The 70,461-nt window shown below is 40.0% G+C and overlaps 4 protein-coding genes across 11 annotated transcripts; 3 read left to right on the forward strand and 1 right to left on the reverse strand.

Annotated features, from left to right (window-relative positions):
• Positions 1-515: 515 nt before the first annotated feature.
• RAD1 (RAD1 checkpoint DNA exonuclease) lies at positions 516-8,730 on the reverse strand. 6 transcript variants are annotated; one of them, XM_033179333.1, is made up of 6 exons: positions 8,241-8,422; positions 7,739-8,007; positions 6,509-6,617; positions 4,284-4,542; positions 1,958-2,056; positions 516-1,549 (listed from the first exon to the last, which is right to left on the reverse strand). In XM_033179333.1, the coding sequence occupies exons 1-6, from the start codon at positions 8,407-8,409 to the stop codon at positions 1,543-1,545; spliced, it is 912 nt and encodes a 303-aa protein (XP_033035224.1). In that variant the 5' UTR covers positions 8,410-8,422; the 3' UTR covers positions 516-1,542. The 6 variants fall into 6 exon arrangements, with proteins under 6 accessions (XP_033035224.1, XP_033035226.1, XP_033035223.1 ...); XM_033179335.1 differs by lacking the exon at positions 8,241-8,422 and adding an exon at positions 8,476-8,562 and having other exon boundaries at positions 531-1,646; positions 7,739-8,016; XM_033179332.1 differs by having other exon boundaries at positions 531-1,646; positions 8,241-8,421.
• A 6-nt stretch (positions 8,731-8,736) lies between these two features.
• BRIX1 (biogenesis of ribosomes BRX1) lies at positions 8,737-20,318 on the forward strand. Its single transcript, XM_033179338.1, has 10 exons — positions 8,737-8,957; positions 11,413-11,524; positions 12,859-12,902; positions 15,224-15,294; positions 17,205-17,254; positions 17,361-17,434; positions 17,656-17,706; positions 17,783-17,884; positions 19,472-19,600; positions 19,859-20,318. The coding sequence occupies exons 1-10, from the start codon at positions 8,799-8,801 to the stop codon at positions 20,141-20,143; spliced, it is 1,077 nt and encodes a 358-aa protein (XP_033035229.1). The 5' UTR covers positions 8,737-8,798; the 3' UTR covers positions 20,144-20,318.
• On the forward strand, positions 15,305-16,951 carry LOC117065008 (pachytene checkpoint protein 2 homolog). Its single transcript, XM_033179331.1, has one exon. It carries the CDS (start codon positions 15,461-15,463, stop codon positions 16,757-16,759), a length of 1,299 nt encoding a protein of 432 aa, XP_033035222.1. The 5' UTR covers positions 15,305-15,460; the 3' UTR covers positions 16,760-16,951.
• Positions 20,319-24,463: 4,145 nt separating the features above from the next.
• Positions 24,464-51,141, forward strand: DNAJC21 (DnaJ heat shock protein family (Hsp40) member C21). 3 transcript variants are annotated; one of them, XM_033179328.1, is made up of 13 exons: positions 24,464-24,844; positions 28,737-28,830; positions 30,624-30,747; positions 31,056-31,178; positions 32,248-32,552; positions 33,782-33,933; positions 35,552-35,639; positions 37,859-37,936; positions 39,707-39,865; positions 40,618-40,660; positions 45,323-45,495; positions 49,045-49,120; positions 49,690-51,141. In XM_033179328.1, exons 1-13 carry the CDS (start codon positions 24,748-24,750, stop codon positions 49,852-49,854), a joined length of 1,677 nt encoding a protein of 558 aa, XP_033035219.1. In that variant the 5' UTR covers positions 24,464-24,747; the 3' UTR covers positions 49,855-51,141. The 3 variants fall into 3 exon arrangements, with proteins under 3 accessions (XP_033035219.1, XP_033035221.1, XP_033035220.1); XM_033179329.1 differs by lacking the exon at positions 37,859-37,936 and having other exon boundaries at positions 24,524-24,844; positions 49,690-50,168; XM_033179330.1 differs by lacking the exons at positions 37,859-37,936; positions 39,707-39,865 and having other exon boundaries at positions 24,468-24,844.
• The last annotated feature ends 19,320 nt before the right edge of the window (positions 51,142-70,461 follow it).

Raw genomic sequence — 70,461 nt, forward strand, 5'->3', positions numbered from 1 at the left:
TCACAATGACTAGCATCAGTGGGGTAAGGGCCAGAAGGGCCCTGCTAATTTTTGTATTTTTTGTAGAGACAGGGTTTCACTATGTTGCCTAGGCTAATCTTTGAACTCCTGAGCTCAAGCAATCCACCCGCCTTGGCCTCCCAAAAGGCTGGGATTGTAGGTGTGAGCCACCACGCCTGGCCTAATGTATTTTTTAAAAGTTGAATCTAAAAAGAATTTAAAACAAATATAAATCAGCTCAGTAAGGATGGATATTTTTGCACATTTAAAACTATTATTTTAGGCCTGGCGTGGTGGCTCACACCTGTAATCCCAGCACTTCTGGGGTAAGGGCCAGAAAGGATAAATGAATCCTGCAATGGGATGACAGTTTTTTCTCCTAAAGAACCGTCTCACTCAAAAGTCCAATAGTGCCTGTGCACGAATGGACACTGAGCTGTTGTTACCTGGTATGGTAACAAAGACAGAAGCTTCACTGTACTCATGTAATTTTTTCTATTAGAGAGTAAGTCAAGTAATTTTAGTATTTTATTTTATTAAATATATTTATATGCCACAAAAATTATTTTAGTGACAACTACCAGGAAAATACAAAATCACTTAATAACTGGTTTTCTACACCTTGATTTGTCAAGAAACTCATAGGCAAATGGAAAGTAATAAGTACTGACTGCCATTACTTAACTACAGTGAACAGTTTTGAGAAGAAGAAAACCTGTAACACTGAAAATTGCTTTATATTCCATTCACAGATCTCTTTAAAAGGTCTACTTTAAAAATAAATCACATAAAGAATTGTTCAGACTTGTTTGGTGATGCCTCAACTTCAGAACATTTACAAGGAAATCACATGTAAAAGCAATTATCTCAATACAATTAAATCCTATTAAAGAAAAAGAGTTTCCTTTAAACCAGTGGTTCCCAAAATTTAGCATGCATCAGAATCTCCTGAGGGAAGCTTGTTAAAATACAGAATGCTGGCCTCCTCCCCAGAGTTTGCTACAAGTTTGGAGGCTGTTCTGATGTTGGTGTGGGCACAACACTTTGAGAACCACTACTTTATGATCTAGTCTCTAGAATTCAAACTAATAAGCAATGCTCATATGCCTTTGCTTTTTCTAACAGTAAATAAATGAAAGAACATTTCAGGTAGCTGCATCAAACTTTAAGCCTTTAGACTCTTGAAATGTTACCTTGGCTCACATAACTGTGAGTTCAAAAGACAGAACTAAAGGACAGTCCTGAATAATCTACGACTACATGAAAACATTTATTTACATGCTCTCTACAAAATGTATTTAGAAAACACAGTAACTATTAGGTACACGACCTTGCTCCTATCTTCCCCATCGTGCTTCCTCTCTATAGAAAATCCAGTATGAAATTATAAAGAGTACTGTACTCAGAATAAGAACTTCATCTGTCATAAATATACACATAAATACCAGTGAATTGTCATACTCAAGACTCAAGATTCAGGAACTTCTTCATCAGGGCAGCAGTAATATTCCACAAAACATATTTGTCCGTCTTCATTTCTAATCATATACTGTAATGAAAGGAAGCCTCTGTTATCTGTCCGAATAGATACCTTACAAGATAGGACTAATGCCTTTGTAGAGGGTTTCAGTAAAGAAATCTTGTATCTGTAGAAGACAAAATAAAAAGCTGTTATATCAACACAGTGAACACTGCTCAGAACTCTCAAGGACAAAAAGTAGCAAAACTAAGAATAAAATCAGGTACTTATCCAATTTGCTAATATTTTCTCTTGATGTTTTCAAAATTCATCCACTGGTAGAACCCTACATCCCCTAGTAAGTCCAGCACTGTACTGTTTATTTTTATAAAATGCTGTGCATTTTAATTAACAGATTGAAAGCGTTTTTATTTAACAGAAATCTGGTATTTAACTTCCTCTTTATCACCAATGGGAAACTCTATATTAAGAACTGACCTGTTGACTTGGGTCTGATTACAATGAAATGCTTCCATCAAATCAGAATCTTTGGGATAGTCAAGGTGGGAACTTCCTGCATTTCCAAAAGTAGATAACCTATAGAAAATGATTACCTCATTTATTCAATGGTCCAAAAATAAACCACATTAGGATCCAAATAAAGAAAACACTTCCTTAAGAAATTCATACTAGTGGAGGAAACAGACATGTACACAAATGCTTACAACACACGATAACAAGTACCATAATAAAGCTCCCACTAGAGTTCCGGGAGTTCAGGGCAACTAATCAACGGCTTTGAAGAAAATCAATTGTAAAAGGAAAAGGGTAGGGGACACTTTAATTTCATTACCCAAATCCTACTCTGAAAATGACTTTTCCTCACCCTTAAGTCAGAAATATACAACAGGAGAGAGAATTGAGGACTGATGGAAGACCTTGATCTAAGTCAACTGCAACCCTTAGGTCTGTTCCCAATCCTACACCGAGGAATTACAGCTTTTCTGTATCTTAGACTGCTCTTAAGGCTATTTCATGGTTTTCCTCACTTGGTAATACCAGAAATTATTTGTAGACAATTTGTAAGTGTTAATATGCTGATTTAATCTGCAAGAACTTCTGAAGCATTTGCTGCAGGGTTAGCACATTGCTAACTATTATATGAGCATGGTGATAAGATCCAGGTTGGTTTTCCCTAAGCTCCATTTCTGCCCCGCATCTTCCAGGTGTTGGTTTTCCTGGGGTCCATCTTTTCTTTCTTCTAATATCATCTCTCTCTCTGACCCGTCTCATCCATGCCCAGCCATGATGATGGTTTCCAAATCTAAATTTCCAGTCTAAATGCATCCCCTGAGCACCATAACTATGCATCCAGCTACTCCTTAGTGTCACAGGTACTTAAAATTTAACACATCCAGGAAAAAATTTCCACTCCTACCTCCCTACCACCAAATTGTTTCCCATCCTGGAGATGAAAGATACCATGGTCCATCTAGTTATCCAGGCTGAGAGAGATCACTGAGGAGATCCTCTGAAATACTGTTTAGGTACCTGAAATTTTTTACTTCATTCCACTGCTAAAGTAGGGTTTCCAATTTCCATTTTGGTTAACACTTTTGTCGGACCCTGAGCCAAATTCTTAACTCCCCAAAGTCATGAGAAGGACCTGTAATTCTTTTTCTTTTTTTGAGACGGAGTCTCAGTCTGTCACCCAGGCTGGAGTGCAGTGGTGAAATCTCAGCTCACTGCAACATCCGCCTCCTGGGTTCAAGTGACTCTCCCATCTCAGCCTCCCGAGTAGCTGGGATTATAGGCACACGCCACCACGCCCAACTAATTTTTCTACTTTTAGTAGAGACAGGGTTTCACCATGCTGGCCAGGCTGGTCTTGAACTCCTGACCTCAAATGATCCACCCAGTTCAGCCTCCCAAAGTGCTGGGATTACAGGTGTGAGCCACTGCACTTTTACAGCCGGGCCTGTAATTCTTCTAAAGTAGTTACAAAAAGAATACCTTATTCCTTTTATTCCATATGTATTTAGTGTCTTTATTTAACATTCTGAAATATTTCAAAAAGAGAGTATTTAGATCCTGAAATATTCTGAAAAGAGAATATTTAGATCCTCTAAATTGCTAGAATCTCTAAACGGAGTCTAACCCTGAAAAGACATTTGTGTTAAAGTATCAGGAGCAGCTTTTTTGACATGGTATTCCTGCTGAAAACTGCCCTCTCTTGGGAAGCCAGCTTTGAGCAATCATCTTTAAATCCTTATATAAGCGTTTCCCAGGTATCTCTGTGTGCTATATTGGTACTTAAATGGTTTGCTGTTTCATGTATGTTGGCTTCACCTTGGTTTTAAGCTGTTCTTCCCATAATGCTTAATAAGATGAATAAGCACATGGTAGGTGATCAACAGATACTTGGTGACTGAATAAACCATGTGTAGAAAACATCTTCTTCTGCAACCTGAACTAACTTGAAAAAGATACCATAATACAAACACCCTTTCAAACACTTAAACCCAGTTTTCCTCATGATGTAACCTGATCTATGACAGTAAGTAGTAGTACAATGAAAATACTACTCATTTATAAATTAGGGGACTGGGCTTCTCATCTAGATGCCACCACCACCTAAATATGAAATAGTGAGTGAATCTTCCTGGGTCTTAAGTTTCTTGAACCATAAAATTATGAGGTAACAGTACAAGCTGTCTAAAGTTGTGAAAACTGGATAATAAAAATTTTGCACCCTAAGCAAATGTCTAAGTGGGAAGATGGGAGTACACACCACGTTAACTACAACTGCACTGCTCTCAAGTACCTGAAATAAGGCTTGTCAGGAGACATGGTAATCTGTAGGACTTCACTCGTCATATCCAATTCAGAAAATGCTTCACGGAGCCCCTCTGACTGCAGAATAATTTTATTAATAACATTGGTGCTGCAGAAATCAAAATCCAAGGTCTCCTCAGGTTCTTGCGTATTGATTTTGCAGACTGTTACCACTCCTCCTTCTTCCAGAAACAGCATCAAAGGGTAACCATAACCTTGGTAACACATCCGAAGTGCAGTTAAAGTCCCTGCAATGGAAAGAAGTCATACTTGGCATTAGCTTTACAGCACTGGGTTCAGCTTCTCCTCGAAATGATACATAAAATTTCTCAAGAATAATTTATTCCGTCCAATTTCTCTCATACATGTATTTCCTCATAAAAAGGGATTACATCTTCCCTGATGACAGTTGTGTGTAGATAATTCCAAAAATACAAAAAAATTGGGAACCAGAATAAAATGTAACAAAATTCTTTGGAATCATTGTCAAGTTGTCATAAACACCTCAGAAGTAGCTTGTTGATTTTACATCCACACAACTTCAGGATAGAGAATCTATATGGATCAACACAGCAAGTAACTAAATTGCTGCAGAACAGGGTATACTATTCCTTGAAGGTTCAATGTGTGTAACAGTGGATTGCTATCATCTGTACTGTAACATCAGTGTACTCACTATGAAAAGGATCCTTGGCCGGGCGCGGTGGCTCAAGCCTGTAATCCCAGCACTTTGGGAGGCCGAGATGGGCGGATCACGAGGTCAGGAGATCGAGACCATTCTGGCAAACACGGTGAAACCCCGTCTCTACTAAAAAATACAAAAAAAACTAGCCGGGCAAGGTGGCGGGTGCCTGTAGTCCCAGCTACTCGGGAGGCTGAGGCAGGAGAATGGCGAGAACCCGGGAGGCGGAGCTTGCAGTGAGCTGAGATCCGGCCACTGCACTCCAGCCCGGGCGACAGAGCGAGACTCCGTCTCAAAAAAAAAAAAAGAAAAGGATCCTTCCAACTTTTCCAACTGGGAAATATTTATATTTCCTCAAATTTTAAAATCAAATTGAGAGAAAAAGAAGGTTGCTAATGGTGGTGTAAATTTTAACACTGCAAACCACTAGAGGCAAGGAGGAATATGACAGGATATTCAAACTCCTTCCCTTACTGGATTGAGAGCCACAGTGAGGAATGGAATATGACAGATGCTTTTGTGAAAAACCAGCTGGAGAACACTGTTATTAGAAAATGTATACTTAAACAGTGGAATTGTCTGTGGAAAGTTAAAATACATTTTTCTGGAGCACTATAATGAATTTTTCCTAGCTAATCTCCAGGTTGCTTTCCTATGAAATAAAATTCTGGGGATTCCTTATAGTTTTATACCTACAGCAATTAAATTTCACCATTCTTAAAAATAATTCCCTTAACAAATAAAAAAATACGCATTTTAAAGAAAATCATTTGGCAGCTAGGCACGGTGGCTCATGCCTGTAATCCCAGCACTTCAGGAGTCTGAGGCGGGCAGATCACCTGAGGTCTGGAGTTTGAGACCAGCCTGGCTAACATGGTGAAACCTCGTCTCTATTAAAAATACAAAAAAGTAGCCGGGCATGGTGGCACGTGCCTGTAATCCCAGCTACTTGGGAGGCTGAGGCAGGAGAAGTGCTTGAACCTGGGAGGCAGAGGTTGCAGTGAGCCAAGATTGTACCATTGTACTCCAGCTTGGGCAACAAGAGAGAAACTCGGTCTCAAAAACACCAAAAAATCATTTATCAAAATAGACATAACTTATAAAATATGGCTTAAAAGAAACAAATTTTGAACATAGTAAACTAGGAGTCAGGAGAACTGGCTTTCATTTTTCTCTGCCACTAACTAGCTGAGTAATTCTGGACAAGTTAGGGAAAAGAAGCAATTAAAACATTTCACAATGTTAAAGATATTAAAGACATGTCCAAAGCATTCTTTTGGCCAGTTCAAATTTAAAATCGCTCAAAGCCTTGTAAATTAAAAAAAGATGAATGCAAATACTTTTACAAATATGAAAGAACTATAAACACACTTGCAATTAACATTGTGAAATGTTAGAACCCATGACTGTGGCCACCGAAAAATGAATTGGCATTAGCTTTCTGAACAAATGTTTATATTCCAAATAACTTCCTGTATTTTTCTGACCACTGTGTACAACACTTTTATGTCTTTACACTGATAATAGTTTACCTGGCATAGGACTTGATCCAAAAATAGATAAACAGTCTAAAAGGACAGTTAAATTAATTCGAAAAGTAACAGACTCTTCCTGAACTTTAAAATCCTGAAATATTCCAGCCTATGGAAAAAGTAAAAATGAAAATTGTTATATAAAAGAATGAAAACTAATACATAAGGTCCTAGATTTCACTTTATATGTTTAAAAAATACAATACTGTGCTAATCCCATGAGAATAATTTCTGATTAACAATCAAAACATCTTAGAGACATCCTTTGAAGCATCTTTATATCCATTCCTGGATCTAAAACTATCCCTCTGTGACTCTCCCTTGTCTCGTTTTTGTGCCTATCACTACTGCTAAGGTCACTTGGAAACGAGACGAATGACTTGATCATGCATGAGCAATATTAGTTACAACTTTTATTAATATTTTTTATTGATACGGGGGTCTCACTATTGTTACTCAGGCTGGTCTTTAATGCCTGAGTTCAAGTGATCTTCGTGCCTCAGCCTCAGTCTCCTGAGCAGCTGGCAATACAGGTGTGAGCCACTATACCATGTCCCCGCATGAGGATGAGAACCATGTCTTATTGACCTCTCTATCCCTGAGGTCATGCTGTGCACTTACGTGTTAAAAAAAATGCTTAGTTGAATTTGCAATCCTATCTGAACCATACAAATATTACTTTGGAAGAACAAAAATTCTATTACAACCAGTAAAGGAAAAAAATACTCTTTAGTAACAGCAAGGTGGTAGTATCGCTGTGGTAAAAAGAGCAGATATTCTGGAAACAAATGTTCAGGGTTCTTATCCCAATTCAGCCACTTACCAGCTGTGGGACTGTTAGCACATCACTTAAAATTGTGCCTCGTTTCCACATATATAAAACGGGAATAACAACAGAACCTACCTTACAGGACTATTGTTAAAATTAAATAAGTTAAACACTCAGAAGACTGTAGCCTAGCCGATAGTCTAGTTTAATAAACTTCAGTCATTACTAACCATTATCTCTGTAAAACAAGATGAGAAAAGAATTTGTTACCGGGAGAGAAAAAATTCAAGTAATGACATTTTGTTCTCTTAGGACTATTAAGTTATCTATTAAGTTATTTATTATGACTATTGATTATTAAATTATGAGTATTATTTATTATGTCTACTAAAACCTTCGGATTTCATTAAATTGCATTTAGAGTATCTATGGCACAGGCTTAAAGGCGCCTACTTCCATACCTGAATAAAAGCATTTGCTTGCACACACTTTGCATTTTCCACTGTTACTTTGATACCATTTTTAGTTGCGAAACACGTGGCATGCTCTCGGAAATGAATAGCTTTTAAAATAGTGGAGAGATTCCTAACGTTGTCAAGGCTGGCCACAAGGCTGTACTGATCATCCTCATCTTGGATGTGCTGGGTCAGAAGGGGCATCGTCCACTGCGCATTCGGCCCGGAAGGAAATGCTCCTGGGGCTAACACCTGCTCGGCGGATCGCGAAACACCTGAAGGGATTGGACAATAAAACTCCCATCAGTGCAGGCGAGGTCTGGCGAGCTCCACCTGCTCTGAGAGGCGGACGGGGGCTGGGCGACTGAACTCAGCTGACCAGGCCGAACCCCACCTGTGTCACTTAACTGTCTTTGTAATTTTGGGAGAAAATTAAGTTACGATTTCCTCGTCTCCGTACGAGGAGAATAACGTGAAAAGATGTGAAGAATGAAGACACGCAACTGACACGGTATCTCCGCTTGGGGCCAGCTTCTCTCGGCCAAACAGGAACTACGAATACGCACGGAGTCGCTTTTGTGCCGCCCGCGCCACCAGCCTGGCTTCCAACAGAACAGGCGATGGGGGGCGGGCCCAGAGTGTCCAGAAGATCCCCCAAGAGTCCCAGACAAGCCCATTCACCAGCCAGCCCGCGGGACAGCATCGCTTATTAGTCTCACGGTCCCCGAATGCGGACAGCCTACCTTTGCGGTGGGGTCTGGACGCCCGAGAGACCTTCCCAGGAAAGTCCCTGAGGAGGAGCTAGACAGCTCCGAGAAATCGCGTAGGAAGTGGAGTGGGTCCCGCCACTCTTCAGACCTGCCCTCCACCTCGGCCACCGTCACCACAGAGCTGAAGGAGGCCTAGAGAGCCGCGCGTGCAGCGCCACCGAGACCGGAAGAAGACACCGCAGACCTGGAGGACAACCGCGTAGCTGAGCGCTTAGAGCCACCGAACCATAGAGATCGGAAAGAGGAGCGAGCGGCAACGCCGGAAAACAGGCCAAGAGCGCAGGCGGTAAGGCAAGATGGCGGCAACCAAGAGGAAACGGCGTGGAGGCTTGGCAGTTCAGGCGAAGAAGCCAAAAAGAAACGAAAAAGATGCCGCGCCGCCGGCTAAGCGGCACACCACAGCAGAGGAGGTGGAGGAAGAAGAGAGGGACCGGATCCCAGGCCCCGTTTGCAAGGTAGAAGGGTATGCCCCCGAGCTACACCGGAGGCAGCGGCTCTGTGCGCCTCTTCTTGGGTTACTTACTTGACTACAGCTCTGCTAATTTCAGAGTAGCCCGGGTGTTAACGGTAGGTCGGTTTTAGCAATTCTCCCGGCCAGACTGGGCACCGAGTTTTCAGCTAATCCTTGTGCACGTGTCCGCCCTCCTGGAGGCGGCGGGTTTTAAAATCTTTACCCGGCCCACGGGGAAGCGACTTACAGGGTGCTCAGATCTATTGTTTTGTCTTCGTACTTGTTGTTTTTTGTTTGTTTTTTTTTTTTTTAATATTTTTGAAAAGTAGGCCTTTTCCTTGGCTATTTCTCGCTATTGAGTATTTCTTCCAGTGATTAGTATGCCCATATGCTGCCATAGTCAGCCACTCTCAGTCAGGGATCCTACAGTTTGTTAGGTGAGCCTTTAAAAAGTTGTTGCCCTTGGGACTGTGACTCTGACTTGTTAACCAGTTTTTAACTCAAGGGATAATGAAAAATAGGCTAGGTACTATGAGCTTTACCTGTATTCAACAGACATTGAATGTGCCATGCATTTTACCAAGTTAGGCATCCTTTGGGTTTGAGATTGCAAAGGTGACTAGCATGTGACCCCTTCCTCCTGAAATGTTGGAGTTTAGGAGGAAACTTAAGAATTCAAATAAGTTGATGGTTTTTATTCAAAAGAAGGGCACATAAGTTGTTGGAATTAGCTAGCTTTCATTCAACTGAGAACTCGTCCTAAGCTAGACAGAATACTGTGAAGGCAAGGATTATCTTTGACATTAATTTCTGCGTCCTCCGCACTTAGCAGACTACTCTAGCACGGAGTAGATGTTAAGTCAATGACCCTGTGTGGTGTGATGGCAAGCTCTAGGAAAGGAGTGTGAGCTCTGAGGAATAAAAGATAAGTGTAAATTGTAGCCCCGCTCTTTTCTGCGCTCTTTTCTGACCTGCAGATTGGGGCGGGGGAGGGGGGAGAGAATATTTACTTTTTATGAAAAATAACCTGGACTTGTACACTTCTAATAAATGTTAGTGTTCTCACTCTTCCCTTAAGGAGCTAGATAGTATCCATAATCTGAGCCATACTTTGATATATTCTATGGAAATGCAAAAGATAGAGATTACTTTTACCCTAGTATAATAAGATAAAGAATCACGAAGGATTTAGTCTTTAAGCTGCATATCAGAAGAAGTGTAGAATTTTGACATTCAGAAATGAGAGGGAACACTCTAAGGGAGGAAAAAAAACTGATAAAAGACTTTGAGGTAGGGAAATGCTGAAAAATGTAAAAAACAGAGCCAGATTGGATTGCATTAGGCTTCATTTGGGGCAATAATGATGTAAAAATGAAAATATATTTTACAATTCAGTGTCGAAACTATGTCATTTGAACTTTGTTTAGAAAACTCTGGGAAGTAAGGATGTGACTGAAGTATTACTTTAAAAATGGCTGGGCGCAGTGGCTCAGGCCTGTTAATGCCAGCACTTTGGGAGGCCGAGGAGGGTGGATCACTAGGTCAGGAGTTCAAGACCAGCCTGGCCAAGATGGTGAAACCCCGTCTCTAGTAAAACTACAAAAAAAAATTAGTCAGGTGCAGTGGCGGGCACCCATAATCCCAGCTACTCAGGAGGCTGAGGCAGGAGAATCGCTTGAACCCGGGAGGTGGAGATTGCGCCACTGCCCTCCAGCCTGGGTGACAGAGTGAGACTCCATCTCAAAAAAAAAGAGTAAACTTGAAAAAGCTAGTCAACCATATCCATTGGAGGTGTTCTTCATGTCTGAGAAGGTTAGCCATTTAGGAGTTTTGCAGTTAATATAAGACTCTAATTTAAAGTGCAATGTGAATAAGAAAGGATTAAGAATTGTGGGAAATTATTATGAGACCTCTGTCATGGAGAGCACAGAAATAAAAGAGGGCTAAGAAAGAACTTTCAGCGTTGGGAGGAGGAATTGGAGAGATTGAAGATGAAAAACAAGAAACCAAGGAGGGCATTTCTGGGTGGCAGATGTGGTCAGTGAATGTTGGTGAGAGATGAAATTAAAGGAGTCAGGATGATTTGACTTGCTACCTGGAAGCTCTTAAAAAACAAACAGGGCCAGGTGCAGTGGTTCTCACCTATAATCCCAGCACTTTGGGAGGCCAAGCCACTTGAGCCCAGGTGTTGGAGACCAGCCTGGGCAACATAGGGAGACTCCTGTCTCTACAAAAAAAAAAAAAATACTAACTGGGCATGGTGGCACATGCCTGTAGTACCCAGCTACTGCAGATGCTGAGGTGGGAGGATCACTTGAGCCCAGGAACTTGAAATTGCATTGAGCTGTGAGCATGCATCACTGCATTTCAGTCTTGACAACAGTGTGAGACCCTGTCACAAAACAAGGTCAGTTCGGTATGAGATTTTAAAATCTTTTTAACATTTTCTTTTTCTTTAGGGCAAGTGGAAAAATAAGGAACGGATTCTCATCTTTTCTTCCAGAGGAATAAATTTCAGGACAAGACATTTAATGCAGGACTTGAGAATGTTGATGCCTCATTCTAAAGCAGGTGCCTTTGTATCATATACTTTAGAAATTTCTGTCTATAAACTTAGCTATTTTTATGTTTTCACTTATTTTATATATTCTTCATTTGTTCAGTGTTTTCACTAAAAAAGCACAATACCTTTTATCTTTTCAAGTGCCACAATTTTTCTAGTTAACATTTTGTAAGAAATTCTTTAGACTTCATTAGGTAGTTTCTTTACTTTTTAAAACACATGTCCTAATATTATTGAAACATTTTTTGAAAGTCCAGGAATGCCTTCACTGTAATGTTCCTAAAGGTCCTGAGATAGGTGGGATGGTTTGTCCTAAGTGCTAAGGACTGCCATGTGTTGCTTTTTGGGCTTTTTTTTTTTTTTTTTAACTTTTTATTGAAAAATGTAGCTGGGATAGAATTTGAAGCACCTTTTAAGTTGGAGTCAGAGCCTATTTCTAAATGCCAAGTTATTTATTTATTTTTATGCAATGAGTTATTTTACAGGCAAGAACAGTATGGCCAGGCATAGTAGCTCATGCCTGTAATCCCAGCACTTTGGGAGGCCGAGGTGGGTGGAACACTTGAGTCCAGGAGTTCCAGACCATCCTGGGCAACATGGTGAAACCCCGTCTTTACAAGATAAAAAAATGAAAAAAGTAAAGTAAATTAGCCAGGTGTGGAGCCACTTGCCTGCAGTCCCAGCTACACAGGAGTCTCAAGCAGGAGGATGGCTTGAGCCCAGGAGGTCAAGGCTGCCATGAACCATGATTGTGCCACTACACTTCAGCCTGGGCAAGGAGCAAGACCCTGTCTCAAAAAAAAAAAAAAAAAAGTTTAGAACAGTGGAGTGGCAGCGCCATCATATTTGTGCTTATGTTGAGAGGTGCTTTGGGGTTTTTTTTGGTTTTGTGTTTTTATTTTAAAATTTTTAATTTTTTTTTAGATTCAAGGAGTATATGTGCAGATTTGTTACACAGGCATAAAATCAGTTTTCTTTGACATTTATGATTAACAAGTGAAAGATATTTTCATTGAAACTAGTTTCCTTTAACATAGTCTTTGGTTTATGAGAATTTTCCCATTTTTGAAAAGGATTCCTAAAATACCTAAATACTGAGAAACACTGCCTACGCTATAATTTCTAATTCTTACAGACTACATTTTATTTTCTTTACATTTACAAAGAGTCAAGATTTTTTAAGCGATTGTTTTCAGGTCTTGTTTTGAAAATTAATAATAAAATCTCCTTTAAACTGAAGAGTGTAAAAACACTTATTTTTTAGATAGCATGTGTGGTTTGATTGAAATAACTTTGAAATCACCTTTAATTTACTTGCTTTGTCTTTTTTTTCTTTTTCTAGATACTAAAATGGATCGTAAGGATAAGCTATTTGTGATTAACGAGGTAATTTTAGAAAGTAATTGCAATAAAATATTTTAAAAACGTTAACAGTGGCTCATTTCAAAAATAAGTCATTCAGTGACTTTAAAAATTGTTTTGTGAAAACTATTCAGACACGATTTATTAACTCTTCAATAACTGCTCTTCCAGATTTTTCTCCTACAGTTTAGTGCTTCAGTCATTTCTGTTTATTTTGTCTGAACAAGCATATTGAAATCTCAGGAGAAGGATTATGTCCATTTTTTAACCCCGTAGTGTCTAGTATTATGCTAAATCCATAGTAGGTACTCAAAAAATTATCAGTCAGCATATATAAAGTAAAATAAGAAGTCCATTAAACATATCTATATATGTAGAAAACCCACATGGTAAAAAGTGTTTTGCCAGTATTAAAAGTGGTTTGTGTGGAACTGCTCTTAAGGTATTACAAACTAGGAATAGGTTACATTTTCAAAGTATACTACACTTATGTATATTTTTTTAACCTCTGGAAGCACAGAACATAAATTTACATTTTAAAGCAAAATTTTCAAAACTTAGAGGAATTAGGATCCTTTTTTTACTATTAGCCTTCTTTAGATCACAAATTTTTGAACCTCTGCTATAATACCACATCATTCTATGTGTTGCAGAAACTGTGTTTAACAGAGCAATGTCCCTGTCATTATGGAACTTACATTCTAATGGAGACAGGCCATAAACAAGGTTTATAATTTCAAGTAAAGATAGGAGAAATGAAGCAGGTTATAGGTTTTCAACAGCTGAGACTAGACCGGAAAAACCTGTTCAAAGGGATGATGTTTAACTTAATATTTGAGGAGAGATTTAATGAAGGAGAAATATGGTAAAAGACCATCTAGGTAGAGAAAATGGCAACTACAAAGGCCCAGAAGTGGCACAAACTTCCCATTTTTGTGTTTATTCTAAGACCAATAAGAAACAAAAGCATTGGATCTAAGTTTTTCTTTTTTTAAGTTGTCAGGGTTTATTTGTTTAATTGGTTTTGGAGACAAAGTCTCACTCTTACCCAGGCTGGAGTGAAGTGGCATGATCTCAACTCACTGCAGCCTCTGCTTCCTGGGTTTAAGCAATTCTCCTGCCTCAGCCTCCCAAGTAGCTGGGACTACAGGCACATGCCACTATGCCCAGCTAATTTTTTGTTTTTTTAGTAGAGATGGGGCTTTGCTGGGTTGCTCAGGCAATTCACCCACCTCGGTCTCCCAAGGTGCTGGGGTTACAAGCATGAACCTCATCCACCCATAAGTTGTTAGGTTTAAAGTCTTAAATAGTTTGGAGTTTATTAGTACTATATTAATTAGGGTTTATGAATACTACAGTAATACAAGACTTCACTCCTGTAATGTTTTTATATCTTCTCAAGTGTGACTTTTGTAAGCCTTGAAGACATTGAAGTTTAATTTGAAATAGGTTTTATATACTTAGGCTTTTTACCCAATCCCTTAATGACTTTATAGAACCAAATCACCAGAAATGATAGTATAAATGAAGAACAACTTAAGTTTTGTAATCTTAATATCAAAAAGCTAAAAAGTTAAAAACCAAAATAATCATTAAAAAGGATGTTTTTAGTTCTGTAAGGACTGGATTTTCATAAGAATGGCTAAGAAGATTGATTATGAAGGATCAACATAAGATTAGTTGTGGTATTCCTTATCTATTTTTAGTCTTTGTAGTTTGTACATGGGACTATGGGCAGAAGAGGTTCCTGGCCAGGTGTGGTGGATCACGCCTGTAATCCCAGCACTTTGGGAGGCCAAGGCAGGCAGATCAACCGAGGTCAGGAGTTCAAGACCAGCCTGACCAACATGGAGAAACCCCATGTCTACTAAAAATACAAAATTAGCAGGGTGTGATGGTGCATGCCTGTAATCCCAGCTACTCTGGAGGGTGAAGCAGGAGAATCATTTGAACCTGAGAGGTGGAGGTTGCGGTGAGCCAAGATTGTGCCATTGCACTCCAGCCTGGGCAACAAGAGCGAAACTCCATCTCAAAAAAAAAAAGAAAGAAAAAGAGGAGGGGGGAGGTTTCCAGTAATAAGAAATGAGACCATTTTAGATGCTAGGCCCAAAAATATGATAGATAATTTCATCCAAGATATGGGCAGAGCATCTAGTTTACCTTGTGTAGAATACCTAAAAGGAACTTAAAGGTTCCTTCTGTGAATAAATAAAGGTTTCGGTCTTTGTAGCGTATTAGCCTGGTTAGGTATTTTTGAGATAATCTAAATGATATTAATCACATATAATTTCTTTAGTTCTCACTTATATTATCTACTTCATTTTCCTATACTTTGCTTCCTTTAGGTTTGTGAAATGAAGAACTGTAATAAATGCATCTATTTTGAAGCTAAGAAAAAACAAGATCTCTATATGTGGTAAGAGAATGTATTAAGATATTGGTTAGGGGGTGGTGCGCCTGGCGCGGCAGATTCGAAGCTAGGGAGGGGCCCGCGGGCTGAGGCGGCGGCTGTGGCGGCGACGCTGGGCGTGAGGTGGCGGCGGCCACGCTCCAGTCGGGTCCTCACTGCTCTCGGGGGCGCCATGGACGAGGCCGTGGGCGACCTGAAGCAGGCGCTTCCCTGTGTGGCCCAGTCGCTGACGGTCCACGTGGAGGTGCATCAGCGCTGCGGCAGCACTGCAAAGAAAGAAGACATAAACCTGAGTGTTAGAAAACTACTCAACAGACATAATATTGTGTTTGGTGATTACACATGGACTGAGTTTGATGAACCTTTTTTGACCAGAAATGTGCAGTCTGTGTCTATTGTTGACACAGAATTAAAGGTTAAAGACTCACAGCCCATCGATTTGAGTGCATGCACTGTTGCACTTCACATCTTCCAGCTGAATGAAGATGGCCCCAGCAGTGAAAATCTGGAGGAGGAGACAGAAAACATAATTGCAGCAAATCACTGGGTTCTGCCTGCAGCTGAATTCCATGGGCTTTGGGACAGCTTGGTGTATGATGTGGAAGTCAAATCCCACCTTCTTGATTATGTGATGACAACTCTACTGTTTTCAGACAAGAACGTCAACAGCAACCTCATCACCTGGAACCGGGTGGTGCTGCTCCATGGTCCTCCTGGCACTGGAAAGACATCCCTGTGTAAAGCGTTAGCCCAGAAATTGACGATTAGACTTTCAAGCAGGTACCGGTATGGCCAATTAATTGAAATAAACAGCCACAGCCTCTTTTCTAAGTGGTTTTCGGAAAGTGGCAAGCTGGTAACCAAGATGTTTCAGAAGATTCAGGATTTGATTGATGATAAAGACGCTCTGGTGTTTGTGCTGATTGATGAGGTGGAGAGTCTCACAGCCGCCCGAAATGCCTGCAGGGCGGGCACTGAGCCATCAGATGCCATCCGCGTGATCAATGCCGTCTTGACCCAAATTGATCAGATTAAAAGGCATTCCAATGTCGTGATTCTGACCACTTCCAACATCACTGAGAAGATCGACGTGGCCTTCGTGGACAGGGCTGACATTAAGCAGTACATTGGGCCGCCCTCTGCGGCAGCCATCTTCAAAATCTACCTCTCTTGTTTGGAAGAACTGATGAAGTGTCAGATCATATACCCTCGCCAGCAGCTGCTGACCCTCCGAGAACTGGAGATGATCGGCTTCATTGAAAACAACGTGTCAAAATTGAGCCTTCTTTTGAATGAAATTTCAAGGAAGAGCAAAGGCCTCAGCGGCCGGGTCCTGAGAAAACTCCCCTTTCTGGCTCACGTGCTGTATGTCCAGGCCCCCACCGTCACCATAGAGGGGTTCCTCCAGGCCCTGTCTCTGGCAGTGGACAAGCAGTTTGAAGAACGAAAGAAGCTTGCGGCCTACGTCTGATCCTGGGCTTCCCCATCTGGTGCTTTTCCCATGGAGAACACAGCCAGTAAGTGAGGTGGCCCCACACGGCCGTCTCCCAGGGAATCCCTTCTGCAAACATTGCTTACACTGCAAGCTAGAAAGCCACCAAGGCCAGGCTTTGTTAAAAGAAGTGTGTTTTATTTATGTTGTTTTAAAATGCATACTGAGAGACAAAAAAAAAAAAAAGATATTGGTTAAACTCATTTATTTAAGTGGATTTGTTCTTTGTAACTTTTATGTTATAGACTCCTAGTCTTTCATGTTAAGAGGTTGAGAATGAATAAAACTTTTTTGATTTCACAAAACTTGATACCTTTAAAGAAAATTAAATATATGAATATAAGCATATTATTTATGGTGAATAGGTGGTAAGCATTGACTACATTTGCTAATCAGTTGAAAAAGCTTCCTCCATATCTTTCAGGCTTTCAAATTCACCTCATGGACCATCTGCTAAATTCCTTGTTCAAAATAGTAAGTTGACTCAATAAAATTTTTTAGATGAGGAAATTAAAAATAATCTTTTGAAATAGTTGTGCAAAAATTGTAACTATTTTTGTTTTTGTTGTAATTTTTCTAGTTCATACCCTTGCTGAACTAAAGATGACTGGAAACTGTTTGAAAGGTTCTCGGCCCCTTTTGTCTTTTGACCCTGTAAGTTTCTCATTCAGTGTACGAGGTCTAATTTTCTTATCTGGCATGGCTGTTTTTAGTAGATACAGTTGTGTAATTCAATGTAGTTTCACCCCCACTTTGATTTTATGGATTATCAATTCTTTCAGGCACATTTATAATGAGGTTATAGAAACAAATGAGCAAACAGTTTTAAACAAGGCAATCTACTGTTAAATAATATGCTTACTTTATTTTTATAGGCTTTTGATGAATTACCACATTATACTTTGTTAAAAGAACTCTTAATTCAGGTAAATATCTTCTAGCTATCCAAAATATACATGATATATCTTGGAATAAGGAACTAACATACACTTTTTAAACTAGATCTTTAGTACACCACGGTATCATCCCAAAAGCCAACCATTCGTGGACCATGTGTTTACTTTCACCATTTTGGATAATAGGATATGGTTTCGGAACTTTCAGGTAAGCTTTACTTGATTTTTTTAATTATACCTTCTTTTTAACTGAATTAAATTTATTTTTTGAGACAGAGTCTTGCTCTTGTTGCCCAGGCTGGAGTGCAGTGGCACAATCTCGGCTCACTGCAACCTCCACCTCCCGGGTTCAAGCTTCTCCTGCCTCAGCCTCCTGAGTAACTGGGATTACAGGCACCCGTAATCACACCTGGCTAGTTTTTGTATTTTTAGTAGAGATGGGGTTTCTCCATGTTGACCAGGCTGGTCTCAAACTCCTAACCTCAGGTGATCCTCCCACCTTGGCCTCCCAAAGTGCTGGGATTCCAGGCGTGAGCCACTGCGCCCGGCCTAATTTTTTTTTGTTAGAGATAGAGTGTCGCAGTGTTGCCTAGGTTGATCTTGAACCTCCTGGCCTCAAATGATCATCCCTCCTCAGCATCTTGAGTAGGTGGGATTACAGGTGTGAGCCACTGTACATGGTCAATTTTTAATTAAACTTTTAGATAAGGATATACAGGGTCTGCATACACAAAAAATGCAAACAATCCTTTTGTTTTAAATAGCTTCCTTTTCCCTAAAGAGATTGCTACAAGTAACTATGTACTGTCTTATATTTTAAGTGATCTCTACCTACTTCTATTCATGACTGTTAGTTGATACAGAGTATGGATTTCCTAATAAGCCATTATATATTTCACTTTATAGAAAGGGAATAGCTTAAAAATCCATGAGATACTTGGGTTCCTAATTTGTGGAAAGTGCTGTAAAGGATACAGTACAATATAAGTTTCTCTCTAAAAGCTTTGAAACTACCTCAAGGGTTAAGACCTAGCAAAATGTAATTGCTATAGAAGGCATTCAGTGGCAACTGTTAGATGATGAGTCATACAGTGACTCATTCAGGAGAAAAGAAGGGGTGATTCTAGAAATCTTGGCAGGATAAGTGCAGAAAGATGAAGAGGTGGAAGAGAACAAGAACAAAATTTTAGACAGCATATGACATAAACTGAGCTCTTTTCTGCATATTTTATATTGGATACCTGGCATGTGAGTTGAACACATCCTCTTAACCTCTGAGGGCAGACATGCCTAAACTAATAGATAACAGAAGTATTTTTTGTTCAGAAGTCACCTTTTAATTCCATAATCAGTAGCTATTAAATAAATTTGACCACATATCCTTTTAATCTATCTTGAATTAGATTTATAAACAATTTAGGGATTGATTTATGTTTCAAGAGTTCCCCCATAATATGCTTTAATACATTTTGTTAATAGTGGTTACTATTTTAAAATCCTATTTAACCACAGTTTTTCAAGAATATATGCATTGTGAGAAGCAAGATGTGAACCAAAATCTGATTACTCAATTTGAAAAGTACACACTGAAAAAAACATTTTTCCATGACAACTTCCTATAAGTACTAATAGATTTCAGAAAATACTGATGATTTGGCATTTACCAAGTTTCACCCCCACCTTGATTTTATGAATTATCAATTATTTCAGGCACATTTGTAATGAGGTTATAGCCAGTATACCTTTTTGGAATAATGTAACCAAACCAAAACGAAATGTTTCCTTTTTATTAAAGATCATAGAAGAAGATGCTGCTCTTGTAGAAATAGGACCTCGTTTTGTCTTAAATCTCATAAAGATTTTCCAGGGAAGTTTTGGAGGACCAACTTTATATGAAAATCCTCACTACCAGTCACCAAACATGGTAAGCTGTTGTATTGTTCAGTAGTCTTCAGTGTACCAGAACCCTTTGACCGAAATGATTCTGTGAAGTAATTGCTGTTTTATTACCTGTGAAACTGAATTTGGTTTTTGCTGCATAGAGATTTGGAAATTACTCCTTTTTTTCATGACACTGGCTGAAGGGATATAAGGTTCATAACTGAAAGTTTTTGCCTTATATAAAATGTTTATTTTTATTTCAAAAGCATCTAACCTTTTTTTAAATTTTTTTTTATTTTAGCATCGGCGTGTCATAAGATCCATCACAGCTGCAAAATACAGAGAGAAACAGCAAGTGAAAGATGTGCAAAAACTGAGAAAGAAAGAGCCGAAAACTCTTCTTCCACATGATCCCACTGCAGATGTTTTTGTAACGCCAGCTGAAGAGAAACCAATAGAAATACAGTGGGTAAAACCAGAGCCAAAAGTTGATTTGAAAGCAAGAAAAAAACGGATTTACAAAAGGCAAAGAAAAATGAAACAGAGGATGGACAGTGGGAAAAAAAATAAGTCAATGGAAACCTGATTTGTTTTTCAATTACTTTATATTTATTTTGTATTCAATGTGTAAATACTTTTATTATCTGATACTATCTTATGTCTAATTAGTTAGTGTAGCATTTAGAAGAAAGAAACATTAAGATCTTAAAATCAGTGATTATCTTTTTCTAAATAAAATATCACCAGAATTCATAAGTTAATTTCTGATTTCTTTTTAAAGTTTGTATTGCTAAAAATGTAGCACACTTAATGTAGCCTATTCTCTTGTGTTGGAATTTTTGGTTTAGCAAAGCTGAAATTCAGACATTTAGTAGGTCCTATTATTTGTAAAAGCATTCAGCACTTCGAGAGCATCGGTTGTGGATGGTAAAGTAGGAGTAGACTGGTAGAAAGGAAAGCATCTCACTGAAATTTACTTTACACTGAGTCACCAGCTAATGAAGCCACGGAAGAACTAACTCTGATCTGTCACTTCAGGAAAGAGGTCATTAAAATGTTTAGATTTTGAGAATCAAATGCATTAATGGCTGTGCTGAAAGCACTTTGTAAATTTTTTATTTTATTATATTTTATTTCTGAGGTGGAGTTTCGCTTTTGTTGCCCAGGATAGAGTGCAATGGCGCAATCTCGGCTCACCGCAACCTCCACCTCAGTGGTTCAAGCAGTTCTCCTGCCTCGGCCTCGCAAGTAGCTGGGATTACAGGCATGTGCCACCACGCCTGGCTAATTTCTTGTAATTTTTAGTAGAATTGGGGTTTCTCCATGTCGGTCAGGCTGGTCTTGAACTCCTGACCTCAGGTGATCTGCCTGCCTCAGCACCCAAAGTGCTGGGATTACAGGCATGAGCCACTGAGCCGGGCCATATTACATATTTATTTTAGAAACAGTGTGTGTAGATTACTTATTTAGAAAACTAATAGCAAAAGAAGAAAAAAATAGGACAGTTGTTAGAGGGGATACCAGAACATTTGAATTTTTTCCACATGAAAATCCAACATTTGAATTTTCCCCACATGAAAGAGAAACTGCTTATTGTGTAAGGGGGCACTGGGCTTCATATGGGTAAATTAGTAACAGCGAAAGAAAAGATTCTGAGTACCAGTGACCATGGAGGTAGGTGGCTGCTGACATGGACAGATAGAAATACAATAATTATAACACATACATCTAATGAAATTACACATGCTGTTTCATCACCTGCTTTTTTGACTGCACACTGATTGTTTTTCTATGTGTTTGTTCTACATGTTGACTTGCTAACTGCATAGTATTCTGTGTACCATAGCTATGTAGTCAGTATTTACAGTTTTTCCTCTTTTTTTTTTTTTTTGCTGGTATCGATGCTTGTAGTGAATACTCATCTATATATGTTACATATGTCTTTTTACACAACACTTTTGGTTTCCTAGAAGTGCAACTTAGGTTAAAGATTATGAACTCTAAACTTTTTGCTTGCTCCCTCCACCACCATAACCTTGCTAGAGGTTAGAGGGTTCATTTCCTTGTCCCCTTACCAGTTTCACTATGCATGAAAGAATCTGTCGATTTAATAGGTTAAAAAAAAACAAAAATACTTTTTTTTATTATTGGTTTATCCTTTTTGACTGGACTAATGGTTTTCTGTAGTAGGATTGTCTTTTACTGATTTTGTAAGCGCTTTTATATAGTAAGTTTATTGTAGATGTCTTTCCTAGTTCACTTACATTTTATGTCTTTATTATTTTAAGTCTTTAGGCAGAATGATCAATATTCATGGTTTTTTTCCTTAAATTTTTTGTTAAGAACGGCCTTACTGAGTGTTCAATTGGCTATTTATCTTGAAATAGTCTAAATTAGGAAACTTGAAATCTTGAAGTCATCTAAATTATGCAGGTAATTCAGGTCAGAGGTTCACTTGAAATACTTGTATGTGACTAGGGCCAAATCTGGTTAAATGGAAAAAAAAAACGAAGTGGCCATTATTTTATTTAGGCAGTTGAATAGTCTTGGATAAAAATAAGACAGCTGTATTCAGAATTTGTTTTTAAACATCCACATCTCAGGAACAAGTTAATTATAGGTTATAAACTACATCAACCAGTTGGAAGTTTGAGTAGAGGTACAAACTTGTGCTTTTGATGTGTGCATTGTGCAGTTTTGGTGTAATTTCTGATTTCACAATTTTCAGTTAACAGTTTCCATATAGAGGTATCCTTACATCTCCAATTACCTTTCACAATTATATAGATATCTTATTTGAGAATTCTTCTGGAATGGAACATCTCTAAAGTCTGTGGTCATTTAAAGGGTACCTGTTTAATAAAAGATGTTCCTTTATTAGCAGCAGGGTCTTGCTCTGTCACCCAGGGCTGTAGTGCGGTAGTGTGGTCATAGCTCACTGCAGGCTGTAACTCCTGGGCTCAAGTATTCCTACCTCAGCCTCCTAAGTAGCTAGGACTACAGGCCCACACCACCACGCCTGGCTAGTTCTTTTTTTTTTTTTTTTTTGGCAACCACCATGCCTGGCTAGTTTTTTTTTTTTTTTTTTGTAGAGGCAAGTTCTCGCTATGTTTCCCAGGCTGGTCTTGAACTCTTGGGCTGAAGGGATCCTCCCGCCTCAACTTCCCAAAGTGCTAGGATTACAGGCAGGAGCCACCATGCCTGGTCAAGATGTTCCTTTACATTGAAATTTATATCCAGCATAGTTACCTTTATACAATGTTAGAGGCAAAAATTCCTCTTTCTTCAGAAGGTAAAAGAAGTGAGTGATTCCTAGAGGCTGTATCCAAGACCAAATTAAGCTGGAGGGAGAAAATACTCCAAATTAAGTTGGAGGGAAACTTACCTTGTCTGTTTTTGCCCCCCCCCCCCGCCCCCCGCATCCCCACTACCCACCATCCCAATTCTGTTCTCAAGAGGGGGAAGGTTTCATATTCCCCCAAACTCAGACTTCTCAATCCTTATCCATTACCAATTTACCAACTAACTGAGACTGTGTAGAGTTTTCCTCTGGAAAAAAGGAAAGTGTATGAATTCTGAGTAATGAGTTGGTTGGTCAGTGGTGTGTGAAGTAACCTGATGAAGCTTAGCGTTGGTTTCTTTTATTTTACCGGGGGCAGCATATTGGGGAAGAGAAGGATAACCTTCCTAAACCACTTGGGTACCCCAACCCTGTGCAATAGATATTAGCAACATAGCTAACCATACGTGGTTGGTAAATACAACCCACACCTAACTGATGCATGTAGACTTTCCAATTCTAGTGAAATATATTGGCGTATTAATGCATTTTTAATAACAATTATGGTATTATTTTGATACCTTATCAAAGTGTTTGGAATAGTTGTGCAGATCTTCCATCTTGTAATACAATGTGATACAGCTAGTCAGATCAACCAAAACCTACTGGTTAAATACTATCCTTTAACTGCTTTCTTAACCTAAACCGATCTTGGAAAGGTAGGATTAGAGGCCAGAAAATTAGGATTAGAGTGATGGATAGATAGATCAGCACAATTTCATCCATGGTGGTGGTAAGGCTTTTCATTATTTTTAAGTGTGTCGATGCTTCCCTTTTAAATTGTTTCAGCTTAAATAATCTTACTGCCCTTTCTCATGCATATTGGTCAAGATGATCAATACCAGAGATCTTAAGTGGCAGCTGAAGGGAATTAAAAATTGAGATAAAAAACTTGGTATTCGGTCCAACCGAATTCTGCTATTGTATTAGCTGAGAAGGCTTGAGTCAACCACTTGACCACTTGGAGTCTGAATCGCCTCATCTATAAAAACGGGGCTCCCTTGATAAATTCTAATCAGATATTTTCCAGAATCCTCTCCCATCCCAGCTCCAGTCTCCCCCTTCAGCCCTCAGGTCGGCAGCCACTCACACTGACCGCCATTTGTGTCCCTCACAATGACACCAGCGTGGCCCTGCCTCCCTCCCGCGTGGCCCCGCCTCTCGCCGCGCAGAGGCCCCGCCTCTCATCCCAAGGCCCCGCCTTCCTCCTGCTCTTCCCCGCTAAGGCCTGCCTTCCTCCCACGCGGCCCGCCTCTTTCTCCGCCAAGCTCCCGCCTTTCTCCTGCGCGGCCCGCCTCTCTCTCGCCAAAACCCTGCCTCCCTCCCGCGTGGCCCCTCCTCTCACCCCGCAGAGGCCCCGCCTCTCATCCCAAGGCCCCGCCTTCCTCCTGCTCTTCCCCGCTAAGGCCTGCCTTCCTCCCACGCGGCCCGCCTCTTTCTCCGCCAAGCTCCCGCCTTTCTCCTGCGCGGCCCGCCTCTCTCTCGCCAAAACCCCGCCTTCCTCCCGCGCGGCCCCGCCTCTCACCCCGCCGAGGCCCCATCCCCTCCCACGCGGCCTTTTCCGGAACAGAGCCCACCCCTAGCCCCTGCGAAGCGGCGGCCGTCGGCACCGCCCCCTCCGCGCTCCCGCGTGCCGCATCCCGCGTCGTCTGCCGCCGCCGCGCGCCTTCACTGACCCTCGCCGCCGCCGCCGCCCCCGCCGCCGCGCTCGCTGGCTGGCCCAGTGCGGGCGGCGGGCTCCCGCCGGAGAAGACTGCCAGCGCCGCCGCCGCCGCCGCTTCGGCCCGGGCTCAGGCCCGGGCCCCGACCCCGTCCCGGGCCCCAGCGCCAGCCGCTCGCCCGATCGGGCGATGAAGTGTCACTATGAGGCGCTGGGGGTGCGGCGCGACGCCAGCGAGGAGGAGCTCAAGAAGGCCTATCGGAAACTGGCCCTGAAATGGCACCCGGGTAGGTACCCGACCCGCAGCCGCCGCGGCCCCTCGGACAAGCCTGGCCCTCCCCGACTCTCCCTTCCCCGAGTCGGACTCCGCGGAGGCAGCAGAGAGCGATATGGCAGCCTAGGAGCTCCTTGCCCGGCCCGGCCGGTGCCCGGCGCCGCCCCGCCCGCCTCGGTGGGCGCAGCGCTCCGCCCAGGCGCCCCCCGGCTCACACCCCATCTCCTCATACCCGCGACCCCGGTCCTGCATCGCCACTGTAGGGGGAAAACTGAAGTCCAGCGACCTCACCTGCTCCCGCTACCAGGTCGCAGACACCATGAGGGAGCAGTCGGGGACGCGGAACTCGGACCTGCCCCGGGCTTGCCCTTCCCTGCGTCCCTTGAAGCGCAGCCTCTCGGTGTTTTTCCTCGTCTGCCCTCCACTTCGTTCGGGTATCCCAGATACTTCAACCTGATGTATGGCTCCTTTCCTTTCTTAGTTAAGAAGTTAAGAGACGAGAGCTAGTAAAATATCTTTTAAATAGGGATGCAGTTTTTTCGCCTTTTTTTAAAATTTTAGTAGGCTGATTAAGCAGACCCTGTACTTCACTTTGGACATGATTCTGCCGAGGAAGAGTTTTAATCAGGCGGCTTCCCTAGTAAAGTTTGTATGTTTACTTAGAAGTATCCTTCCTTTGGATGTATCATTGGACTATAATCCAGGCCTGTGTGACTTTTATGAAGTAATCTGATCTTCCAGGCTGGGAAACTTAGTAGTTGACGCTCAGCTTTTTGAAGTTCATATGAAGAGGTTTTCATATTTGCATTAATCAGTAAACACGGTTACAGAGTATCCAATATATGCAAGTCACTGCCCTCTACTAAGGAGATTTGGAAATGCTGACACAGAGATCTTAGAGTCTTTTTGGAAAACAACTTTCTGCTTTACACAAACGAAAAGTTAAATACAACTGGCCCCTAAAAAAAATCGCAACATACGTAATTGGTGGTTAGATTAATAGAACAACTAATATATGCTCCAGGAATTCAGGGAGGGAGTTACTTTGTATTGAGTCTTCCCCTTCTCGGAGGAGTTTGGACTGGATCCTAGAGGAATGCAGTTTGGAAAAGTGAGCTCAACAGTATGGAGGATAGCATGGTGGAGGACAAAAGATGTTCCAGGGGACAGTTTGGCTGAAGATGGTGTTTATTGCAGGTCTGAAAAATAAGGATTAGGAGAGGAGTGGAAGGAAAGGCCGGGGATCCAAAGTCAAAAGGGAATGGCTATGCTTGATGTAATGAGAGATAGAGCTGTGGGTCTGTTACTTAAAGTTGTTTACCAACAGAGGCATGAAAAAATGTGATTATAAATGTATTAGAGCAGAAGTAAATGAACTGATGTTCATCATAGCAGAAAGTCAGAAGGTACAACCAAAATTAATAAATGTAAAAATAGTGTAGAAGTATATTCTTAGAGTTTGGGTTAGTGGTTAGTGTAGAAGCGTATTCTCAGAGTTTGGGTTGTTACTGTTAAACATCGAGTTAGGAATTAGAAGGAAGTTTGGAATTCCTTGACTTTCTAGGAGGGAAAGGGTAAATGAAGTAGAGAATGCTGTGACCAAAAGCGTATGTAATTTTCTGAAGAGTGATTTTAAATCAGATTGTATTTGTTGAATACAAGAGTAGTTTGAAATCAGATTGTATTTCTTGTAATCTTGAATATTAGGCCAACGACTGTGAAATTTGCTTCGCTAAATAAGGGAGAGTTGTGGCTGATTTTATTAAGCTGCCATGGGAGGGTACTGTGAAGGCAACTGAGTGGATTGAAGAGGGCTGGAGACAGAAATTAGGGAGGGTCCGCAGTGGACAGACAGGTAAGGGCCCAAACCAGGCTCGGGGTCAGCGGGAGGGGAAAGCCCCAGGGGAGGAGATGTTGGGAAGGAAAAATGACCAGATTTGGTGATTAATTAGAAATTAGTGCAAAGAAGAAGCATGCAAATATGACTAAAATATCAGTTAACTCCTGTGAAACCAAACCTGTTAGGAACTGAATGCAAATATCTTCTCTAAATATCATCATAATTTATGGCATCAGTGTGATGGTAACTGAGAATGGGCAGCAGGAAGCCCTAAAGAGCCATGGTCTATGGCTGCAAAACTATTTGTAGATAATATGTTGCTGTCATGTATTCCTATAACTTCTTAGGAAGGGTAGTATTGAGCTGTAGCTTAAAGAATTTTAGTGTGCTCTGGCCAGGTGCGGTGACTCATGCCTGTAATCCCAGCACTTTGGGAGGCTGAGGTGGGTGGATCACTTGAGGTCAGGAGATTGAGACCATCCTGGCCAACATGGTGAAACCCCGTCTCTACTAAAAACACAAAAATTACACGCAACTATAGTCCCAGCTACTTGGGAGGTTGAGGCAGGAGAATAGCTTGAACCCAAGAGGCAGAGCTGAGCCAAGACCACGCCACTGCACTCCAGCCTGGTGATAGAGTGAGACTCCATCTCAAAAAAAAAAAGAAGAAGAACTTTAGTGTGCTCCGTAGTCAATTCAAAATATTTTACTTTCTGAATGTATTAGTTGTCTATTGCTATGTAACAAATTACCAGTACCTCAGGGCTTAAGACAACAAACAACAAAAACAGCAAGCGTATATTCACTATATGGACTCCCACAGTTTCTAAAGATCAGAATCTGGGAGTGGCTTGGCTAGATAATTTTGGCTTTCTCTCATTGTCTGAAAGAACCTGCTTCCAGCTCACCAACCACCAACTCATGTGGTTGTGGCAGGCCTCAGTGCCCTGCTGGCTGTTGGCCAGAGCCTCCTTCACCCCATGAGCTTCTCCATAGGCAGCCTGAGTTGCTCATGCTATGGCAGCTGGCCACTCCCAGAGTGATCAAGAGAGAGGGAAAGCCCAAGGTAGAAACTGCAGTCTTTTATAACCTCATCTCGAAAGTGAGGTACCGTTACTTCTGCCATCTCCTGTTGGTCACACAGACTAACCTCGCTGACACAGAAAGGACTGCACAAGGTGTGAATGTCAGGAGGCAGGGTGCTGTCTTGCAAGCTGGCTACCACCCTGAGGCAAGGACGCTTTCTGAATTCCGTGGTTCAGGAAGCACAGCTAAGGAAATAATAACTAATTAGTGTATATTTTTAAAACTGTATGAGATTTCTTTTGATATGCATTGATGAGAAAGAAAAAAAAATGTGAGCACTAAACGTAATCTAGCACAAAATAAGTCTTTCTAGAACTGATTTTATTTATTTTACTCCTTTTAAAAGTAAAATTTATACTACTCAGGATTTTCCATTTGTGGATGTGCAGTTGACTTATTTTACTTTTATTTTATTTTGTTTTGTTTTATTTTATTTTATTCTGTTTTAGAGATGGAGTCTCGCTCTGACACCAAGGCTGGAGCACAGTGGTGCAATCTAGGCTGACTGCAACCTCTGCCTTCTAGGTTCAAGTGATTCTCCCACTTCAGCCTCCCGAGTAGCTGGGACTACAGACATGCGCCACCATGCTGGGCTAATCTTTTGTATTTTTAGTAGAAGTGGGGTTTCACCATGTTGAACACCAGACTGGTCTCGAACTCCTGACCTCAAGTAATCCACCCGCCTCGGCCTCCTAAAGTGCTGGGATTACAGTAGGCATGAGCCATCACGCCGGCCCAGTTGACTGTTTAGTGATGTACCAAAGCTTAGGGAAAAGCCTGAAATTTCTACTTAGGTTGATACGTTTAACAAATCTTGATTATTGACTGTTATACGGGGTCTCTCTGCTTTGCTCTAGTTGTTTGTCTTTGTTTTGTGCACTTTTCATCTGTTTATGGCACTTCTGGTGAAAGAGGTCTTACTTAGATTCTGTCCTCTACGTTTTTGATTAACTAAATTTCTGTGACTTTATTTTAACAGATAAAAATCTGGATAATGCTGCAGAAGCAGCTGAACAATTTAAATTAATCCAGGCAGCGTATGACGTGTTGAGTGACCCTCAGGAAAGAGCATGGTGAGCATCACGCTGTCCTTCCCATCCTAGTTTATGATATTGGGAGCAATTATCAATATAGGTTGCTTTTTTTTCAAATTTAGTACATTAAATGGTTTTTGGTGTGTTCTGAAACATCTGTCACCTAGTCATCACATAAAATCTAATGTTTGGGTCAGAAGGAAACTTGGAAATGATTGCTTCAATTATCTGATTTCATAGGGGGTGAAACAGAAAGTTTGGTGATATCTTATCATTTTAATTTTGATACTTTAGGTGACTTCTCATTAAATACCCTTTGGTATATGACAGATTTACTGATATCAGACAGGAAGAATGTTTTCTTTTTTTTTTGAGACAGAGTTTTGCTATGTCACCCAGGCTGGAGTGCAGTGGCGTGATCTCAGCTGACTGCAACCTCCGCTTCCCAGGTTCAAGTGATTCTCCTGCTTCAGCCTCCTGAGTAGCTGAGACTACATGTGTGTGCCATCACCCACCTGTATTTTTTTTTTTTAGTGGGGATGGGGTTTCACCATGTTGGCCAGGCTGGTCTCAAACTCATGACCTCAAGCAGTCCACCCGCCTTAACCTCTCAAGTGCTAGGATTACAGGTGTGAGCCACTGTGCCCGGCCAATACAGTGTTTTAGTACAAGAATGGTAATCCTCAAAGCTACTTTATATGAATAAATTGAATTAAGCTTCTACATCTGTGACAGACATTACTAATGATGGTCTGATCATTTAAAATAATTTCCGGATGAAAATTACTGTGTTTGAAGTTCTCAGTTTTCAGATTCTCAATTAACTTTTTGCCACAAGGAAATAGGTTGTAAGCTTTGACATAACTGTGCAAGATCCTGCTCTTACAAAGAGCTACTGTGCAAATCATCTTTCTGTTAAACAGTGTATAGCACAGGTGGCTATCAAGAAAAAAAGGCTGTAAAGAAAATTCTTATAAAATTGTGTTTTATAAGAAAATCAGAGAGAGGATCCTGAACATTTCTCTACCCAAGGAATTTGGAGATCTGGTCTTGGAATTGCTTTTGCCTTCCTCTCAGAACTTCGAAATTCTTTCCTGACTTCCTTTTGCCTAGTCTCTTCTCAAAATCTTGGGTTGTTTTCTGATCCTTGGGATTCCTTTGTCTTTTTATTCAAAGCTCTTGCCTAGTAACTGTCTTTTTACCTGGAAGCAGTACCACGTAGTGGCTAGGAGCTGGTCTTCCCAATGTAGGAGACCTGCTTCTGAATTCTGACCTTGCTGGTTACTGGTTTTATGATCAAGGATGACAAATTATGTAATATCACTGACTTCTATTTCCTCTTATATCAAATGGAGATAACAACTGCCTTTACAGAGTTATTATGAGAAGTAATTGTATGTGTGTGAAGCTCCTAGATTAAGTTGACATAAATATAGGGAGAGTCTTATTCTGGTGCATCTTGGTAAATTTCCAAATCACAGATGTGTAATGATTCTGTGGGCCAGATTTCCTATGTCCTGTTTTTTGTTTCTTTCCTGTGGAAGTACAGGACTCAGAGACAGTCATGGAAATTCCTTGGCTTTTTAAATTCCCCTGTTCATGTGGGCTAGCATTGTATAATGTATCAGAAGTTGCAGGCCTAGTTAAAATGAACAGTTCTGTGAAAGATTATGAACTCTTTTCATGTTAATATTTCCTTAAAAGTTTTTGGTTATGGATTGGACATACCCACAACCAAAAATGTACAGTAATAATTTTCAAAAGGAGCAAGAAATCGTTTTGAATTCTTACTTATTCAGCCTTCACTGATGATGCTAATTTTTGTTTTTCAGGTATGATAATCATAGAGAGGCCCTACTTAAAGGTGGGCTTGATGGCGAATATCAAGATGACAGCTTAGATTTGCTACACTATTTCACCGTTACCTGTTATTCTGGTTATGGAGATGATGAAAAGGTAAGATAAATGAACTCACCCTTAATTTCTTATCAAGTACTAAGACTCACATACAAAGAGAGTTCTTAAAACTATTCTGTAATAGAAAGTGAAGCAGTGTTCATTTTGAAAACTGAAGCTGCATTACCTTCATATTTAAACTGTCAGCGTATAAAAACCTCCAGTTGAAATCTAAATGTACTTTCAGGGACTGAACTTTGTCCCAAAATTCTTCAACATTAAAATTTTTCATTTTGTATTTTTAAAATCTTATTCTGTGATTAGGCTGTGAAAGTGTTAAGAATTTGTTTTTGTTACTGTTTTTTTAGGGCTTTTACACGGTGTATCGTAATGTTTTTGAAATGATTGCCAAGGAAGAACTAGAATCTGTGTTAGAGGAAGAGGTTGATGATTTCCCAACTTTTGGAGACTCCCAGAGTGATTATGATACGGTAAAAGAAAAATGCATTGTGTTCTATAATTAGTATTTATCACTGTGCCATTTTTTAATTTAATTTAATTTTTTGAGATGGTCTCACTCTGTCACCCAGGCTGCAGTGCAGTGGTATGATCGTATCTCACAACAGCCTCAAACTCCTGGGCTTAATCCTCCTGCCTCAGCCTCCTGAGTAGCTGGGAACATAAATGTGCACCATGACATCTAGCTAATTTGTAAATTTTTTTGTAGAGCTGGGGTCTTGCTAAGTTTCCCAGGCTGATCTTGAACTCCTGGCCTCCCTCCTTGACCTCCTAAAAGATTGGAGTTACAGTCATGAGCCACAGCTCCCAGCTTTCCATTTCCTTGTTTTAAAACAATTGGTTCTAGTTCTCTGACCTATCCCATGACCTCTCTTTGTCTCTCTTCCTTTCTGAAGTAGCTTTTGTATCTCTTGCAACCTTCCCTCTACTTTTCCTTTTTTATTTTTTATTTTTATTTTAATTTTATTTACTTATTTATTTTGTTTGAGATAGCGTTTTACTCCTGTTGCTCAAGCTGGAGTGCGGTGGCGCCATCTCAGCTCACTGCAACCTCAGCCTCCCAGGTTCAAGCAAGTCTCCTGCCTCAGCCTCCCAAGTAGCTGGGATTATAGGCACCCACCACCAATGCTCAGCTAATTTTTGTATTTTTAGTAGAGACAGGGTTTCGTCATGTTGGCCAGGCTGGTTTCAAACTCCTGACCTCAGGTGATCCCCCACCTCAGCCTTCCAAAGTGCTGGGATTACATGTGTGAGCCGCCATACCTGCTTTTCCCTTTTAATTTACTAATTATTTACTGATTATTTACTAATCACCATGGTCCCATCTAGTGATTAGTAAGGCTATTTTTATTTTCTCATTAGATTTATTTTGAAGAGTGGTTTATTCTGGAAAGCCTTAAAAGTACTGTCTTCTCCAGTGATTAATAGAAGTGTTATATATGTGAAAAAAGAAAGCTAAAATATGTTTTGCATCACTAATATTTACTGCTTTTCTAAAAAAATTTAAAAGCCCAGAATTTAATCTGTTTTCTTTGTCGCTAGGTAGTCCATCCTTTCTACGCTTATTGGCAGAGTTTCTGCACTCAAAAGAATTTTGCATGGAAGGAAGAATATGATACACGACAAGCTTCAAACCGCTGGGAAAAACGAGCCATGGAAAAAGAAAACAAAAAGGTTCGGGACAAAGCAAGGAAAGAGAAGAATGAGCTTGTCCGTCAGCTGGTAGCTTTCATTCGTAAAAGAGATAAAAGAGTGCAGGCTCATCGAAAACTTGTGGAAGAACAGAATGCAGAGAAGGCAAGGAAAGCCGAAGAGATGAGGCGGCAGCAGAAGCTAAAGCAGGCCAAGTGCGTAGCGTGCGTGGGGCCCTCTTCTCAGTATCGGTGGGGGTCAGAGGCAGCACCAGAGGTACCTGACATGTTCATGATGGGTTCAGTCATCAGCCTGGCTTTATCCTGCTTTTTGTTCTTTTTTAAATTGTGGCATTGGATAGTGTTTTTTCATCTACTGTATAAAAATTATTAGTATTATTATTATTTTGGGGGCAGAGTCTCGCTCTGTTGCCCAGTCTGGAGTACAGTGGTGCGATCTCGGCTCACTGCAACCTCTGCCTCCAGGTTCAAGGGGTTCTGCTGTCTCAGCCTACCAAGTAGCTGGGATTACAGGCTTAATATGCCGCCACACCCAGCTAATTTTTGTGTTTTTAATAGTGACGAGGTTTCACCCTGTTGGCCAGGCTGGTCTCCTACTCCTGGCCTCAGGTGATCTGCCTGCCTCAGCCTCCCAAAGTACTGGAATTACAGGCATGAGCCACAGTGCCTGGCCTTAAGTTTTTATTTGAATTGCATGTTTTCCTTCAGAGACCCTTTACATTTGAGAGATCCTTTAGACTCTTGTAAAATTTAATAATTTTAATTAATAACTAATGTTAATTTTATTCTTCCTCTTTGCAAGGCTGTGTTCTAAGTGCCTTCCTCACAGCAATGCTGTGAAATAACTTATCCTCCTTGTTCTTTCAAGGAAACAAGGCAGACAGGCCTAAGATCACAGAGCCAGTAAATGGTAGAGGAATTGAACCTGAGAATTCTGACTCCACACTTTCCTGCTTTAGCCACCGTGCAGTACTGCCTTTTGGTCCCTGTACTCTGAGATACTCAGTTCATTTTAGTTCCTCTAAAGTTTTGTTGTTAAAAAGTTACTCTAAAAGCATTCTGTCCAGAGCATTATAGCATTCTTTTAAAAATTATTCACTTCTTAAGAATCCTAACTCATCCCACCCTCATATTTTGAAAATTAACACTGTACCTACACGACTTAAAATCGTCTGAAGATTTTTAATAAGTTGCTGAGTTACATGTTTCAAAACCTATTATCTACTGCTGGAGCAATTAAAATCAACCGTGTAACAGGTTTAAGTGACTTTGCCTTGGTTTTTACTAAGCACAGCTTTTAAGTTTGTAAGCATGGATAGGTTGGGAGCAAGCTCTCTAGGGGGAATGGATTTCAAACCTAAGTAGTAAGTAAAAACCATGCAGAGGCATGCTTGTTGCTATGAGACTGTGCTGTATGTGTCCAGACTGGCGGAGCAGTACAGAGAACAGAGCTGGATGACTATGGCGAATTTGGAGAAGGAGCTCCAGGAGATGGAGGCACGGTACAAGAAGGAGTTTGGAGATGGGTCGGATGAAAGCGAAATGAAAGAACATGAACTCAAAGATGGGGAGGATGGTAATGTTATTTTTATACAGTGTGTACTTCTAGCTGCGTAACATGACAAATGGCCATGTTTACAAGTGTGACTATTAAAGAAAACTCAATTAAGTGATAGGTCCAGTTTTAATAGTAACTATTTCTAGAAAAGCTGATATTGCATGAGAATCTATGTGTTGTGTATAAATTCTTCCTCTCCCTTGTGACTTTATAGAAGGGCTCCTCTTCATGTGCCAAAATGTTGTTTTCTTTGCCGCTATCATTAGAGCACAGGTATTTGACTTCCTTAAAAGGCAAGGATTGGGCATTTTTGAGAATAGCTGTATATCTGATTTTCCCCACTGTCTCTATAAAATTGACCCAATTTTACCTTATCTACAAATGTGATTTTTCAGATTAGTAGCCCAAATGATAAAATGATAAACTTTTATTTATTCAAAATGACTAGGAAGTGAAGTGTTTTATTAGTGAATCAGAAGTAATACTTGTGAAAGTACTTTGAAAATTAAAAAGCACTCTATAAATGTGAGATGGCCTAATTTACATCGAGTTTTACAATTTATAGCGTCCTTTCACATACAAGATCTCACTGGATCCTCACACAATCCCCCTTACATGGGGGTTTTGCTCATGGAATTGTCTCTATTTTGCCGTTGTAGAAACTAGGACTCTGAGAAGCTATGAGATGTGCCTGAGAACGTATGACCATTTTTAGATCCAGAGTTTTTGCTTCAAATCCAGTATTGTTAACTTTTGATTGATTAAAATTTCACATATACGATATATTTAAAGTCTACAATACCGTAATGGAAAATTAACACCGTATATTAAACATTAACACTAGATAGGGTATATTTTGATCATTGATAATTTCAGTGAGATAGTCCTTCAGAATCATACTGACATCACTTATAAATAAGCAACATGTACATGTAAGAGATACCTTGAGATATTTATTGGTCCTATAATAAATCCCAAATGACAGTTTACCTGTTTGTTTCTTCAAAAATAGAATATGGGTTTGTGAAAATAATTTCAGTTGAGCTTTTTAGTCACTTGGTTTTTGTGGACTATACTGATAGTAATTACTCAGTTGTAATAAAGCCAAAAACTTTAAAGTTTATAATGTGAAACTTTACATGAAATATGTTAACTTATGGCCTATCTGTCTTATAGTGATGGAATGTTATAAACTGTAAGTTTATTAAGTATTTAAGAGTAAGTCACAGTTGTAAATGTGTTTGGACCAAATCTTGCTCAAGAGGTAAACTAAGAAAAGACCTTTGTTGAAAAAACTGCTTCATGGTAGATCTATTAAAGTGGGATTTAATTTTTTAAACTTAGCTCACATCCAAGACTTCAAGGATGTTTTAAATCTTCTTTTAAGTAGACTTAGGAGAAGAACTTGAAAGGGAAGGTGCTTTATTTGGAAGCCTTTCCTTATAGTACGGTGCTTCTTTTAAAAAGCTAACTCAAATCCTGATAGCATTATTTTTTTTTGGTAAATAAATAAAAAAATTTAATTTCTAATTTATGTGTGAGTTTAGATCCTTACCAAAGAGATGAAATTTGTTAGCATATTTTAGATTTGTGCTCTGATCAAAAAGGTTTCTTACTGTAGGCTTCCCTCTTATAGGTAAAAACAGTGATGAGGCTGAGGACACTGAGCTCTATGATGAGCTCTACTGCCCAGCATGTGACAAATCGTTCAAGACAGAAAAGGCGTAAGTTTATTTATTTAATTTTATTTTATTATTTTGAGACAGGGTCTCACTCTGTCACCAAGGCTGGAGTGCAGTGGCACAATCATGACTCACCGCAGCTTTGACCTCTTGGACTCAGATCATCCTCCCATGTCAGCCTCCTGAGTGTCTAGGGCTACAGGCACCTGCCACCATGGCCAGCTAATTTTTTTAATAGGCTGGTACAAAAGTAACTGTGGTTTTTGCCATGACTTTCAGTAGCAAAAACCGCAGTTACTTTTGTACCAACCTAAATATTTTCTGTGGAGATGGGGTTTTACCCTGTTGTCCAGGTTGGTCTTGAACTCCTGGGCTCAAGCACTCCACCTGCCTCAGCCTTTCAAAGTGCTAGGGTTACAAGTGTGAGCCACTGCATCCAGCTAAAAGGAGTAAGTTTAGTATCTTTGCACTTGTGTTTTCTTTTTTTTTTTTGAGACAGAGTCTCACTCTTGCCCAGGCTGGAGTGCACTGGCACGATCTCAGCTCACTGCAACCTCCACCTCCCGGATTCAAGCGATTCTCCTGCCTCAAGCTCCCGAGTAGCTGGGACTACAGATGCAGGCCATCGTGCCTGGCTAAGTTTTGCATTTTTAGTAGAGACAGGGTCTCACCATGTTGGTCAGGCTGGTCTCAAACTCCTGGCCTCGGGTGATCCACTTGCCTCGGCCTCCCAAAGTGTTGGGATTACAGGCGTGAGCCACAGCGCCCGGCCCTTGTGTTTTCTTTTGAGTTGAAGTGTAACACTTTGAACGTTCTGAAAAGAATGTGCTTGTAGCAGTTGATAACTAGCCTCACATACTGTCTTGGGGGATTCCTTTCCAGCAGGGGAGGAAGAGGTATTTGTCCCTGCTGTTAAACCTGTTGTGCTGGTTCTCACTCATCCCAGTATTCCTACGTAAGAGCTGCTTTTAAAACACATGCACTGTCTCCAGAAAGAAATGTTGCTTGTTTTGGCAAAGAAGACACAGTCACATGGGCAAAAAGTCTAGACCATGTCTAATCATCTTCCTCCATTGTTGATATCAGACTCGCTTCCCACCATCCCTGTCACATGCAGGCTGATGCTGCCAATATAGGGACTTGAAACTTGTCCGGCCCGGAGTATCTTTGCTGAAGTGGAAGCACTTTATCTTAGGGAGACAATGATGAAGAGAGAAGTGTTAAAAAGGATACCATTATTGTAAAGGAGGGAGGAAAGAACATGGGAGAAAATGAGAGTAGAATCAGCAAGGGAAAAGTAGCAAAATGGGCAGTCAGAAAGAAAGGAGGCCAAAGGATGAGAACGGGGCTGTGAGAGTCATAAATGGTATTACCATATGACCTCAGGGAGAAATAACGGAGTAGTAAGGGAAGGGGAAAGGAGCAGAAAAATTAGAAACAAGCAAGAAAAAGTCAACAATGAAGGAGATTTGAAATTTTTTTTTATTTGGAAATAATGACACATTTAAAGGTAAATTGCAAGAAGAGAATACAGTGTGTCTGATTGACCTGTTACTAACATTTTGCACCATTTGCATGTCCTCTTTCTCTCTGCACATTCACACACACGCAGTTTTTTTTCTGAATAATTTGAAAGTAACTTACATATATAGTGTTCTCTAAATACTCTAAATACTTCACTATATCTTTAAGAATAAGGTTATTCTCGCCGGGCGCAGTGGCTCATGCCTGTAATCCCAGCACTTTGGGAGGCTGAGGCGGGCAGATCACCAGAGGTTCAGAGTTTGAGACCAGCCTGATCAATATGGATAAACCCCGTCTCTACTAAAACTACAAAACTAGCTAGGCGTGCTGGCACATGCCTGTAATCCCAGCTACTCAGGAGGCTGAGGCAGTAGAATCACTTAAACCCGGGAGGTTGTGGTGAGCCAAGATCGTGCCAGTGCACTCCAGCCTAGGCAACAAGAGCAAAACTCTGTCTCAAAATAAGAAAAAAGGGTAAGGTTATTCTCTTATGTAACCATGCTACAGTGATCAAATAAAAGTAATTATTAACATTAATATAGTATTTTTATGTAGTTTACTACCTGTATTCCAGTTTTGCCAATCAATTGTTTATTAATATAGAATTTTCTCCACTTCAATACAGAATGCGGTCTAAGATCGTAATCTGGAATAGCTTGTCTTTTTTATGCTGTTTACATTTTAGAAGTATATTGTTTCTTTAAAATACTTTTTTCATAGAATTCTTCTCATTCTAGGTTTGTGCATTTCCTCATGATTAGATTCAGGTTATGCAGCCCCAGGTGGGACGCTGCACAAGCGTGTTGTGCTCTCAGGGATTCATAGCTGGAGACATGTAAAGTCCTTCTGCCCCTCATTTGTCGTGATAATTTTCATTACCCAATCAAGGTGTCATCTAATTTTACTACTATACTACTAATTTTACTATAGAGTTAGTATTTTTTCCCTTGCAACAAGTTTTCCCTTGTAACATGTTTAATCTGTGAGGAGACACTTTAAAACTATGCAGATATCGTGCTTCTCATAAAAGTTTTCCTTATAACTTTGGCATCTGTTGATGGTTTTAGCTTGCATCAGTATTTTTTTTTTTTTTGAGGCAGAGTCTCTCTCTGTCACCCAGACTGGAGTACAGTGGTGCGATCTTGGCTCACTGCAAGCTCCACCTCCCGGGTTCACGCCATTCTTCTGCCTCAGCCTCCTGAGTAGCTGGGACTACAGGCACCCACCAGCACGCCCAGCTAATTTTTCGTATTTTTAGTAGAGACAGGGTTTCACCGTGTTAGCCAGGATGGTCTTGATCTGACCTCGTGATCTACCCACCTCAGCCTCCCAAAGTGCTGCGACTACAGGCGTGAGCCACCACGCCCGGCCACATCAGTCTTTTTTATGATAGTTGCAAAATGATGCTTTTCCAGTGCCAGTGCCCCCTCCAGTTTTTATCTGTTAGCACTTGGCCTTTTGCTGTAAACTGGAGCCTTCCCTTTTATCCATTTATCTGTCTATTATCAGTTTGAATTTATGAATTGTTTTCAGTGTTTCATAATTCATTACCGACCTTTTCTTGCTCAAATTTTTTCAGAATTGGTTAGTGAGCATTCCTTCAAGCCAGTTCTTGTGTCCTTTTGACATGTGCCTCTGTCTTTTTTGGAGGACTTACTTTCAGACACAAGATCGTCCAGTATCTATCTCCAGGGCAGCTTGGTCTCAAGGAGAATTTTAGTGGGAAAGAAAAATAGCAACTAAAACTATAATAACAAAAGCCTAAACAGATGAGATGAAGTAGATAGTTGACAAAGATTCCTCCTTTTTAGTTGATATAACTCTTGTAGCTTATGTTGTCGGCTCTGTTTTGTGGAATGCTTTTTAGTTGCCTGTAGGTGTGCTAACTCAGACATTGCCAGCAGGGTTTTGAACAGAGGGGTAGAGAAGTGTCTAAACTTACATTACTGTGGTGAGAGTGAGGAAGGAGACCTCTCCTGAGAAGGTGAAAAGCAGCTGGTGAAAAAGCAAGAGGCAGTAAACTGCTCTTGTATTTCAAGCCCTCCCACCACCATTTCTGTAGTCCAGGGGGCTCTTCATTTTAACATTAGAATGTGTGTTTTCTAATTTCCCAGTGATCCCTCCAAGTCTGTGGGATGGCCTGGAACGTAAAAACACTTAGCAAATACTTAGCAATTAAAAGGAAACAATGGAGGAAGCTTTAAGAATTGAAAAATCAAGATAATAAGTAGAGAATTTGACCAAACCTCCCCCTGCCAACATTCCCCCATCCCCAGAAAGGAAGAAAATGTATGTAGATAAAAGGACAGAGAAAGACAGGGAAAGCTGTGGTACTAGAAGAAAGAGTATGGCCCCGAGCTTCCAGTGTGCTTACTACCGGAGGAATCCTGACACGTTGTTTCTCTGTATAAAGTCATGAACAAATAAAAAAAAGAAAATTTAAAGTAAATAAATAAAATAAAACTATAAACGTTTTGCTTAGTGGGAAAAAAGCAAATTTTATCTTGGTTGCAGTTATCCAGCAACATTATCTGGACACCTGAACTAATTTTAGCGTAGCTGCTCACGTCAGATTGCTCTTTCAGCATGAAAAATCACGAGAGGTCAAAGAAGCATCGGGAAATGGTGGCCTTGCTAAAACAACAGCTGGAGGAGGAGGAAGAAAATTTTTCAAGACCTCAAATTGATGAATATCCATTAGATGACAATTCTGAGGAAGAAATGGAAGATGCACCAAAACAAAAGTACTTCTAAATATTAAATGTCACTAGAAATACTTATCACATTCAGAGATTGCATTTAAAGGTTTTGTTTTGTTTTTTTTTTTTAGATGGAGAATTGCTCTGTTGCCCAGGCTGGAGTGCAGTGGCGCAATCTCAGCTCAGTGCAACCTCCAACTCCCGGGTTCAAGCGATTCTCCTCCCTCAGCCTCCCAAGTAGCTGGAACTACAGGCACACACCAGTATGCCCAGCTAATTTTTGTGTTTTTAATTGAGACAGGGTTTCACCATGTTGGCCAAGCTCGTCTTGAACTCCTGATCTCAGGTGATCCACCTACCTCGGCCTCCCAGAGTGCTGGGGTTACAGGCGTCAGCCACCACGCCCGGCCTTAAAGTCTGTTTTATCCCAAGGAAGTTACTCTGTTATGCTAATACTGTCTCCATATTTTCTAGTTCATGGAACTTTATAGTGTTGAAGTGGATACAAACAGAATGTCAACTATAATATTTATAGAACATATTATCACTATATTAAAAGCAGTTTTTATACCTGGCAATTGATATGCTAATTACTATCCATTGAACTATAGCCTTTTGTTATTCTCTAAAATGACAATGTGAATACTTTATTTTCCTTTTAATGCTTTATAATATTAAATATTTTTAATCTTTTACTTCTATTTTACTACTTTATCACTAGTGTTTCAATTTTTTTTTTTCCACTTAAATCTTCACAGAGTCAAGTATTTGACATTTCGATTTATATTTGCTCTTAGGCTTTCTAAAAAACAGAAGAAAAAGAAACAGAAACCAGCACAGGTATGTTAGAAAGGTTTTGTTAATATTAAATGCCAACTATAAAGTTGCAGTGCTCTTATTTATTCAGTGTCATCTGTATTAAGGAGAGAGACATAATTTTATGTTGGTTGTAAGCTTGATTAAAAGGAATTGGAAATATTTTCCTTTTTTAGTGCTTCCCTCCCTTGTATGTATGTAATAACTAATTTAATTATGACTACCAGTGTGTTTAACAGGTATGCATGTAGAATTCCCCTGGTATGAATTAGCTGAGTTTTCAGTATTAAAAATCTGAATACATTACACAAAAGGGCTTTTAAGTCAAGATAGCAATTAAAGTCTTGAAATAGGAAAATCTGGGATTGGTCATTTTTTTATCTAAGTTTATTTCTGCCAACAACATAAACATTGCAAAAGGAACATTTGGTTAGAAACTTGTAATGATTATGAGTCTTGAAAAAATGTTTCTATTTTTCTGAAGTTTAAAGTAATTTAAATATTTCACAGCTGAAATCCAAATTCATTATCTTAAGGACTATTTTTAAATAGAATGATATTATGTTGTTACACCTATAAAAATAAAGTGAATTTGTCCATTTTACCAAGGATATTTGGTTTTATGCCGTTTTAGTATAATCTAGTTATATTAACTTACATTAAGTATTAATATTTTTAATAAAACGCATTAATGCTTTTTAATAAAGCTTTAGATTTGACTTATTTATCCAAATGGTTATAATAATATATTTGATAGTCTTTTTAAAATCAGTTTCCTATTCCAAAAATGATACATAACACATGAGTTAATCACTTAAAATTGTAATTTGGAACTTTTTGCTTCAGTTATAAAACCACATAGCAAATGTGTGTTCTTTTTATAAATTGACGCCTACCGTTATCCATCCAAACACCTTATAATTATTAGTTCGGAGCACTTTCTGTTACCTTTGCGTATGTCAGTACCACTACAGTAAGGAAAAAATAAATGGAGAGAGATTTATATTTAACCTGAGCCTGTATTACCTTGATTAATGGAGCATAGATTCTATTGATTGCAACCATAAACACATATATTAGTATTTTCTTACTGGTGAAAATGCTTCAAATGAACACCCCATTGTTTCTCGCAAAAGCTGTATTCCTTTAATAGCATCCCTCGTTTATGATTCCTGATTGTAGCAAGTTCAGACCTAGCTTGATGTAGCACTTTTCCTGATATTTTCTAAGATCTTTTTGAAGGGAAGGGCAATGTGGAGACATGTACTGATAGATTTAAGAGCAGATGGCAGCAAATAATGAGTATCTTGAAACTTGAGACTGGGAAAGTTTTCCGTATGGCCAGAAAAATTCCGTAAACAACAAAGATTATACAGGAAAACCCTCCCAAATTAAAACTGAATGTAAATAGAAACAAATGACCCTGACTGACAGGAAAGAAAATTTAATTCAGGTAACTCAAACATAGTACTCTGACTGAATACGTTCCATGGGATATAGTTGAAAGATAAAATTAACTGCCAAAAAAGTAAGTCCTGAATTTGGTATTTTTTTTGGTGGTATTGGTGTGGTATTTTTGAAAGTAAATGAATAATATTTTCACCAATTTCATAGGAGGCATTGTCACTATTGAATTTTTTTTTTGATATGCAGAAGAAAATTTGAAGTATTATGTAGTTAAATTTTTCTGTTCTTTGTTGATCTGTATTTAATGTTGTGTCTAAGAAAATGATGCCAAGACCCATGTCATTTCTTTCCCCTATATTTTTTCTAAGAGATTTGTTAGTTATTTCTTATGTGTAAGTATTTTATTTAAAATATTTTTTGTATGTGATTCAAGGAGAGGATCCAGCTTTATCAGTGTAGATACGTAGTTTTCAACATTTTTTTTTTTTGAAGTGATTATCTTTTCTCTATTGTGTGCTCATGGCAACTTTGTGGAAGATCATTTAATCATGGCATGTACAGAAGAGTTCATTTCTGTGCTCTATTCTGTTATCTGTTTATCTGTCTTTGTGTCAGTACCACATTGTTTTTGTTATTGTAGATTTTAATATGTTTTGAAATCAGGAAGTATAATGCCTCCTCTTTTTTGTGAGTGCTTGGCTAGTTATAGTTTATAATCAAATTTAAAAATTTTAAACAATAGGTCTGTGAAAAAAATCCTGTGCTATTGGGATTTTTATAGAAATTGAATTTGTTCACAATGTAGGTTGTATTGACATCTTAAAAAAATTAAATTATTTGACCCTTGACCCCCCCCCCAAAAAAAGGAATTAAATGAATAAATTGTTGCTGGGAACCATATTCTTTTTGTGGGAAGAGGGAAATACAAACAGAGAGAGAAAGAGGAGAAGAAGAATACTATGGAGTTAGATTGAAGTGAAGATGTTGGTATGAGCCCATGATTTAAAGAAAGTAAGTGTGTGAGCAATGTGCATTGTGAGGACCTAGAAGCAGTGACACCCCTAGCATTGAGCACACCTAGTGCACATGTATTGGTTTTTAAGTTCCCTTTTCCATGAAAAGGAAACAGGCTTGATCTTTGGAAAACTAGCTGATTTCAGGGCTGAGACTGGGAAAGCGGAACATGAGCCTAGAGGGTTTTACACTAGAAACTAAGGAAGTGCTCAAAAACTTGATAGGGATACATTAGAAATACTCAAGATCCAGCTTGCAGGGCCTGCCAATTTGGGAAAATTTGAGTCATCAAAAGGGAAAAAGGTAATAGATCTTCATACATTGCATTTGTTAAAAATAAATTTATGTATCTATATTGACTTTTAAAAGAGTGAGAGTTGGCCAGGCGTGGTGGCTCACACCTGTAATCTCAGCACTTTGGGAGGCAAAGGCAGGCGGTTCACAAAGTCAGGAGTTCGAGATCAGCTTGGCTAACATAGTGAAACCCCATCTCTACTAAAAGCACAAAAATTAGCTGGGCGTGGTGCCACGCGCCTGTAATCGCAGCTGTGGAGCCTGAGGCAGGAGAATCGTTGGAACCCTGGAGGCTGAGGTTGTAGTGAGCTGAGATCACGCCACTGCACTCCAGCCTGGGAAACAGAGCAAGACTCTGTCTCAAAAAAAGTGGGAGTTGGAGAAAGGAGATGGGAAAGCTGTATTATTACGGGAGAATATTAATTAGTACAAGTGCAAATGACAGAAGTAATAGAGGGAGAAAATCACTCTTCTACATCCACCAGTATATAAATGTTTCAGGCAAAAATCGTGAATAGATGCCAAGTATATTCAGTAAATGGTTATGGGGACAGGATATTCACATAGTCTCAGCGTCACACTCTAGAGATCACTTATTAATTAAAAAAGGGAAAATGTACTTTATAGTTGAAAAATCTGGCAATACCACCCCAACCAAATGATCAAACTTATTAATATCACTGAAAAATGTGACAAACGCATTTTGCTTCCTGGGATTATAGTATTATGCTAGAAATGTTTAACCTGAATCTGATCATTTGGAAACAACCAAACAAAGCCAAATTATGGGACACTCTACAAAACATCAAATTGTCAACATCATGAAAGACAAAACAAAAAAGTGGGGGAACTGTTCTAAAATAAAGGAGATTAAAGATACTTGACAAGTAAATGCAACATGTGATCCCTGATTACACCCCCTATCCTGTATGTCCCAATAGGGGAAAAGGATTAATTGGTAAATTTGAATGTGGGTTGTGTAACAGATAATATCAGCATTAGATTCTTGAGTGTGAGTATTGTGCCAGAGAATGTTTTGATTCTTAGGATGTACCTGGCAAAGATTCATATCTGCCTGCAAGCTCACTTTCAGATGGCTTGGGGGAAAAAGTGTGTGTTGGGAGAGAGAAGAGGTGGAGAGAGCGAGCACAAATGTGCCAAAATGTTGCTTGAAAACAGACAGGTACACTTAGGATAGGTTTGCCCGGTGTCTTTCTTGTTTTTTTTTTTTTTTTGAGACGGAGTCTTGCTCGGTCGCCCAGGCTGGAGTGCAGTGGCTCAATCTCGGCTCACTGCAAGCTCTGCCTCACAGGTTCACACCATTCTCCTGCCTCAGCCTCCCATGTAGCTGGGACTACAGGCGCCCGCCACCGTACCCGGCTAATTTTTTGTATTTTTAGTAGAGACAGGGTTTCACCGTGTTAGCCAGGGTGGTCTTGATCTCCTGACCTCATGATCCGCCCGTCTTGGCCTCCCAAAGTGCTGGGATTACAGGCGTGAGCCACCGCACCCGGCCCTCTTTCTACTATAATGCCTGTTGTTGCCGTTGTTTGTGACTGTAGAAAAATAGTTGCTCATTGCTTATCATTTGGAAATATGGAAAAGTATCATCCTTAATTTTACCTGTAGAGATTACTTAATAAAGAATTAAATTGTGATTACAATTATGTATAATTTTCTCTCCTGCTTTTGCTAATACGTTGTATTTTTTCACATAATTGAATATCTTTGGAAACATGATACTTAAGCACTTCAGAATTTTTCTTCATATATTCAGCCATTCACTTTTTGAACATTTGGATTGTTTTCAGATTTCCGCTAATTTACCATCTCTGTAATGAGCATCCATGTTCTTAACTTACCTGCTTCCCCTTTTTATTTCCCGAAATTATATAACTATTTGGCAACATAACATAAAAAACTAGTAGTAGTAGATTTATTTTGTAATGGCACATACGTTTTATTACTTAGAATTATGATGACAATTTCAATGTAAATGGAACTGGAGAAGGAGTAAAGCTTGATCCAGAAGATACTAACTTAAATCAAGACGGTACCAAAGAATTGGAAGATAGTCCCCAGGAAAATGTCAGTGTCACAGAGATCATTAAACCATGTGATGATCCAAAAAGTGAAACTAAAAGGTAAGTCAAAGTTGCATATTATTTGTAAATTACCGAATATTGATAGTAGGATATAGCTTTTCATATATCAAATAAAATCTTCTTTCCCATGACTGACCAAGTAATTTAGATGTATCTGTACATATTTGCATATAGATACACACACATATGTATACAGATGAAGAGCATTGAGAAGAGGATGCTAGAGGAATGTGCCCACACACATCTCAGCAGCATGGCCACAATCAGAAAGATGTCACTTTGATCCAGTTCTTGTTTCCCTTATCCTGCTGTGGTGCTGATTTTGTCGTGGATCATTAACCCTTGACCCTCACATGAGAACAAGACTCCTGCTGCCTCCCTGGAGTGTTACTAACCAAATCTCCATGCTCATGACAGCAGCTTTTGCTGGGCCCCACTATGTTGTGAGGATGCATGGCAGCAGCTGGAGCCCTTCCTGCTTAGAGGAGCCCTGGACTCTTGGTGCTGCACAAGGCCATGGTGTGGCCTAGGAGGAGGTCTCACTCAAGGGAGGTAGCCAGTCCTGTCCTCTCCTTCCTCTTCTTGTCTGACTTTCTTTTCTCCATCCTCCTCGGTTCCTCTAGAACAGAGAATCATTTCTTATTTCTTGAGGAAAGATCTGATAGTGAGGAGCTTCAGGTTTCTGTCATTACAGAACCCTGAAAAGAATTAAAGTGACAGAGCCAAGTGGGAGCATGAGGTAAAAATGCTAACACTGGAGCAACAGTGATGGGGTGGGGGAGTGTGTGTACTTTGGGGTTTAAGGCACTTAGGGGTTTAAGGAAGGAGGAAACAGATGTGACTGAGGCCTACGATATGGCTCTGGCTATAGAAGAAATTATATAAAGAACTACACAAACTGGTCATGTTGAAGCTTTGAAGAACTTTGGAGAGTAGAAGCCTAGAAGGGGAAATTCATATTTATTTCACTCTGACACCAGGTGTTTGTTCCCTTTCTGCTAATGGGGAAACTGAATTTCAGGTTAATTGTCCAAAGACAAAAGTTGAGTAGAAAGGCTGACACTTCATTCCACCTGCCTGACGACTTGAAGGCACCCAGATCATCTGGCTCCACGGAGCCTGGGTGTCCTGTGGGATGGGCACAAGGGTGGGCCAAGAGGTGGGGCTGTGGGCCTCTGAACCCCTCCTTCATCTAAAACTAAAATTTTTCACTTGTTTTCCATGTTACTTCTTTTTTTTTTTTTTTTCAGAGATGGAGTCTTGCTCTGTCACCCAGGCTGGAGTACAATGGCACAATCTCGACTCACTGTAATCTCCGCCTCCTGGGTTCAAGCAATTCTCCTGCCTCAGCCTCCCGAGTAGCTGGGACTATAGTCTTGCACCGCCACGCCTGGCTTTTTTTTTTGTATTTTAGTAGAGAGAGGGTTTCACCGTGTTACCCAGGCTGGTCTCAAACTCCTGACCTTGTGATCTGCCTGCCTCGGCCTACCAAAGTGCTGGGATTACAGGCGTGAGCCACCATGCCCAGTCTCCATGTTACTTCTACATGAGAATTGGTCTGGGGAGGAAGAAGGGTTCTCAGACTTGGGCAACCTCTGATATAGTTCAGCTCTCTCATTTCACTGATGTGAGGAAAGGATTCAGAGAATTCAAGTGACTTCTTCACAGCTGCAGCATGGCAGGGCTAAGATAGATACATTACACCCACCACCCTCCCCACACTACTCCTGTCCCCTGGATCCAGGGCCTTTATGCTGGGCTCCTCTGCTGCTTCTCTGGAGTGGTGTGGACACTGGCCACCTACTGAGACATGTTTTTTAAAAAAAATTGTGTGTGTATGTGTGTGTGTGTGTAATATTTTTAAAAAATAAAGGTCTTAGATATCAGCTTTAGAGATGTAACTGTCTTTCATAATATAAGTGATGTTTGCCAGGAATATTATCCTAAATTTGTTAGACATATTTGTGTCATATCTGTGATGATAGTTTGAAAATTAGTATGTATTATTTGTTGCCTTTTATGCCATTGTATCCTTTTCTTGATGTTTTCAAAGCTGGCTGAATCCTACACAATATGTTACACTCCTAGTCTGCATCTTTTAAATGCACGGGCCATTTAACTTAACACAGACCATTGGCCTCTGCGTGAAGAACAGTATGCCTATAAACCGGAAGCATTACCATAACCTACTCATTGTAACCCATCTTGTCTGTTCTGTACAGTATAGTTGGACCCAGATTTTTACCCTATGAATTTGGTTAGCACAAATGAGGGAAAGTATGAAATGCCTAAGGAAAATTGAAATTCATGCAGGAGATGAGTAGAGGAATGTTCAGCAGTTCAAGCAGAATAAGAGGAACCCAGCTACATCATTTCTGATCTAAATGATATGGTGGGGAAAAACCATCATATCAACAGAAAGGACATAATTTTTAAATAAAAGTAAATTCCTTACATTGAGCAAATTTAATTTTATGAAAAATGTATTACAGAGTCTTTGTTTCACTCATTTCTCTGTGCAACTATTGAAATGTTTGTTAGACTGGATCACGTTCAAGAAGTTAATATTAGGCCTGGCTCGGTGGCTCATGCCTGTAATCCCAGCACTTTGGGAAGCTGAGGCGGTGGATCACGAGGTCAAGAGTTTGAGACCATCCTGACCAATATGGTAAAACCTGTCTCTAATAAAAAATACAAAAATTAGCTGAATGTGGTGGCATGTGCCTGTAGTCCCAGCTACTCAGGAGACTGAGGCAGGAAAATTGCTTGAACCTGGGAGGCAGAGGTTGCAGTGAGCCAAGATCATGCCACTGCACTCGAGCCTGGCAACAGAGTGAGACTCCATCTCAAAAAAACAAACAAAAAGAAGAAGATAATGTTTCTGGGAACCACACTTCATGTCAGATCATTTATGATTACTGTTGGTTGGTTATGAAGATGGTTTGCTTCTTTAAATGGAGTATTGAGTGCTTTGTGCTTTTTTTTTTTTTTCTGAAACAGAGTCTTGCTCTGTCACCTAGGCTAGAATGCAGTGGTGTAATCTTGGCTCACGGCAATCTCTGCCTCCTGGGTTCAAGTGATTCTCCTGCTCCTCCTCCCGAGGAACTAGGATTACAGGTGCCTGCCACCACGCCCAGCTAATTTTTTGTATTTTTAGTAGAGACGGAGGTTTCACCATGTTGGCCAAGCTGGTCTCAAGCTCCTGACCTCAAGTGATATCCCCGCCTTGGCCTCCCAAAGTGCTGGGATTACAGGTGTGAGCCACTGCGCATGGCAGTGCTTTGCTTTTTATGAAAACACTGTATAAAACATTCAGAGATATTTTAAGAACCTTGTTTTAACTTTGTTTCAACTGTTTTAAGTAAATTCCTTAATTTTTATGCCAAATGTGATATTCAATTTGATTTTTGAAGTTGCTTTTTAAAGCTGTTCATTTGAGATGTAAAGATTATTTAAATTGCCTTTCAAATTAATGAATTAACCTTTAAAGTGCATTTCACTTTTTTGAGTGTTCTTTAGAGCACTCAAATAATGATGATTAAAAGGAGTACGTTATTTTTTGATTATGCTGAATTATTTATTTTCCAGTGTTCCTAAACCCAAAGGAAAGAAAACCAAAGATATGAAAAAACCTGTCAAAGTACCTGCTGAACCACAAGCAATGGTAGGTCAAAATCATATTCGTATCTCTTTAGCATATCTTGCTGTTTAAGCAATATAACGATCTAAAGATGGGAATGTGTATTTGGTGAGTCATTCCCCAAAGAACCTGCAAAGACGTGGATCCATCAACAGTTTTGTTTGATAAAGGTAGAATGTGTACATATAATGTATCTTTTTTTTCATTAAAATAAAAAGAAGCACATCAGAAATGCTTGACTGTACCAGAACAGTTACTGTTGCTTTCTGTTACTTTTCAATCTAAAGCCTTTGTGATAAGAATTACGTGTGTCAAGTTCTGGAGATTACTTGTGAAGCATAAACTCTTCCTCCATTCTAGTCCATGGGGTACATGCTATTGAAAGTCTCAGGACCCTTAAAGTGAATCGTGTTGATTAGTGGGATTTAACCTCCAAGAACATCTGCCTTTGTTGGACCTGTTTATTAGCTGTCCACTCTGTTAAAACATCTTTATTTTACAATTGTTTGATGCTTAATCTTGACATAAAAACCTAAAACACTACTTTTACGTGATAATAATTACTTTTATTTATGATTTTTTGCCCTTCTCAGAGTGATGTTCTTATCAGCTGTACAACCTGCCATAGTGAATTTCCATCCCGGAATAAACTTTTTGACCATCTAAAGGCCACAGGTCATGCAAGAGCACCTTCATCATCATCTTTAAACAGTGCAACAAGTAGTCGAAGCAAGAAAGAGAAATGTAAAAACAGATAGAGATTCTGCCTGTGCTTTTGTTTGACTGTCTCTAGATTTTGAAACCAAAAAACTGAACTGAAATCATCTAAAGAATTAAAATTTCAATGATCTGCAGTTAATTACATTGTGGAAGATTATTTTTTATCTTGTAAAAACATTTTTTGGTTTAATATATATTTTTAAAACATTTCACTAGTGATTGAATTCTACTTTTGCCATCTGAATTGACTTGAATGTCTTAAAACAGGTAAATACTGTAAAGTGTATATTCTTGATGTTTGTTGGCTCATGTGGACAGAAATGTACAGGGAGAATTACATTATTTTAACACATAGAAGTTCTCCTTTCTGCTTTATTTTGTGAATTTCACGTTACTTTTACTTAATGCTTTTGTATTTTGTTAATCCTTCATAATGTGTGAAAAACTCGGATCTTTTAAAAAGCATCACAGATCATTTTTCCACATGACACTGGATCCGATTTTAAAAATTATTTTTAAATAACTGATTATGGGTTATTGTGTTTTTTTCTCAAGAACAATGATAGGTAGAAACTAATTGAACATTTGTAGTTCTGTTTCAAGAATAGTATCTTTTCAAGGTTTTACTTGATTTAATTTGATATTTTACTGGTTTACCAGTAAGGTATATTGTTCAGTTTTTTGCTCTGATTTGAATTGTGGAGGTGGAAGCAAATTAGTTTACATGGTATGTCCTCCCTAGGCACAGTGACAGCTGTAAAGTATAACAGAACAAGGTAGCAGATGGTACAGAATTTATACTATTTAACAAGAGATGTGTTATTCTTCGTTGGGTTTTTTCTTCACTATTTTCAGACGTTTTTGTTCTTTTTTTCCCGTGACTCAATGGAGAAAAACTTTGTTAATGAAAGATTTTGTGATAGAGCTGATGCTTATACCATCTGTTCTATAGCAATGATGAATATTAACACAAAAGAAATATGGAGAACTGTTATAACTGAGTATTAGAACAGTCGTGTACATTGATCAGTATTGAGTCCATTTTTAGGATGGATTAGTCAGTTCTTTTAATTGGTCTTGAAAGTAATTCTAAGCTCACTGGCTTGAAATGTATACTTTCTGTACAATGAAGTTATTGCTTTCCGCATATCCTCTAATCTTCAGATTAACGAACAAATTTTCAATTATAGATCAGCTCTAAAACACTAAAATCCTTAATGGCAAGGTCTTTTCTGATAGCTTCATGGATAGTATTGATGATCAGGTTTCTTCTGTGTTATTGACTTAAAAATAAGCATTTGAACCTTAAATTTTTTTCTTTTCCATTTAGAGATATATTTTTTCTTTACCTTCATGTGGTTTTATTTCTTGCTAATTTCTATCACTAATTCCTCATAATTGTCCCCGCTCCCCTTCTTGATCTCTTCAGGGGGAATACTAGCCAGTTTCGTATCTTCTGATCTCTTATCCTGAGACTTCTGAATGTGCTCTACTTTCTTCTTATCTGAACTAGATGAATTGGCCGTAATTATGAATAGGAATATAAATGAACCAGAGGACATACTAGTCACATGTTATTATACAGTAAAAAATAGGAAGTCATCTTGAAAGGCAGTTAATGTACTGCAAATGTCCCTTACAACTTCTTTGCTTTCTCTTGTACCAAACATGCAGGTATTTAATTTGTTTCATGAGGGTTGAGTAGAGTTACTTGTCACTTTTATTCAGATTGACAAAAATCAACCATAGTTTTCAAGGGATCTTCGTGAGTTGTGACTGGAAGCTGACCTGAGTTTTGTGTCTCATCCTCTGTGATGTTGAGAAATCATCTAATTTCTCAGAACTTTTTCTTATCTCTAACACAGTTCTTACCATAATAATATTGTCTCCATTTATCATACAGGATCATTATGAAGGTAAAATGAAATAGTATATATGAAAATGCTTTTTAAACACAAAAGCTTTATACAAAATATTGTTAAATTTAATTAAGGTAAATCTTTTTTAGTTCATACATTTGCAGACTAAAGTATACATGCTGGATTAAATGGGCAATTAAGTTTTATAGGAATTTGCTTCCTAAGTCTACTTCTGAAGAGGAGAACAGAAACATACCATATATTATGCTAAGGGTAAAATATTTTTGGTGAATTGCAGACATTTAATTTCACTTGTCTGAGGTAAAACAGTATTCTAAAATACATGGGCATGCTTCTTACACTGATCTCATTAGAGGTCAGTGATAAGTACCCATCTTGATTGAAGTTAGCTCAGATGTGGAGATTCATAGAATGAGGGTTCCAGGAGGAGAGAGTTAGGGGAAATCCCATTTTCTTTCTGTAATTCATTCAATATTGCCAAAGCTAGGGGTTCCCTACAAAGCCCATTTAGACTTTCCCTGCTTCAAAATAAGAGCAGTATCCTTAGCTCTAGCCAAGCATTTTTCTAATTCCTGCCTTTGATCACAAAGAAGAAAAAGCAGAGCTGTGAATGAATTAGTGGAGGTCAGTCACATCAGTTCATGACCTAGTGATTGCTGGTGAAGTAATATTGGAATTTTGGTTCCATGCGAAGACTTATAATGGGTTTCATCAGAAGTTTTCATTTTTTCTAAATCCTCCCGTACAAAATTTTCTGATTGGAAACTCCTCTGTATTTGTAGAAGATTGTCTCTAAAATTGTGGTTTAACTCATACAGGAAGTAAAACTCTTATAGCAAGACATAGTTTCATTTTAGACATAGTTTTCATTTTCATTTTAGAGGAACCCCAAAATCCCATGAATACTCTGGTGATGATTCTAGCCTAACCTTCAACATAAAATAATGAAGAGAACTTTTAAATTCTTTTATGAATTCCTAAACATTACTATTTATGTGGTGGAAGTTCTGTTTCCTATAATCTGCAATGCTGAAGTATCTCTATTCAATTCCCTTCCTTATCTGTTAAGTTTAATGTCTGTATACTAAAATTATAGGCTGTTGGGATTGGAGAGGAAAAATAGAGGTGATTTTCAGATTTCTTGTTCCATGGAAAAGGAAGCCGAGCTCAGAGAGAGAGGAGCTCCACAGCCACAGCTGGTTAGGGGCGGCTGCCATTAGAACAGGGCGAATGCCTGGACTCCCAACTCATTAGACCTTCTGTTATACCCTAAAATGTGTTACATGGGAAAAGAAAGATTACTTTTAAGAAAAAGCAAGATAATTTTGAAGAAGGGCGAGAGGAAGAGGCATGAACTTGTCCTAACAATATCAAATAATATTTTAAAGGTATACCAGTTAAAGCAGTGTGTGGCTGGTGCCAGTAGAGGTCAGTCAAGGGATCCCTGATGAGAATAAAGAGCCCAGAAACAGGTCCATGTTTACATGGGAACTTGATTTTTGACAGATACGGCAAGATATGGGGAAAACAATATGTACTACCTTATACCCTTCCCCAAAATCAAAGGGATTAAAGACCTAAATATGAAAACAAAACTTCTAAATGAGAATCTATAAGGTTATTTTCATGGTTTTGCAAATGGAAAGGATTTCTTAAAAGCAAGACACAAAAGCACACACAGGAAAAAATGACGCATAAAATCATGGCTTCTATAGAACAATAGACACTGTAAACAAGCTACAGACAGGAAGGAAATGTTTGCAATGCTTATAACTGTCAAAGGATTAGTATCTGGAATACTTTAAAAAAACAAAATAACCTCATACAAAAGTCATTGAGAAAATGACAGCCATGCATTAGAACAGCAATTCTCAAAACTTTTTGTCTCAAGATCCCTTTACATTCTTCAAAAGTGAGAACCCCAAAGAGTTTTCGTGTATGTGGGTTAAATCTATTGATATTTTCTGTTAGAATTTAAAAATTATTTATTAAGAAAAACAAGAAGAATGATTAGTTTTCAAAACAAAAACTTAACGAGAAGAGTGGCGTTGTTTTACATTTTTACAAATCTCTTTAACATTTAGCTTAATAAAAGATAGCTGGCCACTCATACCTGCTTCTGCAGTCTATTGCTGTGTGTTTTGGTTGAAGTATGTGAAGGAGAAAATCAGCCTCACATAGATAGGTAATTGTTTTAAAAAAAGGGACCTTGCAGACCCACTGAATGGGTCTCAGGGGACCCGTAGGGTCCTTGGACCACACTTAAAATTGCTGTATTGGAAAAATGGATGAACTATATGAACAGAAAAAGCCTGAATAGTAAAAAAAAAAAAAAAAAAGTGGAAAGATTATTACTGTCCTGATAATCAGTGAAATGTGACCTAATTTTTTCATGCTTTCAGATTAGCAAAAGGTAAAAAGTCACAAGATCTAGTGTTGGTAAGAATGGAACAATAGGAACACGTTCACTTCTTTTGGAGTAAAAACAGGTTCAATTTGATGATGTCTAAGAAAGTGAGGTTTGCATACTCTGTGACCCAACAATTCTAGGTATACACTTAAGAGTCTCACTTCCCAAAGTGTGGGCCACAGAGCAGCAGCATGGGCTTCACCTGGGAAGCTTGCAGCTCTCAGGTCCTGACCTGGACTTGCTGCACCAGACTCTGTGGTTAAGATTTCTTAGGTGACTCATGCTCATGAAACCTTGAGAAGCAATCTTCTAGAGAACCATGCACACGTGTACAAGGAAATGTACAAGAAGGCTCACAGCTGAATTGTTTGTTTCCAGGAAAAGTTGGAAATAACCTAAAGGCTCATGAGCAAGAAAATGGGTAAGTAAATTGTGGTCTATTTATAGATGGTAAACAATTGAGCAGTTAAAATGAATGAACTTGATCTGTAATGTGGGTGGCCCTTGAAAAAACAGTGAATGAAAATAAGCTGTCACAGGAGATGAAATGCATGCCATTTATACAGTTTTTTAAGAAACTATGTTGATTGTTATTTATAGAGAGAAAGTATAGAAACATAATGAGAAAGCAGTTGCCTTGAACTCAGAGGAGAGTAGAACTGCTTGTGGCTGCAAAAGGGGTCTCTTCTGTTTCTTTTTTTTTTTTTTTTCCAAAAATCCGAAGGAAGATGTAAGCATTTGTTAAATTCTGGATGGTGGGTCCCTGGGGATTTGTTACTCTGGTTCTGACAAAATACTTTTAAGTATCAAGAAAAGTACAGATCAGTGTCTCACTTTGCTAGCAGAATATACACTTGCATGAAGGAGAAGATGAAAGGATTTAAGTTCTACTTTTTATTTCTTGCGTACTCCTTAAGCACACTGGCAGAGGCTATGGTCTCTCAATATTCATCCTCCCTTTTAGAACTCTGATTATCAGATAAGTGCAAGGCCACCCAGAATGTAAGGATTACTTTCCCAGCCTCACTTGCAATCAATCAGATCTGGCCAGTGATCTGAGCAACTTTGAGACATGTCCTTAAAGATAGGGGCATGTCATTATTCCTTCTGCCAGCCAAAATGAAAAGGTAATGGCTGGAGCTCTGGTCCCTATCTGGGATCATGAAACCACAGAGGGCACAGCAACAAAAGCATAGGAGCTTCTACCCTTGACACCTCAGAGGGACCCTAGGAGCCCCAGATTGTCTACCTCTGCACTGGAAAGAAGAAAGCTTCTATGTTTCTGAAGCCACTGCCGTTTCGATCTGTCACAGATAATAAATCCTAACTGATTCATGTTTCCACATGTGTACAGTTAGCTAAGTGAGAGGTCTAGTTTAAACAGGGAAGGGCATGTGGGCATTTAACTCTCAGATCTTGCATTGATTTCCAGTCCTGTGTTAACATGATTTTAAGCCAGTCATTTAAACTTACTGAACAATTTTTTTTTTTTTAATCTGTAAAATAGAGGTGAGATCAATCTGGCACAATTGTGAAGATTAGAGTCTTAAATGTGTGCACGGTGCTTGGCATGTAGTAGGCATTCAGTAACTGTTAGTTTTTGTTTACTTCAAAAGTCTCACAGTATTCTTGCTTCATTTAACTGTTCACTTTGTTTTCTGAAAGAATCCCAACAACGGAGTAATCCAGAAAGGTATCAGTGATTAAATTGATCCTGTACTGTATATTTTTTTTTTTTTTTTTTTTTTTTTGGGACACAGTCTCACTCTGTTGCCCAGGCTAGACTGCAGTGGCATGATCTCAGCTCACTGCAGCCTCCACCTCCCAGGTTCAAGTGATACTCCTGCCTCAGTCTCCTGAGTAGCTGGGAGTACAGGCACACCACCATGCCCAGCTAATTTTGGTAGATGATTCCACCATGTTGGCCAGGCTGGTCTTGAGCTCCTGGCCTCAAGTGATCCACCCACCTTGGCCTCCCAAAGTGCTGGGATTACAGGCCTGAGCCACCATGCCTGGCCCTGTACTGTATTTTTTTTTTTTTTTTTTTGAGACGGAGTCTCGCTCTGTCGCCCAGGCTGGAGTGCAGTGGCCGGATCTCAGCTCACTGCAAGCTCCGCCTCCCGGGTTCACACCATTCTCCTGCCTCAGCCCTCCTGAGTAGCTGGGACTACAGGCGCCCGCCACCTCGCCTGGCTAGTTTTTTGTATTTTTTAGTAGAGATGGGGTTTCACCGTGTTAGCCAGGATGGTCTGGATCTTCTGATCTCGTGATCCACCCGTCTTGGCCTCCCAAAGTGCTGGGATTACAGGCTTGAGCCACCGTGCCCGGCCTGTACTTTCTAAAAGATACTGTTACATATATGGAATTCTTTCTGCCTCAAATGGAAGAAACATTTTAAAGGCTAAAGCTAGAAGCTATCTTGAAGATCAGTGATCCTTAATTACATTAGAAGGCTCAGTACATTTTTCCAGATAATTACTTTGCTGTTAAAACTAGTTAGAGGGCCCCACATCAGTGATGTCCTTTTAGATACTATATGCCTTCTGCAAATAGAAAAGGGTCGAATTATTCTTTGCACTGCAAATCATTTGAATGTTACTTAGGGAAAATTTCTAACCATTTCTGAAATTGAAAAGGTCATAGAAACTCAGCATTTAGAAAAAGTGGTAGTTTATAGCTCTCTTCGCTTGTTTTCCAATTAAATAAGAACTCATACTTTTGTGAGTCCAAAGGTTACAGTTGTCTCAGCATATTGTGAAGCTGAATTCCCAACAGTTTCATCCAACAATGGAATCAGTATCAGGATGTGGTGAGCTACCTGTACCAGCGAGTGTACAGTCAGAAACTGGCCAGTCCTCTGTTAAAACACTGTAGAAAATGTGACAGCAGCTGTTGTGGCCAATAGATTGTCTACCTGTAGTTGCAGAGAAGCCCAAGAGTTTGATGATGAGGCAGCAGATTTGAAATCTTTCCTTTTTTTTTTGGAGACAAGATCTCACTCTGTCACCCAGGCTGGAGTGCAGTGGTGCGATCTTGGCTCACTGCATCCTCTGCCCAGGTTCAAGTGATTCTCAAGCCTCAGCCTCCTGAGTAGCTAGGATTACAGGTGCATGCCATCATTCCTGGCTAGTTTTTTTTTTTTTTTTTTTTTTTTTGTATTTTTTGTTAGAGACGGAGTTTCACCATGTTGGCTAGGCTGGTCTCAAACTCCTCAGGTCAAGTGATCCGCCTCAGCCTCCCAAAGTGCTAGGATTACCGGGGTGAACCACCACGACTGACCCCTTTCTACTTTTTTGACGTAGGCTTTTATTGCTATAAAACCTCTCTCTTAGCACTGCTTTTGATGTATCCTATAGGTTTTGGTATTTTGCATTTCCATTTTCATTTGTTTAAATTTTTAAAAAGCTTGTTTAAGGGCATGTTGCTTAATTTCCATGTTTTTGTATAGTTTCCCAGATTCCTATTGTTACTAATTTCTAGTTTTATTCTGTTATGGTCTGAGAAGAGATTTGATATTATTTCAATTTTTTAATTATTTTTATTTATTTATTGTTTTACTTTTTTTGTGGCCTAACATACTAGGGAACCTTAAAAAGTTTGTGAAAAAAAATGGAATTAAAAGATTTTTTAAATGTAAACTATATTTCTCAAAATAAGCTCATTCCTGGCCAGGCACGGTGGCTCACACCTTTAATCCCAACACTTTGGGAGGCCAAGACAGGTGGGTCACTGAGGCCAGGAGTACGAGAACAGCCTGGCCAACATGGCGAAACCCCATCTCTTCTAAAAACATGGAAATTAGCCAGTTGTGGTTCCGTGCACCTGTGGTCCCAGCTTCTTGGGAGGATGAGGCAGGAGAACCACTTGAACCTGGGAGGCAGAGGTTGAGTGAACTGAGATCACACCACTGCACTCCAGCCTGGGTGATAGAGTGAGCCAAAAAAAAATGTCTACATCCTGTTCAAGACACTTTTTTAAGTGACAATACCAGCCATTTAGTTCAGCCCTAAAGAACTGAGGAACCTAGGAATTTAACCATGTCAGTGCAGTCTTATTTCAATATAAACTGAAGAAAAATGGATGTCTTTTAGATTTTTTTTTTTTTTTTGAGACGGAGTCTCACTCTGTCACCCAGGCTGGAGTGCAGTGGTGTGATCTTGGCTCACTGCAAGCTCCGCCTTCTAGGTTCACGCCATTCTCCTGCCTCAGCCTCCTGAGTAGCTGGGAATACAGACATCCACCACCACGCCCAGTTAATTTTTTGTATTTTTAGTAGAGACAGGGTTTCCCCATGTTGGCCAGGATGGTCTCAATCTCCTGACCTCGTGATCTGCTTGTCTCGGCCTCCCAAAGTCCTGGGATTACAGGCTTGAGCCACTGTGCCCGGCTAGATTTTTTTTTTTTTTTTTTGAGACGGAGTCTCGCTCTGTCACCCAGGCTGGAGTGCAGTGGCTGGATCTCAGCTCACTGCAAGCTCCGCCTCCCGGGTTCACGCCATTCTCCTGCCTCAGCCTCCCAGGTAGCTGGGACTACAGGCGCCGCCACCTCGCCCGGCTAGTTTTTTTGTAGTTTTTAGTAGAGACGGGGTTTCACCGTGTTAGCCAGGATGGTCTCGATCTCCTGACCTCGCGATCTGCCCGTCTCGGCCTCCCAAAGTGCTAGGATTACAGGCTTGAGCCACCGCGCCCAGCCCCGGCTAGATTTTTTTTTAAGATAAAAAAAAAAAAGAAGAAGAAGAGCCGAATCAGTCCTGTAAGGTGTATGCCTAATAATTTCCCACAGAAACTCACAAAATTCCTCTTATTAGATGGAGAAATCATCAGAAGCATTGTGGTGGAGAAGCAGTCTCTGGTGATGCTATCCTGGGCATTTTTTGACTGAAGCTTTGGCTAACAGATGTTATTATTATTTGGCCTTCCAGAAAGTCAACAAGCAAAATTCCTTTACCATCCAAAAAAAAACTGTTGCCATGACCTTTGCTCTTGACCAGTTCACTCTCGCTTTGACTGGACCACTTTCACCTGTTGGTAGCCACTGCTTTGACTGTGCTTTATCTTCAGGATGGTACTGGTAAAGCCATGTTCCATCTTTTGTTATAATTTTTTGAAGCTATGCTTTAGGATCTTGATGCTACTTAAAAAACTTACATTGAAAGCTTCGCTCTTGTTTGTGCCTGATGACAGTGCAATGGTTTTGGTGCCCATCTGGTGAAAGTTTGCTCAACTTTAATTTTTCATTCAGAATTGGTTGAAGTCTGAAACAATTGAGATGTCTATGATGTTGGCTATCATTTCTTCTGTTAATTGTTGGTCCTCTTCAAATAGGGCACAAACAACATGTATTTTTTTCCTTGCACATTAATGTGAATGGTCTGCTGCTGCAGGCTTCATCTTCAAACCATGTTGTCCCTTCTTAAAATGAATTACCCATTTATAAACTGCTAATTTTGTTGGGGCATTGTCCCCATACATTTTTTTGTAAAACATGATTTTATCATCTTCCACTCGAGCTTTACCATAAATTTGATGTTTGTCCTTCCTTCAATTTTAGCTGAATTTATATAGCTCTGATAGACTCTCTTTTCAAACTGATGTCTTATCCTTCTTAGTGCCTCAAGCTAGATCCTGTTCTGATATGGTAAGTTAGTACAAGTTTTAGTCCAAAAAATTTTGACATCCATGTGTAGTTTCTTCACAATATACATTTTTTCATGAATTTTGAATACTCATTGTGTGGTCTCTTCTGGAAAATGTTCTATTTGTTGATGAGAAAAATGTATATTCTGCAGTTGTTGGGTGAAATGTTCTGTAAATGTTTGTTAGGTTGTTAGATTCATTTGGTGTATAGTAAAGGTTTGTGTGTGTGGTTTTTTGTTTGTTTGTTTTTTGTTTTGTTTTCTTTTTTGAGACAGGGTCTTACTCTATCGCCGAGGCTGAAGTGCAGTGGTGCAATCATAGCTCATTGCAGCCTCAACTTCTCAGGACCAAGTGATCCTCCTACTTCAGCCTCCTGAGTAGCTGGGAACACAGGCATGCACCACCATGCTTGGCTAATCTTACTTTTTGTAGATATAGGGCCTCCCTATATCCTGTGTTGCCCAGGTTGGTCTTGAATTCCTAGGCTCAAGCGATTTGCCCTTCTTGGCCTCCCAAACTGTTGTGATTACAGGTGTAAGCCACCATGCCCAGCCTCTAGTGCAGATTAAGTCAATTTTTTTGCTAATTTTCTGTCCTGATGATCTTTCAAGTGCTGAAAGTGAGGTATTGACTTCTCCGACTATTGTTATATTAGTCTATCTTTCTTTTTAGCACTAAGAATATTTGTTATATGTATTTGGGTGATTTGGTGTTGGTGCATATATATTTACAATGTTAAATCCTCTTGCTGAATTGATCCTTTTATCATTATATAATGATATATGATCATTGATCATCATTGTACATATTATTATATAATGACATAGATAATACAACCTTCTGTGTTTCTTTTTATTTTTATTTTTTTACTTAAATTCCATATATATATTTTTTCTTTCTTGAAACAGGGTCTCAGTCTGTTGCCCAGACTAGAGTGGAGTGGCATGATCATGGCTCACTGAAGCCTTGACCTCCTGGGCCCAAGCAATCTTCCCACCTCAGCCTACTGAGTAGATGGGACCACAGGGATGTGACACCTTGCCCAGCTAATTTTCTTATTTTTTGTCGAGACGGGATTTCCCTGTATTGCCCAGGCTGGTCTCCAACTCCTGAGCTCAAGCAGTCCTCCTGCCTTGGCCTCCTAAATTATTGGGATTATAGGCATGAGCCACTGCATCCAGCCTTATATTTTCTAATAGAAGTATAGCTCCTCCTGTGTGTTTTTGGTTTCCATTTGTGTGGAATATTTGTTCCATCCCTTCAGTCTATGTGTGTCCTTACAGGTGAAATGAGCTTCTTGTAGGCAGCATATAGTTAGGTCTTGTTTGTTTGGTTTCATTTGGTTTGGTTTTTTTTTTTTTTTTTTTTTTTTTCTTTTGAGACAGAGTCTTGCTCTCTTGCCCAGGCTGGAGTGCAGTAGTGCAATCTAGGTTCACTGCAACCTCTGTCTCCCAGGTTTAAGTGATTCTCATGCCTCAGCCTCCCAAGTAGCTGGGATTACAGATGTGCACCCCACATATGGATAATTTTTGTATTTTCAGTACAGTGTTTCACCATGTTGGCCAGGCTGGCCTCGAACTCCTGACCTCAAATGATCCGTCTGCCTTGGCCTCTGAAAGTGCTAGGATTACAGGTGTGAGCCACTGCATCTGGCTGGGTTTTTTTTTTTAATTCATTCAGCCAGTCTGTATTTTTTAACTGGGGAATTGAAGCCATTTACATTCAAGGTTGTTATCTACAGGTGATGACTTACTCCTGACATTTTGTTGATTGTTTTCTGATTGTTTGGTATATTCTTTGTTCTCTACTTCCTCTTTTATTGTTCACCTTTACAATTGGTAGATTTCTGTAGTGAATATGTTTGAGTCCTCTTTCTTCTTCATTTTCTTTCTCATCTGCTCACTCAGTGAGCTTTATACTTTCATGTGTTTTCATGATAGTAGAAAATGTCCTTTTGCTTCCAAATGTAGGACTTCCTTAAGCATTTCTTTTAAGGTCTGTAGTGGTGATAAATACCCTCAGTTTTTGCTTGCCTGGGAAAGACTATTTCTCCTTCATTTTTGAAGAGTAGTTTTTCTAGGGATAGTATTCTTGGTTGGCAGGGTTTTTTTTCTCTTTCATTTGAATATAGCATCCCATTGTCTCCTAACCCATAAGGTTTCGGCTGAGAAATCCACTGTTAGTCTGATGAAAATTCCCTTAAATCTGACTTAGGCGACTTGATGCTTTTCTCTAGTGGTTTTCAGAGTTATCTCTTCATCTTTGATTTTTGACAGTTTGATTATAACATGCATTGGAAAAACATCTTTTTGAGTTGAACCTATTTAGAGATCTTTGAGCTTCCGGTATCTGGATGTCTACATTTCTTGCAAGACTTGAGATGTTTTCAGCTATTATTTCATTAAATAGGTTTTCTATGAGTTTGTCTATCTCTTCTCCTTCTGAAACTCCTAAAACTTGAATCTTTTGATGATTTTTAGTATTCCCATATATCACATAGCTTTCATTCTTTTCTCTCTCTTGCTCTCTTTTTTTTTTTGTCTGAATGAGTTATTTTAAAAGATCTCTTATCAAGTCCAATATTTTTTTCTGTTTGATCTAGTCTATTATTGAAGCTCTTGATTTTATTTTTTATTTAATTCATTGAATTCTTCAACTTCAGGATTTCTGTTTGGTTCTTTTTTATGATATCTATCTCCCTGTTGAATTTCTCATTCAGCTCATAAATTGTTTTCTTGATTTCTTTGTATTGTTTATCTGCATTCTCTTGCAACTTGCTGGATTCCTTTAAGATCATTACTTTGAATTATTTTTTAGACATGTCGTAAGTTTTCTTTGGGATCTGTTACTGGAGATTATTGTATTCCTTTGGAGGTGTTATGTTTCCTTTCCTTTCCATGTTTTCTTTATAGTGATTGCTGCACATGTTGTCTTTATGGTGATTGCTGCACATCTAGTGTTACTTCTTACAATTTTATCTATTGACTTTTATAGGGAAAGTATTTTTTCCTATACATGTATAATGGTGTTGGTTGGGAAGGGTGCTTTGGCTTTGCTTCCGGGTAGGCACATTAGTGTAGTCTTCATAATGACTTCTTTGGCTGTAATCAGCATCAGTGATAACTGTGAGTTCTTCATTGGCTCAGGGTGCATTTGTTAGTAGACACTAGGGCAAGGCTTTGTTGGGATCGGGGACACTAGGCAGGCCACTCCTCAGGCACCAGTAGTGGTGGCAGTGAGTCAGATGTGCCAGTGTTCACACACCTGGGTAGCATACACAGATACCAGTGGCGGCTGGTCTGGGTGGGCTGGTCCTTGAGCCTCCAGGTGGCATGCTCAGGTGCTGGTGGTGGCAGTGGTAGGCTAGGCAGGTAGGTCCTTGGGACCCTGGACAGTGTGCATGGCATTGGTGTGACAGGATTGAAACCATCATTGCAAAATTATAACTGAGACAGTGAAAGCGATCTGACCTAACCAACTCCATCTTGCTTCTAACCTCCCAGCTGTCCTTGTTCATTCTTGGGCACAGGCCAAACTAACTTTGGTAGGAACTTAATTTATAGTTTATAGTTGAAACATAGATGATAACAGCCCTTTCCGAACAAACCCCCTTCCTGCCTGGGGACTAGATTGCCTATGCAGGACTGACCAATTAGCCACAAGATTAGAAATTATAGTTTAGGAGTCATGCAGCTGGATACTGCAAGATTCTAAACCTCCCCAGTTGCTCCTAGGGATAATGTAATGATTGTAAAACCTAAGATCAGGGCTTGAGATATTTTGCAGACCTTGTACCCACTGGATCAGCTGGCACCACCCAGATCGATAAACTGGGTCATCTGGTCTTGTGGCCCCCACTCAGGAACTGATTCAGTGCAAGAGGATAGCTTCAGCTATCTGTGATTTTATCTCCGACCTGACCAATCAGAACTCCCAACTCACTGCCCCCCTACTTACCAAACTATTCTTAAAAACTCTGATACCTGCCAGGCACGGTGGCTCACGCCTGTAATCCCAGCGCTTTGGGAGGCCAAGGTGGGTGGGTCACGAGGTCAGGAGATCGAGACCATCCTAGCTAACATGGTGAAACCTCGTCTCTACTAAAAATACAAAAAAATTAACCGGGCATGGTAGTGGGCACCTGTAGGCCCAGCTACTCGGGAGGCTGATGAGGCAGAATGGCATGAACCCGGGAGGCGGAGCTTGCAGTGAGCTGAGATCGCGCCACTGCACTCCAGCCTGGGCCACAGAGCGAGACTCTGTCTCAAAAGCAACACAAAACAAAACAGAAAACAAAAACAAAAAAACTGATCCCTGAATGCTCAGGAAGACTGATGTGAATAATATAATAAGAAAACGCTAGACTTCTGTACAACCAGATTGGTATGAATAACTCTTGTCTATTGCAATCCTTCTGTCTTGATAAATTGGCTCTGTCTAGGCAGCAGGCAAGGTAAACCCATTGGGTGGTTACAATATTGCTGGAGGACAACCCTTGGACCCTCATACAGTGCATGCACATGCCAGCAGTGGCAGTGGTGGGCTTGGTGGGCAAGTCTCCAGGACATGGAGGTACTGGTGGCAGTTGGGGTGGGTCCATCCTGGATGGTACATGCATGTGCTGGTGGCAGTGGGTAGGGTAGGACTATCCCCAGGCCTCTAGACAGTAGGTGCAGGTGGTGGCAGTGAGCAGAAGGAGCCTGTCCATAGGCCTCTGGAAGGTGTGCATGGGCACTGGTGGGTGGAAAGCAAGGCGGATCAATCTCCAGGTCCCCCAGTGGCGTACATGGAGACTGGATCTAAAAGGGTTTTAATTGCAGCACTTTTTTTATAAAAGAAAAATATTCTAAATAATTTAAATACTCATGGATAGCTAATAAGTTATGATACAGCTACAAAATGATTTGCAAGATATAGTATTAAGGTAAAAAAACAGCATGATGTATTTGTGTAACATGGTGGTTGAAGGACCACTAACAGTGACCATCCATGGTGAGGTAAACTGGGTGATGGGGAGAAGAGATAAAGGCTGGAGACTCTTTTGCTATATCACCTTTTGTACTTTTGGAATTTCATACCAGCTTCACATATTGGTTATTTCTAGAATTTTATTCTTGTGGTAGGCAAAATTTAAAAATCCCCCCACCTGAGAGTTCTTATCCTGGAACTCATGAATATGATTAAAATATCACCCCGCTAATTGTTATGTTATATGGCACAGTTGACCTTAAATGGGAAATTACCTGGAAGACCCATGTAGGCCCTGCAGGTGGGCTTTGAGCCACGTGGGCAGGCAATTCTGGGGTTCTGGGTATCTGGGTTATGGTCTAAACCACAGGGCCTTGTGGATTCCTTGTTCCCTAGGAAGGGACATGGCAAAAGGAAGGCTAGGCGGGGACTCTGGAGGAGGCAAAATTTCCCTTTCCTCTTAGGGTCTCTGGCTAGGCTTAAGAATTAAATTGACGTAAGACAGATGAATAACAAAAAAGCATGCATATTTTATTTAGTAATTTTTACTTGAACATGGGCACCCTCACAAGAAAAACGAACACTCAAAGGAGCAATCAGGGCCGAAAGCTTATATGATGGGTTGGACAAAGAACAGTAGTTTGAAAACATGACAAAGAGGTTTGGGGTAGAACACTTAATTGTGGAAAAGTGGCTAGGCAGATAAGGGTTAGTTTAGTAACGTTTTTTGGTACCTGTTTCTCTCTCAGCTTTGACACGCCGTCTCCGTGGATAAGAGTGTCTTCCTTCCTCCTGGTCAGGGAGGGTACCTTTCACATGAGAGTTTCATCTCTTGCTTTGAGGAAGAAAAAGGGAGATCAGAATGCCATTCTTGCACCTGCTGTTTCTCAAGTGCCTTTAACTCAAAGTAGTCAGTATGCCAAAATGGCATATTTTGGGGTGGCATATTCTTTGTCCCTATAAAGCTCGGAGCAGGGCCCCTGGTACCTGAGCTTTAGGGCAATAGTGTTTACATGATTCCTTTTCCATGAAGCTTTCCTAATATCTCCTCAGCCTGAGTAAGTTTTTCCTTCCCTGAACTCCTTTACCACTTAATTCTTACCATACATTGCCTCAGGAAGAAGACATTGAAGCTTTTATAAGGATAAACTACTCATGAATAGTTGCATCTCAGGAACAGGAATAGAAGGGGTAGACAACATGTGTTGTAAATTTCAAAACAAACTTTCAAAAAGCATACATTGCTTCCCATTGTCAGGAAATGTTTCATATGTGTAAGTCACGACTTCTGTACTAGACTGTAAGCTTCTGAGGACAGCAGCATATCAAATCCTTGTATCTACCATAGGACCTAATATATGCATAAGGATGCTTAATGAATGTTCATGAAATGTATGTGAATAAGTCAACCTGAGACAGAGAATTCTATCTGCATCTATGTCAAATAGGATGTTTTTGATGTAAGAAACAAAATTTCTAACGAACTTAGTTAATAAGGTAATGTATTATCTCCCAAAACAGTTGATCTAGAAATTGTGCAGTCTCTGGACACAATCCATGGGGGCTTCAGTTCCATTTGTCTGCTAATATATTTGTCCTCCCTATCTCCTGTGCTATCTTTGCCCTCAGGCAGCCTTCCGGCATGGTCAAAAAATGCATGCCAATATCAACTGGAACAGAATATTGTCCTCTCACACTGTCAGGAGGGGGCTTTGGAGTGGAGGGGGTGCAGAAGAAGAGAGACAGAGGGAGGGAAGGAGGGAGAGAGGAAAACCCCTCTTCACCCAATGTGAAAAGTCCCTCCTTTCAGTCTGAACGGGCCATCTTGAGTCACAGGGCCTTTGATACCTGTAGCCATGGGAATGCCCCAGGAGGACTGACTTCCCACAAATGGGATGGTATTGCTATACTTGGCTTAGAGTATCCAGGAACCTACCCTGGAGCTGGGGATGGAGTTAGCTTTTCCTGAGTCACTTGGGGAGCACTGAGCCAAATCCCAGATCTCTTAGCAAGAAACCTGAGCAAAATCTCAGTTATCTTAGGAAGGAGGAAGCAGGAGAGTGGATGCTGGGAAGCGAACCATTAGGGTAAACAACACCATCTAAGAGAGATTAGTCTCCCTCCTTTGCTTCCTTTCTTACCTGCCCTAACCTAGACCTCCCAAGATAAAGAACTATCACCTTAGCTTAGCTTTAGTAAAAGGGCTCTTTTATTCCGGTGGCCAAGAGAAATGAGGGGGACTCCAGGAGGCAAGGAGAGGCTTTGTAGATAAACCCTTTCGAGGCTACAAAGTAAAAAGAGTCACTAGAGGAAGGTTCCTGAATTTTCAGTCAGGCAGCAGGAGATTAGGTGGTATCCATGGTAACAAATGGATCAAGTGAATTCTGCAGAACAGGAGATGTTGAATGTAGAATCTGAGCATTCCCACCCTTGGGTTTTTGTTTCTCACCAAGAGGCTACATCACCTCCCTGAGCCAGCTCTGCAGACAGGACCAACTTCATGGGCATGCGACCCATGCAGACAGTCACCCAGGGCCTGTGCTCAGAAGGGCCCCTGATTTAGACTTCATGCTCTTCTGTCACCACTGGCAATTTTTAATTTTTGACATAGCCCCCACATCTTCATTTTGCTTTGAACTTTGTAAATTTCGTAGCTAGCCATGCTTTTAGGTGAAATCCCTTAGTTTCTCTATGAGGAGATGTAACACATTCTGCCCTCATAGTTCAAATACCTCAGCTAGCACACAATAAAATTTTGGGCAATAAATTTGAGGGTTTTTTTTTTTTTTCCAGTTTGTTGGCTTTTTTTTTTTTTTTTTTTTTATTTCAATAGGTTTTTGGGGAATAGGTAGTGTTTGGTTACATGAATAAGTACTTTAGTGGTGATTTCTGAGATTTTGGTACACCCATAACCTGAGTAGTATACAGTGTTCCCAGTGAGTAGTCTTTTATCCCTCACTCCCTTCCCACCCTTTCCCCTGAGTCCCCAAAGTCCATTATATCATTTTTTTTTTCTCACTCCATCGCCCAGGCTGAAGTGCAGTGGCATGACCTTGGCTTATTGCAGCCTCCAACTCCTGTGTTCAAGTGATTCTCGAGCCTCAGCCTCCTGAGTAGCAAGGATTATAGGCACACACCACCACACCCAGCTAAGTTTTGTATTTTTAGTAGAGACGGGGTTTTGCCATGTTGGCCAGGCTGGTCGTGAACTCCTGACCTCAAGTGATCCACCCACCTCAGCCTCCTAAAGTGCTGGGATTACAGGCGTAAGCCACTGTGCCCAGCCTCATTATATATCATTCTTATACCTTTGTGTCCTCATAGCTTAGCTCCCACTTATAAGTGAGAACATACGATGTTTGGTTTTCCATTCCTGAGTTACTTCACGTAGAATAATGGTCTCCAATTCCATCCAAGTTGCTGCACAAGCCATGATTTTGTTCCTTTTTATGGCTGAGTAGTATTCTATGGTATACACCTATACCACATAATAAATTTAAATTCTTATCTACCAGGCTTCCTGAGGAGTTTGCAGGTTTTAAAGTACATTATATGCTGTACTGTGTAGTTCTGCTGGTGAGTGCAAAGCCCTAATGATGTGTGGTATGAAATTGCATTCAATATGTGTTCTTTTCCTGCACTCTGTTTTCTGCCCTCATTCCTATCTCCCATTGCATCACCTGAGCCTTAGTCACTTTCTCCAAGGAGTGAGAAGTGCGGAGGATCAGAGCAGATGTTTCTCTGTATCCACAGAGATAAAGCAGGTAGGTGCTGGGTCAGCAGCATTTGCTTCCTACATGGAGACAAAGGATTCCATGTGATGTACTGAGTTTGAAGACGGTTCCTGTGCTTAGCATTGATTTATTCCCATAAGCATTTGTGAACCACTCTTAGTACCTTGTTTATAGTAGAAGCTCCAGGAATAAAATAGTGATCAATCAGTTGGTTCTTTACTCATATATACATTCATTCAACACATTTTTATTGAGCATCTACTATGTGCCAGGCACTGCTTTGCTTAGGTGTAAGAACATAACGATAAAAGATATGGTTGCAGGCTGCAAGGAATTCCTTCCCTAAAGGAAAACAGCCCTGTGATGAGTGAGGAGGACACAATGCTCCATGGAAACACAGAAAGGGCACCTGACCCCAGCTATGAAAAGTGGAGGAGAGGGAGAAGTAAATGCAAGGGGGAGAGTCACGGAAGCCTGGGGTGGGGGAACATCCAAATACAGAGAAAGCTTTTTTTTTTTGAGATGGAATTTCACTCTTGTTGCCCAGGCTGGAGTGTGATGGCATGATCTCGGGTCACTGCAACCTCCGCCTCCCAGGTTCAAGTGATTCTCCTGTCTAAGCCTCCCAAGTAGCTGGGATTACAGGCACATGCCACCACGCTTGGTTAATTTTTGTAGTTTTAGTAGAAGTGGAGTTTCACCATGTTGGTCAGGCTGATCTCAAACTCCTGATCTGCCCACCTCGGCCTCCCAAAGTGCTGGAATTACAGGCTTGAGCCACTGCACCCAGCCATAAAAAACACTTTTATTGAGATATGATTCCCATACATACAATTCACCCATTCAAAGTGTACCATTCAATGGCTGGTAGTAAAAGAGTTGTGAGGCTGGGCACAGTGACTCACACCTGTAATCCCAATGCTTTGGGAGGCTGAAGTGGGCGGATCACCTGGAGTCAGGAGTTTGAGATGAGCCTGGCCAACATGAAACCCCGTCTCTACTAAAAATACAAAAATTAGCCAGGCATGATGATGCATGCCTGTAATCCCAGCTACTCTGGAGGCTGAGGTGTGAGAATCGCTTGAACCCAGGAGGTAGAGGTTGCAGTGAGCCGAGAATTGCGCCATTGTACTCCAGCCTGAGTGACAGAGGAAACTCTGTCTCAAAACTAAATAAATAAATAAATAAATAAATAAAAGTTGTGTATCCGTCGCCACAATCAATTTTAAAGTGTTTTCATTACCCCAGAAAGAAACCTTGCATTCCTTAACTGGCACCCCTTAATACTCCCCTGTCCCTCAGCGCCAGGCAACCACTGATACACTTTTTCTTTTTTTTTTTTTTTTTTGGTCTCTGTCGATCTGCCTATTCTGGACATTTCCTATGAATAGAATAATGCAGTATGTAGTTCCTTGTGACTGGCTTCTTCCATTGAACATAATGCTTTCGAGGTTTATTGATGTTGTACCACCTCGGTGTTTTATTCATTTTTGTTACCCAGTATGATTTTGTTGTGTGAATATACCAATATTTTATTTATCTACCTTTCAGTTGATGGACATTAGGTTATTTCCACTTTTTAGCTATTATGAATAATGCTGCTATGAACATTTATATCTAAGTATGTGGATATATGTTTTATTACTCGAGTATATACCTAGGAGTGGAATTGCTGGATCATATAATAATTCTGTGATTAACCATCTGAGGAACTGCCAGACTGTTTTCCAAAGCAGCTGTCCCATTTTACATTCTCACCAGCACTGTCCAAGCGTTTTGGTGTTTTACATCCTCACCAACATGTATTGTTATGTTTTTGATTATAGACATCTTTGTGGATATGAAGTGGTATCTCACTGAAGTTTTCATTTGGATTTCCTTGATGGCTAATGATGTTGACCATCTTTTCGTGTGCTTGTTTGCTATTCATATATCTTTGGAAAAATGTCTGTGCACATCTTTTGCCCATTTTGGGGGGATATTTATCTTCCCATTATTGAGTTTTAAGTGTTCTCTA

The sequence above is a fragment of the Trachypithecus francoisi genome, unplaced genomic scaffold (assembly GCF_009764315.1).
Source record: "Trachypithecus francoisi isolate TF-2019V2 unplaced genomic scaffold, Tfra_2.0 Lachesis_group2, whole genome shotgun sequence".
Lineage (NCBI taxonomy): Eukaryota > Metazoa > Chordata > Mammalia > Primates > Cercopithecidae > Trachypithecus > Trachypithecus francoisi.

Bases quoted from the DNA above. Each gene is read 5' to 3' on its own strand.
- DNAJC21 (XM_033179328.1), top strand. From the start codon at position 24,748: ATGAAGTGTCACTATGAGGCGCTGGGGGTGCGGCGCGACGCCAGCGAG. The intron at 31,179-32,247 runs GTAAAAGAAAAA...CTTTGTCGCTAG, and splicing joins CCCAGAGTGATTATGATACG to GTAGTCCATCCTTTCTACGC. The intron at 45,496-49,044 runs GTAAGTCAAAGT...TTTATTTTCCAG, and splicing joins CCAAAAAGTGAAACTAAAAG to TGTTCCTAAACCCAAAGGAA.
- LOC117065008 (XM_033179331.1), top strand. From the start codon at position 15,461: ATGGACGAGGCCGTGGGCGACCTGAAGCAGGCGCTTCCCTGTGTGGCC.
- RAD1 (XM_033179332.1), bottom strand. From the start codon at position 8,409: ATGGGCTTGTCTGGGACTCTTGGGGGATCTTCTGGACACTCTGGGCCC. The intron at 8,008-8,240 runs GTCAGTTGCGTG...CAATCCCTTCAG, and splicing joins GCCCCAAGCGGAGATACCGT to GTGTTTCGCGATCCGCCGAG. The intron at 6,618-7,738 runs GTATGGAAGTAG...CTTTTTCCATAG, and splicing joins AAGCAAATGCTTTTATTCAG to GCTGGAATATTTCAGGATTT.
- BRIX1 (XM_033179338.1), top strand. From the start codon at position 8,799: ATGGCGGCAACCAAGAGGAAACGGCGTGGAGGCTTGGCAGTTCAGGCG. The intron at 8,958-11,412 runs GTAGAAGGGTAT...CTTTTTCTTTAG, and splicing joins TCCCAGGCCCCGTTTGCAAG to GGCAAGTGGAAAAATAAGGA. The intron at 17,435-17,655 runs GTAAGTTTCTCA...TTATTTTTATAG, and splicing joins CCCTTTTGTCTTTTGACCCT to GCTTTTGATGAATTACCACA.